The 72,089-nt window shown below is 38.1% G+C and overlaps 1 protein-coding gene across 1 annotated transcript; it reads right to left on the minus strand.

The window, feature by feature from the left end:
* Window positions 1–29,680: 29,680 nt before the first annotated feature.
* LOC149143254 (glyceraldehyde-3-phosphate dehydrogenase B, chloroplastic-like) lies at window positions 29,681–34,419 on the minus strand. Its single transcript, XM_089453251.1, has 9 exons — window positions 34,230–34,419; window positions 33,987–34,109; window positions 33,721–33,882; window positions 33,454–33,621; window positions 32,972–33,132; window positions 32,683–32,744; window positions 31,216–31,265; window positions 30,708–31,114; window positions 29,681–30,315 (listed from the first exon to the last, which is right to left on the minus strand). The coding sequence occupies exons 1-9, from the start codon at window positions 34,341–34,343 to the stop codon at window positions 30,180–30,182; spliced, it is 1,383 nt and encodes a 460-aa protein (XP_089309377.1). The 5' UTR covers window positions 34,344–34,419; the 3' UTR covers window positions 29,681–30,179.
* Window positions 34,420–72,089: the final 37,670 nt, after the last annotated feature.

Raw genomic sequence — 72,089 nt, forward strand, 5'->3', positions numbered from 1 at the left:
TTTGCACTTCTTTTCTGTCAAACCTGGTAGCTGATAAAAGATGAGAAACAACTTAATCACACACCTGTTGGTAAAGGCCTAATACTAAGAAGGCGAAGTGGATGATTAAGATTGTTTATAGGTTTAGCCAACAGTTTTATTGGTAACATGCTTAGCTTGAACTTTTGGTGATATTGTTTCATCACATAGGCTGACTACGGTTTGGTGAATTGTTACTGGAAATATACTTAAATCAGGATAAAGTATAGGTGGTAATACCTAGTTGAATGGAGAGTCCCAGTATATTGGCCCTTTTGAGGATTATTACTTGACCAATTTGTTGCCTTAGTCTGCTGAGTACATTTTTTTTTTGTTGCTTGGTTGTTGTTGTAATTGGTAAATTGTATAGGTGATTTTCATTCACATGCTTATTGGAATAGCTGGCTCTTGAATAGGGCAATCATGCAGTTGAGTATGTGAGAGGGGTTTGTAGAACACATTATCTAATGAACTCTTATGTAGAGGCAAAAAGTCTCACTCATAGCTTACTCAGGGCTTCAGATGGGAATTTCTTTTATACACTAATCAACTTACTAGAACTACTGTTGCACTTTCTTCATCAACAGAAGCCACTTGAAAATTCTTGAAAATAAACTCTCTGTAAGGGCCATTGTCAATAAAAATATTTGGAGTGGAGGGGGTTTCTACATGTTGACCAACCAAGTAAATTGGATCTTATAAATTATATTTCTTGTTTTCTAGCCTTCTATTTCTGTAGATATCAATTGTGTAGTTGCTGGCATACTTTTTATAAATAAATTTCCATGGCTATTACGGTTCAATTAAGAGCCAATCTCTTGCAGAGTTCAAAGTTGAATTCATCTGTAACTGCCTTTGATTTAGGGAGTGATCTAGAAAAAACTTCAATGCTTAACAAGTCAGTGATAATCACGACCATAAATGCAGCTTGGGTAGAAGAAAATAGTGTACGACATTCGTACATGCAGAGCCTTCGAATAGTTATTGAATCATGTTCTCCTCGTTGCAGTGGACCAGGGGTCATTTAATCGTTGCCAACATATTCATCACACTGCTATATTTTGCTGAAAGAAATATCTGATTTCAATGAATTTGCCTTTCCATACCAAGACTGGCGTGAATGGTAAAATTCAATGAATCTACCTCTACGTGCCACTAGAAGTTGTTGGATGAAAATATTTGTTTTAAAGGCAAGAAATGGAATGGTTTTTTTGTTATTTGGATTACCAAAAGAAATGGCATAGTTAAGATAGCTTATAAATGGAGGCACAAGTTCTGAGGCTCTCATTGTGTTATTTCAATATATTGGCCCTGTTCAAGTTTTGAATGATTCAGAAATTCACAGATCTGTTAGATAGTGGAGGTAGGAAATTTGCACTTTTTCTGTCAAACTTGGTAGCTGATAAAAGATGAGAAACAACTTAATCACACACCTGTTGGTAAAAGCCTAATACTAAGAAGGCAGGTAGAAGTGGATGATTAAGATTGTTTATAGGTTTAGCCAACAATTTTATTAGTAACATGCTTAGTTTGAACTTTTGGTGATATTGTTTCATCGCATAGGCTGACTACGGTTTGGTGAATTGTTACTGGAAATATACTTAAACCAGGATAAAATATAGGTGGTAATACCTAGTTGAATGGAGAGTCCCAGTATATTGGCCCTTTTGAGGATTAGTACCTCACCAGTTTGTTGCCTTAGTCTGCTAAGTACATTTTTTTTTTTGGTTGGTTGTTGATGTAATTGGTAAATTGTATAGGTGATTTTCATTCACATGCTTATTGGAATAGCTGGCTTCTTGAATAGGGCAGTCATGCAGTTGAGTATTTGAAAGGGGTTTGTAGAACACATTATCTAATGAACTCTTATGTAGAGGCAAAAAGTCTCACTCATAGCCTACTCAGGGCTTCAGATGGGAATTTCTTTTATAGACTGATCAACTTACTAGAACTATTGCTGCACTTTCTTCATCCACAAAAGCCACTTGAAAATGCTTGAAAATAAACTCTCTATAAGGGCCATTGCCAATACAAATATTTGCAGTGGAGGCCCTCAGCCCAACAACCATTTTAGCCAGCCTTGGAAGGCAAATAGTTGAGTTCAAACATGATGAAAATTTAATTCCCTGTATACAAAAACATGTATTAGGTGTTGATAATGGCTAGAAATATGAACTGAAGATGTATATACCTCCTTCTGTACAAAAAAGAATAGAAGAGGCAGAGGTATAAGGTTCACCTCAAATTTTCTTGCAAGTTCAATCCACTGTAGGATGTGAAAGGAAGTGTCATAATGTTAAGAGCGAAAAAGAGGGGAAGGAAGAAACTAATAATTTCATAAATTTTAGCTTTCTATATCTTCATTTGTTCTAATAAAATAAATATTAATTGTTTGACAGCATCCAGGGAGCTATCTAGTAATAATAGTAATAACAATGGAAAGGTGGGGAAGGAAAAAACTAATAATTTCATAAATTTGGACCTTTTATCCTAGCTTTATTTGTTCTTCAGATCCAACTAATATTTTGTAGATCCAACTTATGGTGAACCAGCAGCTTGAAAGCTAATTGCAAGTCATTCAGCCAACAACGATCTATAAGCATGTCATAGTATTATGTCTCTGCATATTCACAATAGTGATTCCACTATCATATTACTATTCCCCACTTGCAAAATTAAGGCGCTCAAAATTCTAAAACGTGACAACTATAATCCACATTTTCAAAAAATTTAGCTAAATTTTTTCAAAATCATGCTGGAATTTTTATTATTATCATCACTGCTCCAAAAAAATTTCATGCATTTTCAAATATGGAACGACGACCATGATGTTGTTCACTATGTTGTATCGTTTCTTTCACCTCTTCCATTACAATATAATATTATTTTCTAATAACACCATAAATAGGTAGAATAATGTACAAAAACATGTTCACAAAAAAAACAACAACATGGATAATGGATAACCTCTACAAGACATTACTATTATTTACCAAGTAGCCATATTCGAATACACATAACTTCAAGTATAACTCATTATCATCCACCCTAGGTTTCAATAATGTCCATTCACATGTTGCTATTTTTCCACACACTATTATTATTTACAAAATATCCATATTCAAAATACACATAACAAATACTTTCAACTCTAACTCATTATCATTCACCATTTCTTTCAACAATCCCCATTCACATGTAGCTATTCTTCCACAAACTGTTATTATTTACAAAATATCCATTTTCAGAATACACATAACTAACTATCGCAATTGTAACTCATTATCATCCACCCTTGCTTTCAACAATGTCCATTCACATGTCCCTATTCTTCCCCACTCTATGCTATTCTTCCCCACTCTATACATGTCCCTATTCTTCCATACTCTATGCTATTCTTCCCCACTCTATGCCTTACGGGGTTTCCTTTGCAACATAAGGTGCACATGCTAGTAATAATTCATTTTTGAAATTAAGTTTGGCACTCATCCGTAGTGAAAACATGAAAACTCGGGGTGCATTAGACAAGCTCGGTCGTTTCGGCCCTTACCACTCACCACTCACCTGAAGTTAGTCTGCGTTATTAATAATGATTTATGGAGAACTATTGATGCTAAGATTGCACTTAAAGCTCAAAAAGAAGGGAAAATTTCTCATGAAAGGCAGTCCAGAAAGCTTTCCAGGTTAAGGAGCAACCTTCGAATACTGTTCCGATCCAGTCCTCCAGCGAGCTGGGCAGTTTCGATTTTATCACCGGGAATTCGTTAGCTAGGGCAGACGTCCCAGGGAAGAACAGTGTAGGTATTTCCGGCAGTGAGCTCATAAATCTTCAGAGCGTTGAATTTTGTGTTTCTCATGAGGATTTTGTTGGTAGTAGCAACGTGAATGAGAAAGGCAACATTGTCTTGGACAACATAAATTGTGTTAGTCCCCCCTTGACCATCAATAAGCCCAGGTATTCGATAGCAACGACTGAGGTCTCCAAGGACGCTTATCAGAATGGGGAGGGTGTAGCCGCTGAAGGCAACATTGTTTTCTCTGCCAAACAAGGGATCATCGATGTTGGATCAAGCAGCTTTGATTCTGATTTTGCAAACTAACTAAGGTATAAACAACGGATTAGTAGGGAAAACATTTTGCAGCGTCGTGGGGGGTGAGAGAATTCCTGGAAACTCGCCTGAAGACTGCGGAACTGATATATAAAGAATGAGCAGCGTGGGTTTCTCTATTGAAGGGAACAACTGCTTCCCTGATGACTTAGTCAACGCAGGATACCTAATTAAGATAATTAAGAGTGTTTATAATAGTTGTTGCAGCATTAAGAGTGTTTGTAACGATGGTTGCAGCATTAAAGAGCTGGAAGATGAGCGCAACAGCAGTTTGAGAATCGAGGGCAGCAGCTCCAAGGAAGTCAATAACTTAAATATCGAAAAAGATGATAGCAGCTCCATTGATGTCAGCGTGGGAGGGAGGCATAAGATCTTAAGCTTGGAGAAGCATTTTAAGGTCAGACCCACTGAATACAAGCATGGGAATAGTGAAAAGTGTAAGAAGAATAGTTTTGTTTTTAATAACAATGAGTTTTCGAACAACATTGTTTTGAATAGTCCTGTTTCAGAATTTGATCCTAAGAAGAAGGTTGTTAATCTTTCTTCCCTAGAGCTCAGTCCTAAAGCAGTTAATATTCTCAGCAAAGTTTTGGGATTTGTCGTTACTCCTAGAGCATTCCATTTGAGAGCATTATTTGTAACATTGAGAATGGGACTCAGCATTCCATTTGAGAGCATTATTTGATTTGACAGCATTATTTGTAACATTGAGAATGGGACTCACGACGTCTCCTTAGACGACAAAGAAGCATTAAGACAGGAATAAGAATCATTAAGACAGGAATGTTCCCTTATAATGAGGAAAGCTAAACCACCAAAAAGTAATTTAAACAAGGATGGGCAGGTTGCTCTCAAGTCGCTTTGAAAAAATGACAAGATCATGGTGCTTAAGGCAGATATAGGAGGAGCAGCTGTGTTTTAGATAAATATGATTACATTCATAAAATGAATGAGCATCTCAATTGTGGTAGTTACAGGAGAATTAACACCATTCCCATAGCCAAGGTTATAAAAGAGGTCAAGAAGGCAATCTTGGAGTACAACTTTCATTCACTGAAAGCTACCTTCATGTTGATTCGTACCATCATCCATCCCAAAAATTTGGGGTCCTTAACATTCTTGTTGTTAGGGCCCTTAGAATTTCCGACGCCTATCACCTTAATGAGGAGATTAGCATTTAACCTCTATTTTTAGGGATATAGGATACAAGGAAAAGGATATTAAGAAAGTTATAAAAAGAGCTGAAGGAAAGGTCCTCTCCAAGGGCCCTCAAGGGAATTGCCAAAAAAATTACCTTACATTCATTCAAGGGGTCACGGATAAGATCGACGAGATTTTATACAATGATATGGGGTTTAACGGTAAGTTTTGCTGGATGAAACCCACGAGATGAGGGTTCAAATCTCATTGAGTATATATATGACCTGTTGTGTCTTGGCTAGAAGAGTAGGCGACCCCATAGCGGACGTCTTGGCTCTTGTTGAGGCATAAGTTTCCTGCTATTGTGCGGCTTGCAGGTGGTTCCACGTAGCCTAGGTTTATAGTGGCACCCAGTTAGATTTGATCCTAGGTCTGTTCAGGGTAACTCTCACCAGTTACCGATTATCCTAGATTTAAAAAAAAAATATCGACAAGATTTTAAGAAAGAAAAACATATTCACTCATTTTATGACATGAACAATTAGACAAAGAATGAGGTCTGTCAAGGATATCATAGGATATCATCGATCAACAACATCTTAAGAGAGTTTATAAGATTGATTGTTCTTGCGGCAAAAGTTATATTGGAGAGACAAGGTGCTCTTTAAAAATAAGACTTAAAGAGCATGGAGAAAATATCAAGAATGGGAGATAGCGCACTTTAGCCCTTCAGAACACTCTTCGAAAACCAAGCATCATGTTTGTTTGGAGAACACCAAAATTATCTCTAGAGAAGATCATTACGAAAAGAGGAAAATCAAAGAAGCGTTTGAGATAAGGAAATATCTTAACAGCTTCAACAGGGATGCTAGGAATGAGATCAATGGAAATTGGCTTCTCCTGATTAGGCATATTAGCGCTTCCAGGTCTTCTGAAATATAGTATCCCAGGTATAACCCTCTCTCCTTACCTTGAATCCCTTAAAATTTATGAAGCATTTTTAACTAATATGCATTAATAAATTAATTGAATTATTAATTATTAATGAATAAATAACTTATTATTAATGATTATTTATTCATAATAACAATAATTTATTTATTCATTAAAAATAAATAAATAATTATTATTAATTGAATAAATAATTATTAATAATAAATATCAGTAATTATGGGTTAAATTAACATTATTAATTATTTATTTATAATAAATAAATAAATAAAATATTATTTTTAATTAAAAATTAGGTCTTAAGCAATTTAATATATATATATATATATATATAATTTCTTATTATTAATAAATATTAATATTAATTTATTATTAATAATATATATATATATATATAATTTAATGAATTAGGTTTTTATTTTTCTTCATAAAAGTTTAAAAATCATTTATTAAAAAAATAAAAATCATTTATTATTAAAATTATTTATAAATAAAATAAATTAATTTCTTCTTGTTAATAGATATTAATATTAATTTATTAATATTAATAAGATTAATTTTATTAATATATTTCAATAATAAAATAAAAATAAAAATAAATTATTAATTTTATGTTTGAGGTTTTCAACTTTTTTTCATAAAATCAAAATTCATTTATTATTAGAATTTAAAAATCAATTATTATTAAAATTACTTATAAAAAAAATAACAGCATGAAATAAAATTATTAATTACTTATATAAAAATCAAAATATTTTTTATTCATTTTATATTCATGGATGCTTAATTTTATTTTGATTCAATAATAAAATAAAAATAAATTATTAATTTTATGTCTGGGGTTTTTAGCCTTTTTTTTCATAAAATAAAAAATCATTTATCATTAGAATTTAAAAATTAATTATTATTAAAAATACTTATAAAAAAAACAACATGAAATAAAATTATTAATTACTTATATAAAAATCAAAATATTTTAATTTATTATTCATTTTATATTCATGGATGTTTAATTTTTTAGTTTTGTTCGTGCATTAGGTATTTATCTATTTTTGGTTGGATAATTTTTCCTTTAGTTTATTATTCAAATTTATTTCCTGAAGATGGATTCCCTTTGGGATTCGAAGCGTCAATAAGATGTACATAATATTGTGGATGATCTGAATCACAATTTTCCAAAAAAAAACTACAGAAACTTAAAATCTAACATAACATTGATATGTGAGTAGAAACAAATAGAACCCTTGAATATGAAATAAAAAGTTTTAAATATTTATATTAAATCTTAAATTAGAAATTTAATTATGAAATACATAATAAAATTGGAAAAGGGGCTAATAAAGGTTTTGAGGCTAATTAATATGAAACTTCAATTAAGAAAAGAAACATTAATATGCAAATAATAAATATGAACTTAGATTAATTCAAAAAGTTTATAATGGGATATTTAGTCAAATCAAAATTCAAGGATTCATAAAAGTTTCCATGTTTTTATAGAGTTTTATCACATGGTTGGATATGGCCATTGGATACAGTTACATATTTCGTTAAGTCCCAGGTGATAAGATGTGAAGGGGCTTAAATTGAGGCTAGTTGTGCACCTGTTGACGGTGTTGGACCCGCCAACATGTCAAGGGGATCTCCCTGGTAAGAAGTCCCAATTAGACCTCAAATGCTTGGTGTAGGAGTCCCAACAGTGGGTCGTATGGTAATGCTTTGACCGCGATGTCGCACAGAGGAAAGTAAGATAACTCTGTCAGTAGCGAGGGTGTGACTGCTACAGTGAGTCAAGGAAGGTGCATGAGAGGTTCCTAACACAGGTGGGTTGAGATGAATGCGCCCCTTGGCAAATTGTAATTGTACTCAGCTATGAATGGAACACACAAGCGAACATGCATTAAAAGCTGGAAAGCAGGTCAGTCCGGCAATCCAAAGAGATGATTAAACCAATAGCACATCTGCAACATGATTCATATAATTGCATACAAAAGTGTTCATACAAAACTACGTAAGTTAAACAACATACATTGCTACAGCAACCGAAACAGTCCAACAACAATAACAACATATGCATGAAAATGTTCTGACTTTTATTATATAAAGAAGTGCAAGTTCCAATCATACAATACATCCATGTAAGCCTGCTAGCCCCAAAAGTGGAACATTACAGCCACATCCCCCTGCTCCTCCAAAGAGATGAACTAGCTCCGTGCAGTGGAGAAGCCAAGGCGCGTTACAATATTATCCAAGCTCTTTCTAAGATACTCTTATCAGAAGCTTGGCTGGCCAAAAGTCTATACAATGAGTTATGATGGACTATTTATATAAAAGGGTGGGGTTGCCCTTGACATTCCCCTTTGTGAGTATTCCACTACCCTAATGAATTTTCACCTACTCTATGACAGTTACATCCACTATTGACTCTTGACTTACACTTGACATGACTCAACATTACAATGCACATGTACCCATGTGAACACAATGGCTTGAGCAAGGAAAACTAGACATCACTCTGACTTAGACAACTATAGAAGTCCAATTGCTCAACATCCTCATGTTGATCAAAAGTAACATATTGATGTCAAGCTCTATAGTTCTTGATACTGTCCGTGTGTTCTCCAGTGACATTCATCTGAAACCTAACCTTTGCATGCATAGCATCCGGGTACACTTCTCAAGATCCTCTATCCAACTCATCTGAAAGAATGCACATCATTGTCTTCAATGTGGCCGAACCAGCAACATACTTATGCGTGATGTCTGCACTGATAGGAAAGTCTAGGCTAGTGGCGATGCACATCAACTCGTTGAAGTATGAGTTAAGCTCTAGTCAAACTTGCTTCTTTGTCTTCGCCTGGTTGAGAGTTTCGATTGATGGGATCACATTTTTGCACAACACAACATCCATACTCTTGAATACTCATGCATGGGAGGCCTGTATGCTAGTGATGAACTGCGGGAGCTCTTCATAATTCTGGATCTGACTCTGGATACATGCCTTCATCTTGACTGCATTGACCCTCATCATCTTAGGCAAGTGAAGTGGGACTCTGTTGTACTTCATCGTCCATGTTTGCATGTCATCAACAATAGTATGCACGTTCATCAAGATCTGTGCCCTTCTAGCACATCGTTGTTGCCATTCATTGAGATGGACGACTGCCTTGTGCACGGTACCAAACTTGGAGTACAATGCTCACATAACTATGTCAAGGGACAATACTTCATCTAGTATTGCCTTCTTCTGTTCAACTTGGGCAAACATTGTAACCAAGTCTCCTCCTCGCTTGGCCATTTTTAGTTCCTTTGCAATTCTCTCATTCTCAGATATTAGGAAGTGAACACTTGAGCTAGTGGCTTCGACATACACTCTGGTTGCATTGACCAAGGTAGCTAGATGTTTGCGCACATCAGTCACGATCATTCGTTCTTCAACTTGCGTAGGAGATGTTTGATCCTCCGGAGTTGACACTCTACGAGACTGCACAACTCTATGTTGGGATTCATCAAACAAGATGTTGTGCATCTCTTCTTCTGGCTGATCACCAAGGATCTCAGTGCCTCCTTGGTCATCCGAGACTTGCTCCTCTTCTGGATGCATTGAAGTGGGCGAGTCGACCTCTTTGTGGTGAGGCATGAGTTTGGTGTCCTGTTCCAACTCCTGCTACTCCATGTCTGCATCCAACTGTTGCATGTGTTATTTCATGATCAAAGTCTTGTCCCTACGATGTTTCACCCTATTCGTCTAATGCTAGTTGTTCAGATGAATCAACTACTTGTACGGGTGTTGCTTCGTCTGTTTTCACATGTTGCGCCCCCTGTTGTATCTGTTGCTGCTGCACTTCCCTCTCCTATTTGCACATCTCTTGTTCCTTTTAGAGTTTCTCCCTCAAAACACCTTCTCCGCTTCTTCCATTCTCTTCTTATACTTCTGCCTTTGCATGATTCTCTTGTCTCAATGTTTCCTCTTTACCTCTATAGCCATAGCAGCTTTCTCTACAAGTGGATTTGCTCGAAACTTGTAGCTTTTCTCCTCCTCCATGCAATCGACAATATTCCTCTTCCCTTTTTTCACGCACTGGTATGCTTGGCTCTATTGCCAATGCTGCTACTTCTAGTGCTCTCCGTGATGCTGCTTCATGTTGCTTCACTAACCACTCCACCGCGAAGCCAGCCGGTTCATTGGATCTGGAGCAATTGTAGCAATATCTTCATGGGTCCTCCTTGGCCCAATGACATGCCCCGTGGATCCAGTTGAACTGAACTCTCATGCAATGATCTTTCACAATGCAATGTGGGTCATACGGATTGTAGCTTCGGAGGTCGAATGGTTACTTCTTCATCAGTTCTGCTTCGACATCTGCTTGCTTCATACTCCAGATCTCATATAACCCAATCCGCAATGGAAGAGTGGGCCAAGATTCCTTCTTCTTCTGATGCAGTCTAGCTTTCAATCCTGTCGAGATGTGATATGCTACTTCCTACATGACAAGTATGTCCAAGGAAAACTTAAGAACATGTGGAGGCTTCTCCACACTGAACATTCCGATGAAAGTGTTGGGCGGTGAGGCATACCAATCTGCAATTCCTATCAATGCCTCCATTTCTTCCTTTGACATGTAGGGTGGATCCTGTTTGAATATCATATTGTACACAGGGTGACAAAATGATCAGGCAGCTATGTGATTACTCCTTTGAAGCTACATTTGGACAACAACTAGAAATATATGTTCACAGCAGTCACCGCCAGTGACCATGCCCAGTCTAAGTCCAGGAACTCCTGTTGGGTATAGACTGCATCTAAGATGTAGGTAGACATGTAAATATCTGAATGCATATCTCTAGGTGATTGTCGAGCCTTATTTATTTGCTCCTTCAGCTGATGAGCTAGTATGCTAGACCAATTACATGGTTTTCCTTCTCTAGCCAATTGATCCAGTGCAACCACCCAATTTTGTGGGAAGGTTTTCATGCTTGCTTGGCCATACAGTCGATAAGAAAATATGATCATGTATTGGTACACCTTCCTCAACATCTTTGTCTTGTAGATCTAGTTGGGTGTCAACCTGAATCGAGTTGGCTCCTTTACCCAATTCTTCAGAATTTCTGTGGAGTTAGCACTATTTTTGGGTAAGCTGAATGGAGTCTCCATGATAGTCATAGGCTCTGACATCTGATACATCTCATCGTAATCGCGTTCCCAGAAGGTCGAAAGCTTCATCCCACTGACACTTCTCAATTCATCGTCTCCATATCAGTGTGAGAGACGATCTAGTGTATCATGTCCGCGCATGGGAACACGGGATATCTACATGCAATCTGGTACAATCCGGACTTGTGAATGTTCACGTACACCTGACGGTCTTCAAGGTGTTCCCAAAAAGTGCCTACAAATGTTTCATTGACCTCTTGCCACTTCAGTTTGATGTCCTTGTCTAGATACAACTTTGTATCTTCATAGATCGGTAGACTAGAGGACACTTGCTCAGTTGTTGCTCTAGTTGCATTCCCATCAATGTCTTGAGATCCTGTTCTCTTGGAATCCATTGAGACAAATGGACACCTAAAATATCTGGAGACAAGAAACATGCATGGCAAGAAATCTATTAGTGAAAACAAAGCAACTTCGCGGAATGACATAGCACATACCTGGGAAACTGATGGGCAAGATTACACAATTTCTTCTGGGAGGCTATGTGACTGGTTGCTAGAACTACGCAAAAGGCAGTCTGTGTTGTCTGGAAGGCAGGACTAGCTACTGGATCTACGTAATGCGCAATCCAAATTGGCTACTAGCTATTGAGATTGCACAATGCGCAATTCCAGTTGGGAGTGACTGCAGGCTCAGGGATTGCATTGCGTAATTTTCTGGGCCAACAGTCACTGCCCTTAAGAAATGTGCAAAACAGTACTGGAGGGCAGTGCTGGGTAGAAATGCGTATTTCTGGAGAGGAAGGTAGAGCCTTCCTTCCCCAGATTGCACAATGCAGTCTTAGTGAAGGAAAAGTCTGGGCCAAGGTTGGCCCAACTCGCCGACGGGAAACTGAAAGCAAATAAGTTAGTGAATACATGGAGACACTAAGTGAAAGCAAAAGTGATTGACAGTGCATTCAAAACAATAATGAAATATTTAGCAAACAAATCAACATGCATGTGGGTGAAGTGATTCACCGATTCGGTGAACGTCCGTGCAAAACAGTTTTATGTATGCGACAACATTGCAATAGTAACGAAAACTAAAACAGAGCTAGGAAAAGCTAGTATACATGTAAACAACAACAAGCATTCAAAGAAATCAAGCAAACAACACTCACACAAGCAAATACACAAAAAGTGACAGAAATGTTGAAAAGAAAAATTGAGGCCACTTACCCGTGAATAGTTGATCCAGATGTGTCAAATAGCCCTGGATGTGCTGTGGGATGTCAGAGCTCCAAGATTGATGTGAAAGAATGAGCTCTGATGTGTCGAATAAATAAGTTTTGGCTCATGACGCACATGCCGCAAATCTAAGAAAAAGCAACACTTGGAGGGAAGTTTCTAAAACAACTTTGCATATAACCCCAACTACTAAAAATAGCTCCCTAAATCTTGGGATGCCTTTTGCATGTTGCCTTTTTATATTCCGAGAAGAGAAAGTCATGCATGCATGCAAGTCAGATTTCCTTGGTCCCGGGTGGAACTAGTCAACCAGACTACTCATGCATGCAACTACTCAACTGCTTGAGAAAAATGTACATTTCTGGTTGGGAGTTGGGTTGATTGCCCCAGAGGTTTGCACAATTTCTGGGCAGAGAAGTTTATTGTTGCCCAGATTTGCACAAATTCTGGGTTGAGTAACCCTGCTGGGGAAATTCGCGCAATTCCTATTTGGCTGGCAAGATTGCACAATTCTGGAGACCAGCAAGCTGCTAGACAGAATTGCGCAATTTCTGGAGGGAAGGTCAGTTTCCCTCCAAAAATGCGTGATTTTCTTCGAGAAGCTGCTCAGCCTGTAGCTGGACCAAATGCAGGTGGACAACCTATGATGGGAATGGATCAAGCTATGATCGACAAGCTGCCTTTGCACATGAAAAACACTGAAGCTTGAGTACTTGATGAAGCAAGATAAGGTTCTGTGAAAGGTTGGTAGGGAGGCTCCAAAACGGGCTAAGGAAAAATTGTGGAGGGTGGTTGTAGCCGCTACAACAACACCCATTAAAGTTCTTAAATAAGAATAGATTATTATTTGTAAACTATATAATGAAAGGGATTTCAAGGTTTTATAGAGCTTTATGGTTGATTTTCTTGTAGATATTCTAAAGACAAGGTGATAGAGGATGTATAGGTGTCAATATTGAGGTCATTCATGAGCCCAAGATGGTTTTGTAGTTTGGAGGGAGTGAAGAAATGTTTTTATTCTTGTGAGGGTCTACCGAGATGTTGGGAATTTTATTAACAATTATGGCGATATCTCTCTATCTACTTGTATATAGTTGGATGATAAATTGGTCAATAAGTATGCTAGGTACCCTAGTAATGATGTTTTCAAAATAGTGTTTAACCAAATATTTACACAAATTATGGTCTTCATGACAACATAGATTTTAGGGTCTAGGATGCTAGATGATTCCATGTAGGATAACCGTTATGCTACTCCTAGTGTCAACGCCAATTTTGATCAATATAAATTTTGAGGAAACCATTTGTTAACATATTTGCTTAGTACCAAGGAATTGAAGCTTCAAGACAAGTACTTGACAAAATACCTAATGAAAACATGGGGATGTTTCAAATATTAATGTAATCATATGAGGGTAACACAATCAATTTTCCATTTAAATCATTGGAACATGTTTCCTCCATTAAGCTTACATTGTATTAAAAATGGGGATATCAATGACCCAATAGTTCCTTCTATATTTTGGTAAGTCATAAAATGACCCTTGCTTTCTTCTAGACTATGGTATTAGTAGAGATTCAATGTTATATCTAGTTTTGCAACTTTATGGAGGAGGAAGAAAGGAAATGCCCTCCTTATCTAAGGGCCACTTGTTCAAGGACATTGTTAATTATAAATCCATTGCATTACTGTAGATCATTTGTGTAATGTGTATATTTTCGAGAAAAAGGAGGATCCAATAATGGAGGACAAAAGAAATATTTTTTACCTTTTCACATTATTATTACAAGGCATTAAGATACAAGAATAATGGTTCTAATTTGCTACATTATTTTTGTACTAGTGACTATATTCATGTTGTATGAAGGATTGTGAGGGATATATTATTTTCAAAGATCCTTTTAGTATTTTATACTAAAATCATGTTGAGGATCAAAAACTTTTAGAGGAGGGTCCCCACTTCTTGGGATGAGTTGGTATTTTTGTTACCTTGTCTTTCACAAAATTTAACCCACTCAATATGTATGTTAAAAAAATCCCTCCTTGAGCACATATCCCTGCAAATCTATTCATATGCTTTTCAAATTTAATAGATTTTAAAGATTTCATGAACACCTTGGGAAGATATTAAAAAATAGATATAGATCAAATTAAGCTTGGTAATTTTACATATGACCATATATGTGTGACAATTGAAAGCAGTAAGGGATTATCAAATAATGTGTTGATTCAAAGCAAAGGCTTCAAATGGACTACAGATTTAAATTATGAAACTACATCTTTTAGATGTTAGGTTCATCAATAAGTAGGATAATTATCAAACTCATGTCCATTTGCATGATCTTATTCTAAGAGGAAAAAAAAAAAAAACTTAAAATAAAATCCAATGCATGGGAATCCTATGAAAAATAGCCATAAGATGATGAAAAGTAATATAATATAGAAAATTAATGGGATGCAATTTTGGAGAAGGTTATTGTTGGATATCTAGAAGTGTAGGTTGATGAATTCATGCCTTCTATGATGGATAGATAAGAAATAAATACTCTAATGTTGATATTTCTACATGAATCACCATTAGTGGGAATGGAGAGACTACATGACTTTGATTCTGATGAGGAATTTAAAAATCATCTCAATTTTGTACATATGATTTCTCACACAAGCCTCAACTATTTCACTTTTGAATAACTATGCAACATGGTGTAGAATTTTCTAAGAGGGTGGCATGAGGATAAATAAAAAGGGTAAAGAAGAAGGATTTCTCTAATATTTCCCTTGACCCCCACCCTCATATAAAAGGAATAATTCTTAAAGGGACAAAATGAAATGTACAATAATATATGGTATTAAATTTATCAGTATAATATGTACATGAAGAGTGCAATATCCACTCATTATTTGAATAGAAATGATGGATTTTTATTTAGGGAAAAAAAGTGAGATTGTTATCACATATTGGAACACATTCCTTAAAATCTCTATGAATTTCGAATCTCCTAAATAACAAGGAAAATAAAATAAAAATAAAAATAACTCAATGCATTCATTATTGAATACATCTAGGTGAAGCCTCATCCAAGGGGAAAAGCTAATGAGATTGAACTATATCATACATAATTCTTAAAATTGATAGCTCTATTCTTATTCCTCACATATACAAAATTTTCAATCTCATTGTTAAACTACTTTTCCTAAGATTTGGACATAAAACATTATTGTCCCTACTTTGAAAGATGGCAAAATAATCTCTCGAACTATAGGACTATCATGATTAGTCCTCTTATGGCCAAGTTATATTATATAATATTAGAAAATGAGATTATCTCGTGGCTAGAAAACCACGATAAGAGAGTTAATGTAAAATTTATTTTCAAGATTATCACTTAGCTGTATATTATTTAATTATTCTTAGGATTATATGTAAAGCATTTCAAAATAGTAAAAGAAGTTTCCTATGTTTTTCTCTTAAATTTACAAAATATTTTGATATGTCCCTTCCAAATAACCTTTGGCACTATTTGGAAGATATTAAGGTACCCTTTTAGTTAATAATTGTAGTAATAAGGTTGTAAAAAAGAGTCATTTCTAGGATTAAAGCATAAAGAAAATAATCGTAATATAAGGGTTAGGTAAGGGTTTCCGGTGTACCTTACACTTTTTTGAAATTTAAAAAAAATATATAAAATATTTATATAATACACTTAGTTAGATCTCAAAAATAGAAATGTATACATTTACATGTTGAAATTTGGGGCAGCCATGGGCTATCCCTATCATATGTATGCAGGATTCCTCCTCTGTGTGCCTATGGTTTTGAGAGGTACTTCTTGCAACCTCTTCTCTATGTTGGACATATTTCCCATGAATTTGGTTTGAGTTCAAATAAAATTCTTCCACTTGAAAAAATATCCATCTAGCCTCCTCCAGTATTTCTGCTGTCAGCTCTCCTTGTTGACCCTCCATGAGACCTTCATCCAGTGTCTCATCAACATATTCTAATTGAAACTTCCTCTATTTCTTTGGACTCTCCATGCAGTCCATCAGACTTCCAGATAGTATCGCCTCAACATATTTCCCCTCTCCAACGATTTTTCCTTGCTCAGGAGCATGATCGCGAACTTCTCTCTCAAGCTCAATTGTTTAGAGCTCTTCTTCTTCCTTCAACTAAGCACTCAACAGGTGTTTTGTCGTCCTCCGTAGCTTTTTGTCTTTAGGTATTTTCCTCTTAAAGTCCCTTTTTTTACAAGTAATTTGAACCTCCTTCTCAGGTTCCATATCTTCCTCTAGCATTCTAATGTGGATTCTCTTAGCTACCAGAATTAACCAATATCTTTTACTTTTGCGATGTTAGTAGAATTGCATGTGAAAGAGTATGAAAAACCACATGTGCATACTTTCAAGGAGAGGAAACATAAAGGTAACCATCAAAACAAACAAGACACACAAGTTGATAATGAAGTTCACCCAGTGTGGGCTACGTCTTTGGGCCTGGTGTCAAGAGTGGGGAGATTTCTTCATTAATTGATACAAGATTATGATGAGTACATGATGTGTTTTTTTTCAAATAAAAGGAATAACTCCCTTAACTAGAGTGGCATGTCTCTCCATGAGACGTTCTCCTATAAGAATTCTAACTCATAAAATATCTCCTTTAGCATGACAAAATATCAAACTCTCACACGAAGTGGCATAGAAGGATTCTCCAACAAAGTGGCAAACAAGGATCTCAACAATAAATCATCATCTCAGAAAAAAATTAAAAGAAGACATGGCATCAGTGCATCTTATACCTCCACTTCCAGGGATGGCCTAAAAATGCACATCTCTAATGAAGAAATGGATTGCACAGTTAAATTCCTAGCGAAAAATCATGAAATCTGACTGTAAACTTCACCCCTTTCTAACTCAGTCAAATTTGGACTCCCCACAAATCTCAAAGATTCTTCAAAGGTTCTCTTCTATAGGTTGACTAAAATTCAGCTTCTCAAATGAAGAAATTGATCTCACCATCACATTCCTTGCAAAAAACTGATAAAAATGAGTATAAACGCAACATATTTCCTACAACTTCAAAATGTTGCCCCCGAGGAATCTTAAAGATTCTTTAAATATTCCTCATAGAGAATGTTCTTTGAAATATTCCATAGCATATGCTCTAACAATATTCCTAGAATTTTCTTGAGATTCATGACTTCATTGGTTTGCTTGCACCCTCATCTCTCATGTCTTCTCCACCATTCTCCATGGTTCGCTTTGAACCATTTGAATGGCATTTTATAAGAAAGTGTGAGGGTGAATAAGATGAAGTGTATGGTTGGCATAGTGATTAGCATAGTCATATTAGATTACTTATTATTGGGGAGGTTTTTGGTTCAAAACCCATGGACTCCTAATTTTTCTTTAATATGGTTTTAAAGCCCAATTTTGGTTTTAATATAGTTTTCAAACCATATAATATATAGTATATATGTATGTCCATGTTGTAACGACTCTCTAAACCATGAGAATAAGACAAAAATGGAGTTTGCACCATGCCAAGGCCACTTGGGCCTAATTTGAGGTGCCATGTTGCACCGTATCATTAGGTCATGTGACAAGCTCTCATTGGTCCACATCATATGCCACTTCTATCCCACTACATGTCATGTGTTGACTTGTGGTGTCGCCACATCACCTGTTATGGTCCAGGTGGTCTGTTGACTGGGCTGCCAAGTGGTAGCATGTGGGAGTGCCATGTGTCACCCTCTGGTTGAATTTTGACTTAACTTTTTTTGTTATTTGGTACAAACTTCAAACTACAATAACTTTCTCATATGTACTCAGATTGAGGTGCAATTTGTGTCATTGGAATCAGCATGATGAGTTATATGTTATGGTCTTATTTTTGTCAAAATATGAGAACTTTTATTTTTGAGCCTTGCTAAAGCCACCTTTAATTTCTAAGCTTTTCTAGAGCCACCTGGATCACCTTCTCTTTCCAGCAACATTCTAATGATGTTGAGTATCTCCTTCAACTTAGATATCTCCCTATCAAAATATTATTAGCTTTTGTAATTAACCTTGGAATTCTTCTCTCTCTTGTTATAACTTCTCAAAACCCTTACTATGGTGATCAATAGCCATATTATTTCATCCCTTCATGTGAGATTCCACTTACCATTGTGAGTTGCAGATAAGCCTTTGTAATAAGTCTTCTCCATCACTTTTTACTCAATACCTCACCCACTTATCCTTAGCCTAGGCCATTGGTATTCCTTTGTCTCCCTCCTATGGAACCCCTTGCACACCTTGCTCCTTTCTGGCTTCTACACTCCTTCTCACTCCTTGAGAACCTCTCTTGTTCTCTCCTCTCAAGGAATTCCAATCTCATTTGGAACACTTCCTTACTTTTGCATCCTTTATGCTGCAAGCGTTCTTTGCCATGTGCTTTGATAACACTACCATTTCTTTGTTATAGCCTCCATTGTTGTAGTTTGTGTCATCTCTTGTTGTTTCCTCTGAATTCATTACCTTATTCGTCCAAACCCAAAATAAAATTCAAAACTAGCTACCTACCAATTCCTTTGCTTTCGAGATATTTGTATCTCATGCTTCTTTCTAGTGTTGTACTCTTCTAGTATCTCCCTTAATCTTCCCTTGATCCTATATTCTATTTGAATCCTTGATCCTCTATGAGCATTCCTCCTTTCCTTCTTAACTAGTCCTTTAACTTCAATCTCTTCTGCCCTTTTATTCTCTTGGGATGAGTCCCCTCTCTCATTTATTATTTCTTCCTCCATAGGAAATCTTCCAAGTTCCTTCATCCTCAACCTTCTCTTTTTCTTCTTATGGGTTCTCAATTTCTCAATTCCTTAACTCACTCCCTTTTTCCTTCTCTGTTTGCAACTCTCCAATATCCTCTGTATTTGTTATACCCAAAGATATTCTAGGCTCTAATACCACTTGACGCAACAAAAGAAATGGGTTCCTTTCTCTGTTCTCAAACTACCCAAGCCTTGCAAAAGACAATGATATAAACAAACCCCAATTAAAAACCCTGCATAGTGATTTCCTTTGAATCGCCCAACAACTAATCAGGGTTCAATGCTGACCTACCAATTTTTTCACACCAAGTAGAGCTAAAATTCAACTGGTCCAATGGGCCTTGCCAAAGTCAAGGTTAGAGTTTTTGTTTTTCACTCACTAAAAATAATTCAACAATCAACTTCTCCAAGGCCTGACTGGGTCCCACCGAGGTCAGGATCAATTTCCATTCAATATTCACTCAGTCAGGAAATCAGCATGGTCTTATGCCTCCTTTGAAATGTGACACAACAAAACTTTATTCCAACGACTCCTTTTTATGGTTTTGTCTTATTCAGTTGTATGGTTTCACAGAATTAACAAGTTTTAATCAAAAAAAAATATTGCACCTATCCTGAGATTGGACCATTAATATATATCCTGACAGAAACATAAGGATGCGATCAATATTCAAATATTGTTAATAAATTAGAGTGGATATAAACAAAAAATGCACAGGATACATAAAAAAATCTTTCGTATATATTGATATATCATAACAATGAACTCAATTATAATGGGAATGGTTTCTCCACATAGATTTTTTTTAAGTTTCGTACTCTTTCTGAGTTACACTCCCAAACATTTGTACGATTTCTCTACCAATGAACTATTTCAAACATCTACTCAATCTCGATCAAACTAATAAAAATGTGAATAGAGGAAATAATGCATATAGATATAATGCATGTTTTTTATTACTCAAAACCACATATACAGAGGAACTTCAGTGAATCGCTCCTCCCTTCTTTCTACCAGAGATCTTTTCTCTCCTCTTCCAAAAAGAATGTCCTACACACTCCTCTATATCAATTAAAAACAACACAAAATATCTTGAGAATATTTAAAAATGAGACACCTGACCTAGTAATCTGAAACTACCTAATTGCTAAACCTAACATTTGTCATTATTTACAAAGGCCCACTTGTCCGTAGAGCAACAAGTCACCCAAAATATCCTAACTATCCAACAGTTCCTTATTTTATAGGTTCAGGACACTTGGCTTTTACATAAAATTTCCTAATTTCTATTTTATCCAAATTTACATTGAAGGGGAAATAAAATTCCCTTTGCAAATCCCATGACCCCATTTTTGGTCTAAACAAAAGAGTTGCATGGGGTGGATGCTCCTGCATCACTTTTCTTTCCATAATCTCTTGGCCTTCTTTAAAAAAAAATACCAAATTTATGGGTCTTTCTTCAACCAAATTTTATCCATTTGAATTTTTTTTTTCAAAATGTTTCTCACATTCCCATCTCTCTAACATGCCATTTATTGCTTAATTTTTCCATCCAAAACTCATATATGGATCATGAAAGAGAGCACTCAGCAATTGTTGATTTCACCATTAGATTAGCTTTGGATGTTTTACAAGTTTATTTGTTTATCCCTAATGCATTATGGAAAGGCATTATAAGGTATTTATATTGTTTTCTTCTACCCATAAGATTATGTATGTGAAGATGTAGGAAGTGTGGAAATTGGATCCCATAGTAATGTGTAAATTGTGTGTGCAAAACTGCAAGATAAAGAAAATATGGGATCCAACATTTTTGAAAAATTAGAATTGTAAGAGTGAAACATTTGAATCCAATTCCAGGGGGTGTAGAATAAACAATGCTTTATTGTACTATTAAGGCACTCCGTGATGTAAAGGTCACCAATACATGGGAAAAAATCCAGTCATGTTAAGAGTTGGTTATATATATATATATATATATATATATCCAAACATAATTTAGATGTAGGACAATCATGAGATCCAAATATATCCAAGATCTAGGACAAGCATGAAACATCTGAATCTATATATATCTAAGATCTACGACAATATTGAAGCATCCATATCCAAATATATCTAGGATTCAAGATGCCCATGAAATCTAGATTTTTAGTATCCGGGAAACCTAAAAAATTATGCAATGTGTTATTTCTAGATCTAGATATCCATTAAGAGCAATAATAATAATAATGATAACAAAAAAAAATTATAAAATAAATCTATAGTAAAAAATAATAAAATTAAATAAATAAAAATTAAAACAATAGAATTAAATTAAATAATGAAATCATTATAGATGTTTACATGAATGTTCATTGTTGAATGAGAAATAAAAAACAACCTTGGCCATAGATATCTATCCAATGAGGATGAAGAGGTGGAGAATTCAGAATCCAAATGTTAGGTGATATTTGAGTGTTTGGATATTTGGATATTCAAAATCTAGAACATTTCAAAAAATAAAATAAATGAATATTCTATATCAAATGGCCTATAAATAAAATCAAGAGATGACTCAATGAAAACATACGGTGATTCCACGTTGACTAGGAAAAATCCTTGTTATGACACATGGATTTGGGAGATATGTCATTTGTCACATCATAAAAATACAATCATAGTACAAAAACTTCTAAGGACCATAACTGTGTGTCTCAAATTCGGAATGGGAAAAAATTTATGTCTAAAAAAATATCTCGACATGAAGAAGAAGATGGTGGTCTCAAAATTAATAAATTGTGAAACTAAGAGAAGCAAGATTATATAACTTAGTTATTGCATTTAAATTAAACCATACACTTATATATGACACATCACAATAATGAATGTAAAAAATGTAAAAACAAAAAGAATATCAAAATCTACATCCAATCCAACACCATACAAGATAAACTAGAGAAAATTAAGAATGTCAACAATAATTATTACAAAAAATAGTGAAAAAAAAACTAATAAACAAAAAACAAAAAAATTAATTAATAATAATAATAATTTAAACTTACAGAAAAGCCACCGATAAAAATAAAAAAGTGAAATGTGAAATTAAGCATTGGGTTTCTTATGATGAAATAACACTTCTCAAAGATCCAATCTCAAAAACCAAAGGTTCTCAAATAATAGGTAGTAATCTCACAATATTAGGAATTAAAAATTGAAAAAATTGGTGGAGGGCCCTTTACTTTTACTTATCTAAGAAAAATAGAAGGAGCGGTTATTGTAGCCACAATAGGATCTAATCTATTTGTTGGTTTCCTCGCTTTAGGTTTACAAGGTAAATCTTTGTGCAATATGAGATTTCCATGAGTTTACTTTTCTATTTATTAAGAAAATGCATATGCATTATATCATCATGTAAGTTTTAAAACTTATATTTACTAGAAAGAGTAAGGCAATTCACACTAGCCCCATGTTAAGCCCTAAACAAGGTTAACCCAAAAGACCTCCTTATGGAGCCCTAGATATTAGGTTTTTAAATGTTTATTGTTATATTATTATGTAGGTCCAAACATTTTATTGTACCATTTCATTATAATTGTACCCTTTGTATCCTATATATGTACCAAAGAGACATAGTTTTAGGATCATCATATCTTTTCTTTTATTGTATTCGTTATAAAGGGAGTTTTGGCCCTTGAAGTGGATTGTATTCACTGACCTTTTATCATTTTTATGATGTGTGGTTCATAACATTTGGTATCAAAGCACACGAGCTTAGGGTTTTTCTACTTTAAATGGGTCATCAAGTCATTTCTGATATAATATTATTTGGACAAGCTTTAGACCATTAAATTTTGAGATAAATGAGGGAGGTCTCAAAGTACATTATGTAAAAATTTGAAATTTTGGCTAGATGCGCTTTTAGAGATATGCACTATGGAATTTAGGGGTTGTGAATGGTCCTAAAATTAGTTTCAAATGAGCATATTAAATTTTTGTCATAATTTTGTTTTGTGATACATCAACTTTTGAAACTTTGATACACTTGAGGATAGAACTTGAAGTATACCTTATCAAATTTTTAGATTCTATTTCATTGTACTTTTAGAGATATACTCTATGGAAGTCAGGATTTGTGAATGGTCCTGAAATCAATTTCAAACAAGTGATCTTGAAATTTTAGTTATATTTCTTTGGGGGTCACTTCAAATTGTAAAAGTTTCAAGAGACTGAGGAAAGATCTCACAATACAGCTTGTAAAAATTTTATATTTTGGTTCACTAAAATTTTGAAGATATACCATGTGGAAATTAGGATTTTTGAATAGTCCTAAGTAAAATTCAAATGACATTTCTTGGAATTTTTATTGTAACTTTCTCTTTAAAAAAATTAGAATGTGAAATGTTTCCAGATCTAAAGAGGCATTCTAAAGTACTTCTAAACAAAATTTTATAACCATATTTGGAAATTTGGACATATGGCCCATATAAAAGTTCATTGTTGGGAAGAGACTACAAATCATCAATTTTAGAGAAAGTTACCGTAATTGTCACTTGGCACATCAAATTTTGGTCAGGCCTAATAAGCAATTGTAAGGAAGATGTACTAGGGTACTATAGGCTAAAATTTAGAATTCACAAGATCTCAAATTTTATGATATATAACGACAAAGGTCAACCACCAAGATTGTCTACAAGTTGGGTTTTGAAAGGTACGTAACTTACAGTTGGTATAACTTTTAATTAGAAGGTATATTTTTGGTGATCCAAGAATTGTGATAAAGAGGAAAAAGAAGAGCATTATTATTTACACATATGGATCCTAAGGGTGTTTCATAATTCACCACTTGAATCTTTAGAATTTTCATCCATGACTCATGAAGAAATAGAAGATGTTCGATACCATGTACTCAAATTAGAAATCCAATTGTCAAAGGTTCACAAATTAATAAACTATATGGAATTGATTCTCTTGGAGAGGCTTCCTAAAAAAGATACTAAGATACCAAAAAACATGAAAATAAGGATAATAATAATTTGGCACCAAGGAACTACTTTATTTCAAAGATTAAGATGAGGAAGTTTGATGGTAACAATCCTATAACATGTTTATTCCATATGGAAAAATACCTTTATTTACACCAAGTGACAACCTTACAAAAGGTAAATAAGACATCCATGTATTTAGAACAAGATCAATTTGTATGGTATCAATGGCCTTTTGAATGAAAATTTGTGTTGTTGTATCTTGGTCAATGTCTACGGAAGAATTAATAGCACATTATGGGGATATTAAGATTAATACATTCTTTACTTAACTGGTAAATATTTGGTAGATTGGCCCACTTATATAACACATTTAATAATTCTAAAAGTTGAGTCTCGAGGTAAAGAACATTTCATAGGATACTTTATTAGACCTCTTTATAGGAACTTTAATGGAGAGCTTCTAACATAAGGTGAAACTATTTGCACCTAAATCACTAGGGCATGTTTTCAATCTAGCAAGGAAATTTGAAAGTAAAAAAATGGATATTGGAAGAATGTTCGCTAAAAACTATAGATAACATCATGCCCCCTCTCTTAACCTCAGTCAACCAACAACGTTGACACCTCAATAAATGGATGAAAGAAGATAAAAAAGACTATGTGCTTTCTATTGTGACATTGTGTAATAAAGGGCATAAATGTGGTGAGAAGATATTGCTCTACATAGATTTTAAAGAGGAAGAAGACTAAGAATTGGAACAGTCACAAGATCTAGAGCTAAAAGAGACTACTCCAACAATACCTTGTCATGCGTTGGTTGGCATTAGTATTCCATAAACCCTTGAGGTAGAAGGATATATAAAACTAAAAGGGTAATAGTGTTGATTGATTCTAGTAGTACCTATGAGGATTTAATTGCAAATTAGAAAAAAATCTCAATTTATTATTTCCATTGCCAAAATTTCGGGTAATGATTGTAGATGGAGATACCATAAATTGTTTAGGAAAGTGCCATAGTGTTATGTGGAATATGGAGGATTATGTATTAGATAGTAACATCATTGTAGTATAAATGGATGGTGTTGATTCTATATTAGGTATCCAATGGTGATAATCATTAGGAATAGTAAACCTTAATTTTTAATATATTTTGTTTGGTTTTTCCTTAGCGGATAAGGAAATTGAGTGTATAGGTATCAAAGGGAATCCCTCTAAATTGATAATCTATTATTGAATGACAAAAGTACTCAAAGAGGGACACCATGGTGTAATTGCATAATTGTGCTCATTAGATGTTCAAACATTTATATCTAATGCTTAAATGGATCTCCGAAAGGTTATCAACAATCATTCCAAGGTATCCAAAGAGATACCTAATTGTTTTCCACCTAGTTGAGATAATGACCATGCTATTTATTTACAACCTCGAAGTGTACCACCTAAAATTAGGCCCTATAGGTATCCATATTCACAAAAGAGTGAGATTGAGCATCTAATTTTATAATTGTTAGAGGTTAATTTCATTCAACATAGCCAAAGAGATTTTATTTTCACTAGTGATGATGTTTACAAGAAAGGATGATTGATGGCATATATGTCCAAATAAATTAACACCAAGGTGTTATGGCCCCTATAAGGTTTTGTGGAGGATTGGAAGTATGGATTACAAATTGGAGTTTCCTCCACCTTCATGTGTACATTTAATTTTCCATGTTTCTTTATTAAAACATGTAATATGGGTTAGGATTCTAGTCCAAACTCTTTTACTGAAGATTAACGAGAAAGTGAAAATCATACTAGAAGTAGAAACAATCCTTGAAACAAGGATTAAGCAACTAAGAAATCGAGTAGTTTTTGGAGTCCCTCATCAAATTGAAGAACTTACTAATGGAAGAGGTGACATGTAAAGATGAGTTATTCAAGTAAAAATGCTCATAGTTGGTCAAATATTGAGGGCATCACTTTTTTGAAGGATAAGGGCATATTAAGACATTACAATCCCCATGTTAACCCAAGCCATTACTAAGCCCTAGATATTGGCTTATTACATTTACATTTTTATATTGTTATTTAGGTTAGAACCTTTCATTATACCATTACATTATAATTGTACTCTTGGTCTCCTATATTTATACCAAGAAGACCTAGACTAAGGATCATCATACCTTGGATTTGTATTAATCAATTTTTTATACTTTTTAAGGCACATGGTTCATTACACACCCTCGAATATTCTCATTCACTTCCACTCATAATATCATAGCCTGTGTGAGAGCTTGTGTTCCCACTCAATTGTGTTGGCATGCTTTTAATCAAGTGATTAGATAACATATACATTGTACCTGGATTCATATAGTTCTTCATAATAATAATGACTTACTCACGATAACACATGCAATACAACATTATTAACAAAATTAATTACAAATTAATTTGGGGATTAAGATGGTGATGTTACACTATCCTATCCGTCCATCTTGTTCCACATCCACCAAATCTATTTATCCAACTTGTCCTAAACATTCTAAGTCTACATGATTATTCCCATTCCATCTACATCGCAGTAACTACGCCCAAACCATTTGAGTCTACATGAGTATATTCAAACCATCCAATTCCACCGCACTATGCCAAAGTGCATCTGGTGGATGTACACTCAACAAATGTATGCCCATTAGATGCACACCTAATGAGTGTGCCCATGATACTTGTTCCTAAAGACACTTATGTTATCTTTTGCAACCCCCAAGTTTATTTTTTCGAACTCCATTGATCTATATATATTCCAAGAACCCAAATCAATCTAGCCCTCTATGCCAATCTTGTACATAATGCGAAGTGCATGTTTGCAAATGGTTTTTCCTATAGAAACCCCATTTTATTTTCCATGCCAAGTTCCCTTCCAAGCTTCTCTTGGTGTGTCCAACTAGTCCAAGTTGTTAATGTATGGTATGTTCCTAGCCTATGAGAAAAACTCCCAACATGTCCATGGTGCACCTTGCGAACATGTCAAATCACTCTAGCGCTAACTCTTCTAACCATCATCCTTTCATTGTGTCCATCTTTATTGATTAATGACCACCAATGTAATCATGTTGTAAGTTTTAAAACTTGGAAGTAAAATAATGCATATATATTCTTAAGAAAAATAGAAAGAACAATCAATAACATACACATAGTACAATATTTTCCCTAGAAACACTTAATCGGGAAAATCAACAAACCTTAGAGCCACACTTCTCTCTTCTTATTATATTAACTTCATTGTTCACAATACAATATATAGGCAGTCCATGGCATCCAAAACCCTAATCATTTTACTATGATTAGATTACAACCTTAATTTTTTAACCATAATTAGATTATAATGAGCTAAAAACCATGGTTTCGCCCCCAAATCCTCAAATACAGAGGGACTGGATTAGCCTCTTGATGCATATGAACAACATATGGAAATAGATATGCAAAGGATATATCAATGAAGCGATATGTAGTGCATTCTAATACATGTGACAAAGTTCCCCAAAGACACTCAAGCACGAGGACCTTACAATATGTTTCTTGTAGAAAGATGTGAGGGAAGGTCTCTAAGTTCATACACATATATGTGTTTTGTTGCCATGGTAAACCAACTAATGATCCCCTTTTGAAGCTTGTTTCAATTATATTCCACTATCATTTTTTGATATGTTTGTGGCTACCAAGAAGAAAAGGCATCAAAGAGCATGAAAAGGAAACAAGTGCATATAGGTTCATTTACAGAGTTATGGGGATGCACTAATAAGTGCATGAGAAAATGGAACAAAGTGGGGTGAAGTATAAGCTTCCTTATGACCAAATTTTGAATAGTTCATATATTCCAATTTTCAAGGTCATTTTGGTTGTAAATCAATAAGTAAATATTACAAGGAGCAATCAAGAAGCTAAATTAAGTGAGGTCTATACCTTTTCATGTTGTTGAACAAGTTAGGAACAATGCCATTCGATTGAGTAATTGATGGAAATATGCACCTATTCAAGCCATTTATGTTGGACAAGGATGAGGAAGAGAATGTACTTCCATTAGCGGAATATTTCACATAGAGTACCCTCAAGGAGTTGGAAGAAGGTCCATTTTTGCAAGAATTTAAAATGCACATAGGGGAAACAAGAAATATGATAGATTGTATTCAAAGAACAATTACAAAGGAAATAAAAATGGTATGAGAGGGACAATGTCAATTATTTGTTTAGTCACACTCGTCAATAGCTTTTGGGGAGAAAATGCTCCTAATTGGTGAGGTGTGATCTAAAAAGGATCATGGAAATGGAATGGTAAGGCGTACAATGCTATTCTTAATTGAATTGGTCATTACATCATGTTTAAATGGTTGATATCAAGTATTAGAAGCATAGGTCAAAATCATAACAACAAATGAAGCCATGGGCATTTCCTTGAGAATCAACATAAAGGATTGTAGGAAATGTCATGAAGGAAACTCACACAAGTTGAAGCAATGAGCGATTGATGTCTTTGAAAGTGAGATCACATCTCTCATAATTTAATCCAATCACACAAATTGACTCTAATGAAATCCTAACCCATTATTGAAATGAACTCACAATGATTTAGATGAAGGTAATCATGTATGATTAAGAAAAAAAGTATCGCAAATTTTGGAAAAAGGGATAAAATCACATATTTGCATTCGAAGGTGATCACAATAATTTATGTGAATTATAAACACTTAAGAATTCACAAAATTGTTAGAAAATGTGTTCTTGATGTAACTTTATTTGATGACTTGTTTAATGATATAAAATATTTTGGGACTACCAATTTCTTAGAGATAGTTCGCATCACCTATAGGTTTAGCACTCAACTCATAAGGGGTACATCGAGAATATGCAAGTTTTGGTAATTCCAAACATCTAGTGCTTTCTTCATTGACAAGAAGTTGGCACCACTTCATAATCACTATCACTATACTGTTGATATAATGTTGATTTTGTTAATAAAATTAATTAACTATATTGTTGATATGATATTGGTTTTGTTAATAAAAATATATGTTTATTAATATTAAAAAATGATAAACATTTAATTTTGTAATAATTAGTGAAAATGTTTTTACTTATTCATTTTAAAATATTAAAAATTCATTTCTATCAATTCATATATATATATATATATTAATTTAAAACCAATATTTCTTCCTTTATAATTTTTTTTTGACATATCCTTTAATTACAAATCTTTATCATCGATTTCTTCCTTAAGTATATATGCATCTAATAAACTCAGAACAGTTACAATCAATGCAAAATTAACCAAAGTTTTTTCTTTTGTTTCCATTTAGCCAAATGTTCTCCATTTTAAAACATTGACTTTGGCTTAAATACTATAACAATCCCAAAATTAAGCTCACCACAAATCTCAGGAGAGTGGGATAGAAAAGAAATAAAACTGGTTCAGAAATAGAATTCCATCTACTGCTACCATTAAAAGAAATATCAATCCACAAATCTCAGGAGAGTGGGATAGAAAAGAAATAAAACTGGATCAGAAATAGAATTCCATCTAGTGCTACCATTAAAAGAAATATCAATGGTCTTTCCCAAGAAAAACGCATTAACTGGAATATTTTTTTTTTTGGGTTTGTTCTTGCTCTCGTTTTCAGTTTTGCAGGACAAGTCACTACAAAGATGAGCGTCGGCTGAAGTCCTTTGGTTGAAAGAGGAGCCCGCCAACCCTACCTTGTTATCCACAAAATGTTGACCCTGAAAAAAAAGAATGCAGCGATTTGGTCGTGTGTTGCAGAAAAATTAAGCTTCGTATACTCGGCATTCATCCGTTGCTGGATTGGTCTTGCAGAAGTCATCGAGAGGGTCACCGCTGCCACCCTTCCCAGCCCCTGGCCATTTGGCTGCCACCAAGTGTGCAAGATCTACAACTCTTTGGCTGTGTATTGCAACAAACAACATCAGATATACATTCATTCTTATTATCACTTCAACAGTCGACAAGCATTTCATTCATCTAAATTCTTCAAATCTCAAAATCATATTAATCCATGCATTAAATTTTTATATTAAACTTCTCTTATAAAAAAATTTGAATTCTGAATACAAAAATGAGATTGCCCAATGGGCTAGAGTAAAATAGAGGTAGATTGCCCTATTCGTATTTTTGTTTAAGGTATTTGTGAACCGTTCAAACCACTAAAATTTTATGGGGAAAAGTTTAGTCATAGATATAGATAAACAATTCACCGATTTGAAATAAAATGAAAAACAGAGTTACCAAACAATTGAAAAACAGTTACCAAACAATTACCAAGATTAAAAAAATACCTGTAACCCCATTCGTTGTCGTACCAAGCTACCACTTTAACCATGTCATCTCCCATTACCATGGTGAGAGAAGAATCCACTGTGGAGGAAACATCTGAACAGCGGAAGTCCACGGACACGAGGGGAACATCACACACTGCAAGAATTCCTTTGAGGGGTCCATTGGCAGCATTCCTGAAGGCAGCGTTCACATCTTCCGCAGAGACTCCTTTCTTCTCAACGTTGACCACCAAGTCCACAACCGAGACGTTGGGAGTGGGCACACGCAGAGCAATGCCATTCAGCTTCCCCTTGAGCTGGGGCAACACTAGAGATACCGCCTTGGCTGCACCTGTAGTAGTTGGAACTATGTTCAGCGCCGCCGCCCGTGCTCTTCTCAAATCACGGTGCGATGCATCCAGCAGTCTCTGCAATAAGTCATCCAATCTTAAAATCAATTAACTACCACAACATTTCCTGTAATATGAGTGAGCATGGGGGTGTATTGACAAATAACAAATACAGGCACCTGATCGCCGGTGTATGAGTGGGTTGTTGTCATAGTCCCTTTTACAATGCCTGCAACGTGGCCACGCTATTATTACTAGGTTCACTGAGAGATATTGACAGCTATAAAACAACTTATAATTTGAGTGGGATATATAATTTGAGTTTTGAGTGGGATATATAATTTGAGTGGGTTTAATACTTAAGAGTATTTGTTTTTTTGTGTTACATCTTTATTTTTTTGTTACATCTTTAAATATAAAGATGAAAGAATATATATGACTTCCTAGATTTTAATGATATTTTAATTTCGTAGAGGTGGATACCTTGTCCAAGAGTGTCTTCATAGACTTTAACCATAGCATCCGTAAGCTGAGATGAATATTTATACAAAGATGGGAAAATATATATAGCTTCATAGACTTATAGTCACATCCTAATCTTGTAGAGGTGGATACCTTGTGCAAGAATACCTTGTCCAAGAATGTCTTCATAAACTTTATAATCTTGTAGAAGTGGATACTTGTCCAGTAGTCTCTTCATAGATTTTAAGAGTAACACCCGTAAACTGAGATGAGTAAGTGATCAAGAAAACCTCGTACTATGAGATGAGTACTTTGTCTTAAAAAGCCTTACACCAATTGATATATACCTTAAACATAAGTTTAAAGAGAAAATCCATATAAACCAAAGCTAATCCCTTTGTTTTCAAAGTGGATCAACAAAGTTTGACATTCTAGCAACACATCTTCTCTCATATTGAGAGTAGATGCTCAATTCAACTTAATCACGGTATATCCAGGTTGCAGCTCAACTCAACTACTCTGGCTAATAAACAGCTCTGAGTAACGCTTAACAATCACTTCAATTAATTTTGACTAATTTAATCAAAAAGCAATATAATGTTATAATAATCCCTAAATCAACCATCTACAGACGGTGATAACAATTCTCAGACAGTAGATCCAGTCTTTCTCACTATACTTTCTTAACAGCTCCATTCATTTTCTAATCATTCCTCGCTCGACTGAAAGGATTACACATAGAATTTAAGCATATACCAATTTGCTACCACTGGTAATAGTTCCAGAGCTCCCCTTAGACTCTGCCACAGGAACATTCTACAGATTGATATCATGGTCAGCACTTTACTAATTGGGAATGGTCAGTAAGAACACAAAACAGCTTAGTAGGAACCCACATTAGATGTTTTGTCATGTTTTCTCCCACAGAATACATAACGTTATAGTTAACATATAAATGCCTTAGAGTGCCTTGATCTTAAGAGCCTACTGAACAAATCTATTTGGAAACATAGCTCTCTGTGAAATGGCCTTTAGGAGATCAAACAGGCTGTCCAAAACTACCATAAGATATACCGTTTTTATAAAAATTCCACAAGGATATAGGGTTCATTTTTGCGATATCTTGATTAATCTCAAATGGGCACACGAAAACAAATACCAGAAATCAGGAAGCAATTACATACCGAACTCTTCATCCAGGACCTTGACGAATGGAGCAAGGCAGTTTGTTGTGCAAGAGGCATTGCTGCACAATGAGTTTACACTACGTCAGATGTAGATATCAGACCCATAAAAGAACACAATTTAATAAAGGATTGTAATTATTACCATAGCTTCAGCTTCAACCATTTGAAATTGAGCCTTAGAAGAAGAAATTAGTATATAGTTGCAATGATTACCAGGATTGCTGAAAGTGAAAAATGTGATTCCGAATATGAAGCTTTCCAAACAAATGGCAGGATGAGTTTTTACCTAACAATGTTGGAGACCTCGTCAGAGTAGTCTCCTTCATTGACTCCAACAACATAGGTTGGAATATCAGCGCCCTTGGCAGGAGCTGTAATGATCACCTTCTTTGCCCCGGCCTGGATGTGCTTCCCTGCCCCGGGTCCGTCCACAAACACTCCAGTACCCTGCATCATTGCATTGCAGGCTCTTGTAATTGATGTGGAGTCCTACTGAATTACCAGCTACCAGCTTCAATACTGACACTTGTGTTTTAAAGAATTATTCACTAAGCCTGGTCATCTTTATTTAAATGGCATATTTTGGGATGTTTGTAAATCTAACAGACTGGAGCAAATTCAATTGTTTGAATTCTCTCTTTTCTATTAAATTTAAATTTCAAGGTTCTAGTTTACAATTTCCTTAGCTCCTGTCTATTAAATTTCCAGAAATTTCTATAGTACAGATACAAAAAGAGCCCTGCCTCCTCTAGACACAGAAAGCCCTACCTCGATGACAATGTCGATACCAAGCTCCGCCCATGGCAATTTGAGGGGGTCTCTGCTCGAAACAACGAGAATGGGTTTCCCATCCACGCTTATAGTTTCCTTATCTATTACCTTCACATCAGCTTTAAAAGTTCCCAGCATCGAATCATATTTCAGAAGATGAGAAGCCTGCACCCACACAAGAAAATTATAAAATCAAAACATCCCCCACAACCCCCTCTCCAAAAGAAAAAACATACTAAACCAGGTCCCCCTGTTTTAACTTACATTTTTTACACCGCCACTGTCATTAACTACAACTACTTCAAGAGGTGACTCCTTGCGGCCATGCCAGCAACGAAGAAAATTGCGTCCAATGCGCCCAAATCCATTAATAGCCACTTTCAACTTCGCCACTGTTTCTCCCCTAACACCTCCAGAATTGCCAGCCTGACTTCAATTACTACAGTATCAGTAATTTAAAATATTGATTTGTTCAAATCAGGTGAGCTTTATTGAGTAATCCAGAACAATTGGTACTAGTATTGACTCACCTTAGCTACAACCTGAGAGGCAAGTGCATCAAAGAGGCTGAGGTTGTTCTCCCGTGCTTGTCTTCCATATGTGATGCAGCCAGAAGTCGACTTCAGCCCCGCAAACTCTGATATTTCAACCCTCTACATGCCACCAATTAATTGTTAACAAAAAGTTTCTGTGACACATAAAGAGAAAAGAAGCATTTATTGCATGAAACCTATGAATGGGCGTGAATGAGAATAGACCTGAAAGAAACAAACCTTGAAGGTGGAGGGAAGTGATTGGGTCGAAGAGGAGGATCTGGCAGCTGCTGGAGTACACGCAGGAGCCGCTGCTATGATGGCAGCAGCTGGTGAGGATGAAGCAAGAGTCATCCTTATCCTTCTCCTTCACCTGTGCTGGCTGGGGGTTGATGTTATGTATTGTGATCAGACATAACAAAACCAACTCCTGTGATAAATGGATTATGTAGGAAAGGATCCACATAAATGTGTGGTGAACGTTTGCATGATCTAAATTTTTTGATAAAACTGTCTCCTCCACAAGCCCCTCCTTCTATCTGGACCAGGGTCACAAATAATCTAACACGTGCCCCATTGGATAACTCTACCACTGTGGCAATGTTAGGATGTCCAATCGAAATCACCGTTGGTTGCAAATTGCCCTGTTCAACATGTGATTGTTGAGAGTGGCATATCCTTACAGATGCCTTGGCTAATAACCCAAATGAGCTTTGTTAGAACTGAGGGGCTGAGTTTTCTTGGAATAGGTACCGTTGGACATTAAGTAATTAATTATTTGATTTCCATTTGTTCTTCATATACTTGTTATTTGTAATTTGTTTGAAAATAAATGTGAAGCCATCTTACAAACATAAGGTAGGTTCGTGTTTATTTTATAAATGTTTTTTGGGTTAGGGGAGTTTAAATTTATAGTTTTGTTCATCCCTTTTAATAGAGAAATTGGAAACACTGTGAATTTTGAAAGTAATTTGAAAAATTGTGAATTTTGAGAGTAATTTTGGTGTCTAAAAATTTTGATGAAGGATGTGTGAGTGAGAAATTGGAAACATTGTGAATTTTAAGAGAGAGTGATTTGGGTGTTTGAGATTTTTAAATGAAAGAAAGGATTTGTGATTCAGAAATTGAAAATATTGTGAATTTTGAGAGTAATTTGGGTGTTTAAAAATTTTGATAAAGGAAGGATTTGTGATTGAGAAGGGAATACTGTGAAACAAAATATATGTCAATAAAAAATTGTGTTTATTTTTTAAATAGTAGTATTGAAATTTTGATAGAGAAAATAGAGATCATCATATTTTTGTTTTTTTAATGGAAGGGTTGTTTGAGTTGTTGTAGTGTTAGAGAGTTTTTTTGGTTGAGGTGAGGGACATGAATTTAAACCAATGACATATTAGGGAGGTATTAGAGTATAAACCTAGAAGAAATGTGCTATGAATAAGCTCGCAATGTATGATAATGTTGGCATATTAAATGTAATAACCCGAACAACGAAATAATCAACCAATATGGCACATCTAGGTGTTCTAGTTAAAAATAATTGGAATCAAAACATTGAACACAACAAGATATAGAAATGCAGCCTTTATTTATATTAATAATTATAAATCCAAGATACCATACAACTCAGTGTGCTATTCCATCCTTCATGCTAAATGATCCTAAATGGATCCTTCGATACCTGGATCCCAAACAATCCTCTAACCAATCCTACTCCCAATGGATTCTACTAGATCCCAATGCCACCTAAGTCCTAAGACCTACGGGTTATGGTACCATCTCATCCCTCCATCATTGTCCGTGCCAAAGGGCCCAAGCTGCAATATGCCCTTGGTTGTGAGTATCCTCCTAGGAATCAACCCATCAATAGAATACCAACTCATAATCTCTCGTCAATCCATACCCTGGGAAGGATGAATACCAACAAATCTACTATGTTGATGTTGCTCGATGCTCAACTCATGGTGCTCTATTCGGTCACCCAACATGATGCATTTGGAAAACTCTGCCCTGCGCTTGCTAGTGTATAAAGGTGGGTTGGTAGTGTTGCAAGATGCATCTATGTACTCCAGTACAGGGTTGCTCTGGAACTCCCAACTGTACTCCTCTTGCTGCTTTGTGAGGGACTTGAGTCATTCCTCAACATTAGATAGCTTAGTCGTTGATTCAGCACATACCCCTATGAGCTCCTCAATTTTCCTATTCTCCTATAAGACAATGTCTCGGATTGTCCAAACTCTATGCTTCAACATCATAATATATTTCTTGAAATGCATGATCTTTTCCCGAAAATCCTTTCCTGGAAATTCTGGTGCTCTGTTGAATTCTTCTGTATCTTTCTGCATTGGTTGCTCAATTATCATAGCCCCAGCTTGAACCTTTGACCAACTCTCCAGAAATGGCTCATCTTGCATACTATATTTTTCATGTTGCTCATTATGATCATGCTCATCATATTGGCTTACCATCACTGGCTCCTCATTTAAGTCTCCTTGAATGTCTTCTTCCTGACCTTCTCCACTTGTGGGGACAATTTGTTGTCCATCCTCTTTGGTTGTTAGACATGGATGCACTGGTGGACTCTTATTTACACTTGATTGCTCATGCTCTTCATGGATGTCTTGCATGTATTTTTGAATAGCATTGTGTTGTTGCTCACCATCTGTACTTGATTGCTCGGATCCTTTAGATGAATCCTCATGGTCTAAAGGAATTACCTCTAGTTTTTTCCTTTTTGCCTCCATCTGATCACATGGACATGAATGGTTAAGTTCCCAAGATCCCTTGCATACAAAGTATAGGCTTTTCCTCCTTAGTTCATTCTTGCTTTCTCCACAAATCCTTGTTAGTTCCTCCTTGGTCAACTTCATTTTAAGTAGTTTGATGTTCTATTTGACCAACCCCTCAACTAGTTCATAGGCAATAGGTGATACAATTAGCTCCTTCCTCCAAATGGCCAACAATTTGGACCTCAATTGTTTGCAGATGGCCTTATCTTCTCCTAAGATTAGGGACATGATATTTTGCATGTCTGTTTTGACAAATTTTGGATGAGATGTTGTAGTGAAGATGCAAAAGCATTGGAGCATCTAAAGGATTAAGTCATCACATTCTAGATCTAGCATAAGTATAACAAATCTGGATTTTTCCATGCATTCTAAAATTTTGCATCTCTGAAAGAAAGTAATAAGAGTGATATTGTCTAATCCTTGGAGGGCTCCTACCATTACTCGAAAAATCCTCCTCATGATGTCATCATTGTAGGGTGGTAGCAGCATTGTTAAGGCTAAGATTTTACTAAGACAAGCGGCAACTGTGAGTTTAACTTTTTCACAAGAATGCTCCAAGAACCTAGGTTGTATCAAAGTAAGCATGGATGGCTTCAAGGCCCAACTTGACCCTTTCTAGTCTGATTGCTCTATGAGACATAAAGCTATGTATAATTTGTCTAACAGTAGGACGACATATTTTGATTTTGTTCTCTACATTTTGGATCCAAGTTCAAAGAGACACTTGCTTTTTACATCTTCCTTCTGGATATCCTTTGATTATTTAAGGATAGCATGGATATTCTGAGAGAAAGGCCTGTTGTTCTGCTCTTGCTTATGATCTGGAGGTTGTTTCCATTTTTGATCCACTGAAATATTGCAGCCCAGAGGACCAGCGGATGTACTACTATGTTGATTCCTGAGGCGTTTCCAAAAGTAAATTGATGACATTATGGCTTGGCATCAATAGATTTTGATGCTTGATCTTCCTTCTCTCTCCTTGGCTTTCTTCAATAAAATTGATTTACCTCCTTTGAGCAAAGATAACAAATTGTTCTCCTGCAAGCAATAAAATTTTGTAATAGCGATATTCTCCTCAACTCGGCCTCTTCCCAATTTGCACAAATCATTAATATAACTTGGCCTTAGTCCCTTAGTCCCTTATGAAAGTTGGTGTCACAATAAATCTTGACCTCCTTAATTCTGGCCAGTTCGACTTCTGTTATAACTTTGGAAACTCGCCCTCCGCTTCAACACACAAGTGTCGAACCATTCCACTTCAGGAAGTGTATGATGTGGCCATAATGAGAGAATAAACTTTGTTTCTTGATCCAGGTGGATATTGGTGGCCACCTGCCTATTCCACTTAGACCCCCACCATTGTTTCTTTAAGCTTTTAAGTTTCCTTATTTGTAGCAAAATTTACTATTTTTGGCAGTTTTTTTCGGGTCCTAAACTTTTAGAGCCATTTTGAGGCCCTAAACGACGTTTTTTTTAAAACTAAGACCAACATGGGTCATTTACCAATGTTATTCATTTAAAAGTTGTAGTACTCGGATGGATATTTCTAGCAAGGTATTGTGCACATCAAACGAAGATCGTATGCAAAAGTTAGGACCCCGGGAAGTTGATGCACCAATTTACCCAAACATGGCCCGTAGTTTGGCGCTTCATCTCCTAGGGTTACGTTTTTGGATGTTCAAGGTTTTCCATTGTTTCTCAATAATAAATAGGCCTTTGAGCCTCATTGTAACACAATTCAGAGGCATGTAGTCGCTACTTCTCTTCTCAAAGATAAGCTACCATTGCCAGAGCTAGTCTTAATTCTATTATGTTTGTAAGCATATTTCAGTATTTAATATTACTAAAATGAATTGTTATTTCTACTGCGTCTTTGTATTTATAGTTATATCTATAATTTGTTGCATTCCTATTTGAATATGGATCAGTGGTATCAGAGCAGTTTGCTTTTTCTCTTTTTTCATTGCATGTCCCCAACGAGGTTAGGATATAAGGAGTTAGGGCTCAATCTGGTTGAACCTTTGCAAGATCAACCTCGCAAACCCTGATGACCACCCATGGGGGAAGAAAAGAAAAACGAGGGGGTGGGAGATCCTATCAAAATATTTCTCGAAGAGGCCCTCAAGAAATAAAGGAATGAAATGATGGATAACTTTGCCCAGATCCTTCAACGGTTTCCCACTGGCAACGCATCCACATCCAACAGCACATCTGGAGGCTCCACTCCTTTTCAGGTACAAGTAAACTTTGACATTCCCATATTTGAGGGCCAAATAGATGCAGACATCATAGATAAATGGTTAAATTTGCTAGAAGGATATTTTTTTGTTCATGATTTTTCCAGCCAAGAAAATATTACTTTTCCTCTTCTTAAAGTCACCCCCCACGTCAAGGACTGGTGGGAAACCTATTGTGAGCAGAAGGATGAAAGTACAACCTCATTATTTTCAGCTGCACCCACTTGGAATTCATTCTTGGATTCCATCAAGGAGGAGTACTACCATGTCAGGAGCTATGAGGATAAATACATAAAGTGGACAACGCTGCGATAGGGAAGTGACCAAGATGTGCCAGAGTTTACCAATGTTTTTCGTACCCTTTGTATGAAGTTGGGTATCAAGGATTCTGAGAAACATTTGGTACTCAAGTACTGCATCTGCCTACAAAGGTACATCCATGACGAGATGTAGTTCCTAGACATCTCCTCGCTTAGCACGCCATATCGATACACTGTTAAGATCGAGCAGAAGTTTAAATAGAAGAAGTGAGACTTTGGATCTACGAATATGAAGCAAAGGAAATGTTCACCCAAGCTGCATAACAAAGGACAAAGCCAAGGCAGGGCGACCCAAGACAACCCTCCAAAGCCGCAAGCAAAGAAAAACACCATGAAGCTGAAGAAGGACACGAGAAAGTGGTGTGAGTTCCATAAGAGCTCCACTCACAACATGATCCGGATTTAAACAGGAACGCAACAAATTACAGAGATAACCATATACACAAAGATGCAGCGGAAATAATACTTCATTTAATTAATGGAAAATACTGAAATATGCATACAACCAGAAATAGAAATAAACCAGCTAGGGCGATCGTAGCTTATCTCTGAGAAGAGATGTGATGGCTACATGCCTCTGAACTGTTAAAAACTGTATTACAATGAGGCTCGAAGGCCTATTTATCGTTGAGAAACAATGGAAAACCCTTCACATCCCGAAACCTAGCCCTAGAAGATGAAACGCCAAATTGTGGGCCCCGTTTGGGTAAATTGGTACATCAATTTCCCGGGGTCGTAACTTTGGCATACGATCTCCGTTTGACGCGTACAATAGCTCGTTAGAAAGATCTATCCGAGTACTACCACTTTGGGAGGCAACATCGGTCCATGGACCCATGTTGCCCCAGAATCCCAAAAAAACGTCGTTTAGGGCCTCAAAACGGCTCTGGAAGTTCAGGACCCGAAAAACTGTTAAAAATAGTAAGTTGTGCTACAATTAAGGAAACCGAAAATGCTGAGAAAGACAATGGTGGGGGTCCAGGTGGACTTGGTAGGTGGCCACCAATATCCACCTGGATCATTCCCTGGACAATGGTGGGGGTCCAGGTGGACTTGGCAGGTGGCCACCAATATCCACCTGGATCATTCCTCCCCCCTTAGGAAGCAATGGTCCCCATTGCGTTGAGCTCCTCCATGAGATGAGGAAACTTCTGCTGAACTTGTTCCCTGGTGAGCCACTTGCCCTGCTGAAGGAGTTGGCCTGCTTTAACAACTCGATACAATTGGATATTCTGTTGGCGATTGTTCTTGATCTGTGTGTCCATGATCCGATCAGTTGCAGCTTGTTCCATGGAATCTGGATTTAATTCTGTGGGTTTGAGCTGTTCTGCAATGTCGGATGTGTCTAGTAATGGTGGAAAGTATGGCCGAAGGCGGTCCACATTGAACACTGGGTGCAGGCCAAGGAATGGGGGAATGCTGAGCTCAAATGCATTGTCTCCCATAGCCTTAGTAATGGTGTAAGGACCATATCGGAGTGGTCTCAATTTCTGATAGGCTCCAGTAAGGCGTTCCTTTTGCAAATGCAACCAGACTTTGTCGCCCACTTGGAACTTGTGTGGCACCCGGTGTTGATCATGTCGCTGCTTGTACTTGGCATTTAATTTCTCAAGAATTTCATGGACCTGCTGGCAAATATGTTGGATGCGCTCAATGAAGCTGGTGGCCTTATCTGTTTCGGACTGGACATGAGCTGAATTCATTTGAGTAGCTGCAAGGGGCATGGCCACATCAATGGCGCATAGTGGCTGGAATCCCAAACCCACCTGAAAAGGGCTATGGCCAGTGGAGTTGTGAAGAGCTCGGTTATAGCTGTGCTGAACATAGGGGAGGCTCTCGTCCCATGTGCGTGGATGCTTTGAGTTATACATGCGCAGAATGTGCATAATCATCCTGTTGACAACCTCTGTCTGGCCATCAGTTTGAGGATGGAAGGCTGTGGACTTCATGAGTTTGGTGTCCAGAATTGACCAGAGACTGGACCAAAATGTGCTGAGAAACCGACTGTCCCGATCTGAGATGATAGACTGTGGGATCCCAAAGTGCACCCACACTCATTCAAAGAAGAGTTTAGCAGTGGCTTCTGCTGTGATATTCTTCTTGCAGGCCATCATAATGGCCATCTTCGAGAACCTGTCGACGACCAAAAAAACACAGTCATTTCCATGCTTAGTGGAAGGAAGGCCTGACATGTAATCCATGGAGATGGATTCCCAAGGTCGACTAGGGGTAGGCAACGGGGTATAGAGGCTGTGCTTCTTAATGGTCGGTTTGGCAATGGCACAGGCAGTACATGATCGGATGTACTTCCCAACATCCTATCGAAGATTCGGCCAATAGAAATAATTTTGCAGTACTGCCACTGTTTTCTCGACCCCGAAATGCCCAGCAGCCCGACTGTAGTGTGCTTCCCAAATCATCTTGGCACGCTCGCTTGAAGAAACACAAAGGTGACCGAGGTGGCATAATAGGGCGTCCTAGAGGTGAAAATCTGCAACATGCCAACCCTCCAAGAGTGTCTGGTATGTGTGGACGAATTCTGGGTCGCTTTTGTAGAGAAGTGGCCAATCAGCAGTCTCGTGCCCACAAGAGTTGAGCACGGTGGTTAGTGCCATGATCGGTGGCCGACTGAGGCAATCTGCAACATTATTGGTGCTGCCCTTTTTATACTTGATATTCAAGTGAAACTGTTGCAGGTATGTAGACCACTTCTGATGGCGATCATTCTACAATTTCCCTTGGGTCTGTATGAACTGCAGAGGTCGGTGGTCTGTGTGGATGACCGTTTCCTTCCCCAAAATGTAATGCTTCCATTGTCGGCAGGCCTGTACAATGGAATACATCTCTTTATCATAAGTGGGGTACTTCCGGACTGTGTCTGAAAGTGTTTCACTGTGATATGCCACTGGGTGTCCATGTTGAGTAAGGACTGCCCCAATAGCATAGTCAGAGGCATCTGTCTCGACCTCAAATGATTGTTGTAAATCTGGTAACGCGGGCACTGGTGCCGTGCAGAGGCGATCCTTCAATTCCCTGAATGCCTTCTGTTGAGATTCAGACCAAAAGAATTTTGCTTTCGCCCCGCCCTTGGTGACTTGACTCAAGGGCCAAGAAATATGAGAAAACCCCAACACAAACTTGCGGTAGAAGTTGGCAAGACCTAGAAAGCTGCGGAGCTCTATTAGAGTGGTTGGAGAGGGCCAATCCCGAATGACTTGGATCTTGGCCGGATCGACATGCACCCCCTGTTCATCAATGATGTATCCCAGATACTGAACCTGGGTCATGCCAAAAGTGCATTTCTCCAAATTGGCACATAGCTTGTGTTGCCGCAGTGTTTGGAGAACCTGTTGGATGTGGTCGAGGTGCTCTTCCCAACTCTGGTTGAAGATCAGAATGCCATCCAAGTATACTACTACAAAGGATTTGGTGAATAGCCGCAAGATGTCATCCATTAGCGTCATAAAGGTTTCAGGAGCATTCGTCAATCCGAAAGGCATGACCAACCATTCGAAGAGGCCCTCCTTGGATTTGAAGGCAGTCTTCCACACATCGGAGGGTTCGATTGGTACCTGGTGATATCCTGACTTTAGATCGATCTTGCTGAAATATTTCGCCCCCTTTAGTTGGTCTAGGAGGTCATCAATCTGCGGGATCGGGTACCTATTACGGACAGTGATCTTGTTCAGCGCCCGATAGTCAATACAGAGTCTCCACGTCCCATCCTTCTTCTGTACCAACACGATCGGGCTCCCACAGGGCGATGAACTCGGACGGATGTGACCTTTCTGCAGGAGCTCCTGAATCTACCTCTTGATTTCATTGTTCTCCGGAACGGAGCGCCGATAAATTGGTCCATTGGGTAGCGGCGCACCTGGGGTTAGATCGATGGGGTGCTTGACTTGACAGTGCAGAGGAACCCCTGCCGGGGAGGCAAAGATGTCCTCGTACTCCTTCACAACCTTGTCCATCTATAGTTGTCGTGCAGAGGGACCCCGTTTGGAGGCCGCGGCCACTGTCTTCTTCTTTCCTTGAGGGCGTATCATCAGGAAAACAAATTTCCTGGTTTTGGAAATGATCTTACTGCATTGTTTTGCAGTAATCAAAGAGATGGTGGCAGGTGGTGCTACCTCTGGTATCCTGAACAACTTATTTCCCAATGTAGTAATAACAGCACGGGGTCTTGATTCATACACAGCATGTCGCTTCCACAAGTATGGTTGTCCTAGTAATACATCACAAACTTCAAGGGGAGCAATGTCACACAATACCTCATCCGTGAAGGGCTTGATGTTGTATGGAAGGCGACACTGTTGGCTCACGCGAAGATCTCGTCCTTGGTGAAGCCACCCAATGGTGTATGGTTGTGGATGTGCTGTGGTCGGTAAGCCCAACCGCTTCACGACCTTTGCCAAAATGAGGTTCTTTTGACTCCCGCTATCAACAATGAACTATATCGGGGAGCCCTTTACCCACATCTGGGAGTGGAAGAGACGCTCCTCCTCCTCTGGATCTTCGGGTTCATTTTTCTAGATCTTTGCGGTAGCAACAGTGGCGCTAGGATCCGCATCAATGATCTGCTTCCCTTTTTCATACCCCTTATCGGGTTCTGACTTAGAGTCGGAACATGCATCTGATTCTGAAACCTTTAGCTCAGCCACCAGTGACTGCTTGGCCCGACACTCACTTGTGTTGTGAGTGGAGCTCTTATGGAACTCGCACCATTTTCTAGTGTCCTTTCTCCGCTTCGCGGCGTTGTTCTTTGCTTGCGGCTTCGGCTGGTTGTCTTGGGCTGTCCCACCTTGGCTTTGTCCTTTGTTCTGTGGTTTAGGGGCACCTTTCCCCTGCTTTGGATTCCCAGATCCAAAGTCTCGCTTCTTTTGTTTAAACTTCTGCTCGACCTTGACGGCATATCGGTATGCTGCGCCGAGCGAGGGGATGTTTAGGAATTGTATTTCTTCCTGGATGTACTTGTGCAGGCAGCCACGGTATTTGAGTATCAAATGTTGCTCCGAATCCTTGATACCCAACTTTATGCAAAGGGTATGGAAAAGATTGGTGAACTCCGGCACGTCTTGGTCCCTTCCCTGCCACAACGTGGTCCACTTTATGTATTCATCCTCATAGCTTCCGACAGGGTAGTACTGCTCCTTGATGGCATCCCGGAACGAATCCCAGGTGGGTGCGGCTGAAAATAGTGAGCCAGTACTTTCATCCTTCTGCTCGCAGTAGGTTTCCCACTAGTCCTTGACGTGGGGGGCTGCTTTGAGAAGAGCAAAAACAATCTTTTCCCGACTCGAAAATTCATGAACAAAAAAATAACCCTCTAGCAGATTTAACCATTTATCTACGGCATCTGCGTCTATCTAACCCTCGAATATGGGGATTTCAAAATTAACTTGTACCTTAAAGGGTGTGGCGTTTCCAGAGTAACTGCTAGAAGCCGATGCGTTGCTTCTGGGTAGCCGCTGAAGGATCTGGGCAAAGTTGTCCATCATCGCGTTCCATTGTCGCTCGAGGGCTTCTTCGAGCAAGATTTTGATGGGATCTCCTGCCCCCTCGTCTTTCTTCTTGTCCGCCATGGGAGGCCGTCGGGATTTGCGAGGCTGGTCTTGCAAAGGTTCAACCAGTTCAAGCCCTAACTCCTTATATCCCAACCTTGTTGGGGACATGCAAAGAAAAACAGAGAAAAAGCAGACTGCTCTGATACCACTGATCCGGATTTAAACAGGAACGCAAAAAATTACAGAGATAACCATATACACAAAGATGCAACGGAAATAATACTTCATTTCATTAATGGAAAATACTGAAATATGCATACAACCAGAAATGGAAATAAACCAGCTAGGGCGATGGTAGCTTATCTCTGAGAAGAGATGTGATGGCTACATGCCTCTGAACTGTTAAAAACTGTATTACAATGAGGCTCGAAGGCCTATTTATCGTTGAGAAACAATGGAAAACCCTTCACATCCCGAAACCTAGCCCTAGAAGATGAAACGCCAAATTGTGGGCCCCGTTTGGGTAAATTGGTACATCAATTTCCCGGGGTCGTAACTTTGGCATACGATCTCCGTTTGACGCATACGATAGCTCGTTAGAAAGATCTATCCGAGTACTACCACTTTGGGAGGCAACATTGGTCCATGAACCCATGTTGCCCCAGAATCCCAAAAAAACGTCGTTTAGGGCCTCAAAACGACTCTGGAAGTTCAGGACCCGAAAAAACTGCTAAAAATAGTAAGTTGTGCTACAATTAAGGAAACTGAAAATGCTGAGAAAAAAAATGGTGGGGGTCCAGGTGGACTTGGCAGGTGGCCACCAATATCCACCTGGATCACAACACAAGTGAGTGTCAGGCCAAGGAGTCACTGGTGGCCAAGCTGAAAGCTTCAGAATCAGATGCATGTTCCTACTCTGAGTCAGAACCCGACAAAAAGAATGACAAAAGGAAGCCAATTATCAATGTGGAGCCCAACGCCACCACATGACGAAGATCCATAAGGAGGAAGTTGAAGATCTATAGGAGGAGGAGCGCCTCTTCCACTCCCAGATGTGGGTAAAGGGTTCCTCGCTACAATTCATTATCAATAGCGGGAGACAAAATAACCTCATTTCGGCAGAGGTCATGAAGAAGTTGGGCTTACCAACCATAGCACACCCACAACCATACACCATTGGGTGGCTTCACCAAGGACATTATCTTCGCGTGAGCCAGCAGTATCACCTTCCATACGACATCAAGCCCTTCACGGATGAGGTATTATGTGACATTGCTCCCCTTGATTTTTGTGATGTATTATTAGACCAACCATACTTATGGAAGAAACATGGTGTGTATGAGTCAAGGCCTCACATTGTTATTGTTACTTTGGGAAATAATTTGTACATGATACCAGAGGTAGCACCGCCTATCGCTATCTCTTTGGTTACTGCAAAACAATGCATTAATCTCATTTCAAAATCTGGGAAATTTGTTTTCCTGATGATATGCCCTCAGGGAAAGAAGAAGATGGTGGTCATGACCTTGAGACAGGGCCCCTCCGCACAACAACATCAGATTGGACAAGTTCACGGAGGAGTATGAGGACATCTTCACCTCACCTGTAGGGGTTCCTCTGCACTATCAAGTCAAGCACTCCATCGATTTGACCCCAGGTGCGTCGTTGCCCAATGGACCAATATATCGGCACTTTGTTCTGGAGAACAACAAAATCAAGAGGCAGATTTAGGAGTTGCTGTAGAAAGGTCACATCTGGCTACGTTCATCACCCTGTGGGAGCCCGATCATGTTGGTATAGAAGAAGGATGGGACTTGGAGACTTTGTATTGACTATCAGACGCTGAACAAGATCATTGTCTGAAAGAGGTACCTGATCCCATAGATTGATGACCTTCTGGACCAACTCAAGGGGGGAAAATATTGCAGAAAGATTGACTTGACGTTCAGATATCACCAGGTACTAATCCAACCCTCTGATATGTGTAAGACTGCCTTCAAAGCCAAGGAGGGCCTTTTTGAATGGTTGGTTATGCCTTTCGGGTTGACGAATGCTCCTGCAACCTTCATGAGGCTGATGGATGACATCTTGTAGTCACTCACCAACTCATTTGTAGTGGTATACTTGGATGAAATCTTGATCTTCAGCCAGAGTCAGGAAGAGCACCTCTAACGCATCCGACAAGTTATCCAAACACTCGAAAACATAATTTGTGTACCAATTTGGAGAAATGCACTTTTGGCATGACCCAGGTTCAGTATCTGGGATACATTATTGATGAACTGGTTGCATGTGGATCCAGCAAAGATCCAAGTCATTCGAGATTGGCCAGCCCCAACCACTCTAACAAAGCTTTGTAGCTTTCTGGGTCTTGCTAATTTCTATCACATGTTTGTGTTGGGATTCTCTCATATCACTTAGCCCTTGATTCAAGTCACCAAGGGAGGAGTGAAAGAAAAATTATTTTGGTTTGAGTCTCAACATAAGGCATTCGCAGAGTTGAAACATCGCCTCTGCTCTGCACCAGTGCTCACATTACCAGACTTACAACAGTCATTTCATATTGAGACAGATGCCTCTGACTATGCTATTAGGGTAGTCCTTACTCAACAAGGGAATACAATGGCCTATCATAGTGAGACACTTTCAGACACAGCCCGTAAGTATCCCACTTATGACAAAGAGATGTATTACATTGTGTAGGCCTCCTGACAATGGAAGCATTACATTTTGTGGAAGGAAATGGTCATCCACTCAGACCACTGACCCCTCCAGTTCATATAGACACAATGGGAGTTGTAGAATGATCACTATCAGAAGTGGTCCACATACCTGAAATAGTTCCATTTGAATATCAAGTATAAGAAGTGAAGCACCAATAATGTTTCAGACTGCCTCAACCGACCACCGATCATGGCGTTAACCACCATGCTCAACTCTTATGGGCAAGAGACTTTTGATTGGACACTCTCTACAAAAGTGACCCAGAATTCAGCCACACATACCAAAAGCTCTTGGAGGGTTAGAAAATTTCAGATTTTCACCTCCAGGATACCCTGTTATGCCACCTGGGACACCTTTGTTTTCGTTCAATTGAGTGTGCCAAGATGATTTGGGAAGTGCACTACAGTCGGGCCATTGGGCATTTCAGGGCCGAGAAAATGGTGGCAGTACTACAGAATTATTTCTATTGGTCGAATCTTCGGCAGGATGTCGAGAAGTACATTAGATCCTGCACTGCCCATGCCATCACCAAACCGATCATCAAGAATCAAGGCCTCTATACTCCACTGCCTACCCCTAGTCGACCTTGGGAATCCATATCCATGGATTACATGCTGGGCCTTCCTTCTACTAAGCATGGCAAAGACTGTGTTTTTGTGGTTGTCAATAGATTCTCGAAGATGGTCATTATGGTAGCCTGCAAGAAGAATGTCACGACAAAAGCCAATGCTAAACTCTTCTTTGAACAAGTGTAGGTACACTTTGGGATCCCACGGTCTATCATCTCAGATCGGGACAGTAGGTTCCTCAATACATTTTGGTCCAATCTTGGTTGATGTTGGACACCAAACTCACTAAGTCCATAGCTTTCCATCCCCAAACTGATGACCAGATAGAGGTCATCAACAGGATGATCATACACATTCTGCGCATGTACCACTAGGAGCATCCATGAACATGGGATGAGAGCCTCTCCTATGTCCAATGCAATTATAACCGGGATCTCCACATCTCTACTGACCACAACCCTTTTCAAGTGGGCTTGGGATTCCAGCCAATGTGTCCCATTGATGTGGCCATACCATTTACACCTACTCAGGCAAATTCGGCTTATGTCCAGTCCGAAGTTGATAAGGCAAACAGCTTTAGTGAGCACATCCAACATATCTTCCAGCAAGTCCACAAAATTATGGAGAAATCAAATTCCAAGTACAAGAAAAAACATGATCAACATCGGGTGCCACACAAGTTTTAGGTGGGCAACAAAGTCTGGTTGCATTTGTAGAAGGAACGCCTTACCAAAGCCTATTGGAAACTCAAACCACTTTGATATGGTCCTTACACCATTACCAAGGTTGTGGGAGACAATGCAATTGAGCTCAGCATTCCCCCATTCCTTGGCCTGCACCCAATGTTCAATGCAGACTACCTTCGACCATACTTCCCACCATTGCTAGACACATCAGACATTGCAGAACAACTCACACCTACAGAGTTACATCCAGATTGCATGGAACAAGCCACAACTGATCGGATCCTGGACACGTAGATCAAGAAGACCCGATAGAAAAGGATCCAACTATATCGAGTTGTCAAAGCAGGTCAACTCCTTCACTAGGGTAAGTGGCTCACGAGGGACCAACTTCAGGAGAAGTTTCCTCATCTCATGGAGTTACTCAACGTAATTGTGACCATTGCTTCCTAAGGGGGGAGGAATGATCTAGGTGGATATTGATGGCCACCCAATTATTCCATTTGGACCCCCACCATTGTTTCTTTCAATTTTTCAGTTTCCTTTTTTGTAGCACAATTTACTATTTTTGGCAGTTTTTTTTAGGTTTTAAACTTCTGGAGCCATTTTTAGGCCCTAAACGACACTTTTTGGGAAAACTAGGCACAACATGGGTCATTTATTGATGTGGTCATTCAAGATTTGTATTCCTTAGATAGATGTTTCTAACGATGTATTGTGCGCATCAAACAGAGATCATATGCCAAAGTTACGATCCCAGGAAGTTGATGTACCAATTTACCCAAACGGGGCCCATAGTCTGGCGCTTCAACTCCTAGGGTTAGGTTTTTGGATGTTCAGGGTTTTCCTTTGTTTCTCAATAATAAATAGGCTTTTGAGACTCATTTTAACACAATTCAGAGGCATGTAGCCGCCACATCTCTTCTCAAAGATAAGCTACTATCACCCGAGCTAGTCTTATTTCCATTTTATTTGTAAACATATTTCAGTATTTGATATTAATGAAATGAAATGTTATTTCTACTGCATCTTTGTATTTATAGTTATATCTATAATTTGTTGCGTTCCTATTTAAATCCGGATCACCACCTCTTAACTTAGTCAATTCGAACTACGTGTCATTGATGCATTCACCTTAGGGCTCACGACCCCCTTTGCTATAAGTTCGCCTCAACATCCATTTCCTATCTCTCCTTCATTTGCAATGGTGGCACATATCCTCTGTCTGATGGACCGTCAGGCTCACGATCCATTTGCCGCACTTTCTCCTCAGCATTTATGGTCTCTCTCCTACTAGTGCAATGGTGGCACGCCTCCTCTATACGATGGACGTTCCTCCTAAGATCCTTGGTACACTAGCTCTATCGAACAATTAGTGATAGATCATTGTAGGCTGACGTTCTCCTCAGTGGTTCGACCTCCTCAGTTTATGCAGTAATTTAGCCAATGAGCAGGGGTTCCAGCGTGATTGGAGATTTAATGTTTTTGATAATAGTTGACCTCCTGTATATCTTAATCCATTGTTCTTGTAGATGGCAAACTCCAAATCATTGTATGGGCTTCACTACTTTGGCTCAATGGATAGAAGGGGTGGATTCTCAGCCCTGAAGGTATTCTGTCCTATGCTAGGGATGTTCTCAGCCGTAAATGCCACAATTTGTTTTTGAATTCATTGCTCCAAATAGCCCTTAACACTCGCTCCTTTTGAAGTAGTGTTTGACCCAAATATGGATGGAAATGACTTTCACCACCATCACTACTTATTAATGCATCATTGATATTGAAGATTCATGCACAGATAACACAGGAAACCATACTAATTTTTCAACGGAAAAACAAGTTTCTCAGCGCATATAGGAGTCATCATCCTTTACTCAAGGGAACAATATGCCTCTGCCTATTAGCGGTGCTATAAGAATCACCCTTGTAATGAGCTCTCAGTAGGCTGATGGTAGGATGCACGAGATGTCTCTATTCTGACAAGAATGCAGATGTGGATGCAAAATATAAATTCTTTTATAAATAGATATGAGTAATGGCTCAAATGTAAATAGATTGATCACTAATAGGATCAATCTACACCTTGGATGCCACTTGACTCTCCAGATTCGATCTTTAACAACATTTTTCTATCAAGCGAAATGGAGGGAGACTTTCGGCACCAATCTCTAGTTTCCAGAATGATGCTCAAAGCCGCTCGGATGCCACACCCTTCCACTAATTGGTTGTTGGTCCACAAATTAGTTTTCAGTCGACAATGATGATTTTTTTTATTTTATTTAGCCAATTCGATTTTTCATACTGAGGGGCGGCACGCAGGCTTCAAGAAATAACCAATTTTTTGTTCGGCCCTTTCCGATCACCCTTCGATCGTGAAGATCACACTCTAACGAGTAAGGCTTTACAACCTTCAAGCCATTGTTCTTATTTCCTGCACGGCATATGAAAAACCCCACAACCTTAATATAAAGCATAACTAGGGTTGATTCAGGTGGTCTCAGTAACGTTAGTGACCTGCTAAAAATGGATCAACCTTCCAAGTTTTGATTAGATCTTGGCCTCCCAATGATTAGATTCTACACATCACACCCAAATCTGATGCTTCTTTTTTTGTGATGGCCTCTTTGCCCTTCTTCCTTTACAATAATGTTCGCCTTCTATTTTCAGGGCCCATTCCTTTTGCAATAAAAATGATAACCCTCGAACCAATGCAGAAAACTATCTTTTCAATCAACAGAAAAATTAGACCAACTAGGGTGATACCTAATACCACCAAAGATGAAAATGTTGGCTAGGGTGAAAATCTCACCGAAGTTCCTTGCATAAAACCCTCAAGCTAGCAGGATGCACAGCTCTGATACCACTATAATATCCTGAACAACGAAATAATCAACCAATATGGCACATCTAGGTGTTCTAGTTAAAAATAATGGGAATCAAAACACTAAACACAACCGGATATAGAAATGCAGCCTTTATTTATGTTAATAATTGTAAATTGTACATGCCCATACAATAAATCTCAAGCCCCTGCAACGACATGCGCGACTTCTTATCAAAAAGAGAAGACAAATGTGATGAACCACAATCGTGGACCCTGGTTGAATCCATTAGACAAAATAACACCCACGGGGTTTTCGTCCCTGGGATCAAACTTGAACTGGTTATGCCAATTTCTCAAGAAAAATACAACAAGATAGATAAAACCCGAATGATCCATTTCTTAGCTCCTATTCCATTTTATAGGCTTGATGGATTCTCTAGAAGCCTTATTTTATTATTTCCCTTGAAAAATGAAGGAAAATACTAGGAGCTGTTACCATGGGAAATACCACAGTAAATATCATGGGTAGGTTTCATCCATTTTAACCATATCCAAAAAAGGAATATTACATTAAACTAGACATTGAAATTAGGTTGGAGAGAGATTTGTTATGAAAAAGTGTGAGAGAGATGTGTTATGAAAAAAATTTGTTATTGAGATGATTTTTTATAAGAGACCGGAAAATTGATAAAGCTCTACACTATCAATTTTATTTTAATAAGTCTCCTTTTTATAATGTAATTAGGAGTATGTTTGTTATTTAATAAGATTTCTTTTTTATTTTCTTTTCTCCTCCCAATGTTTCCACTTGCCCAAACATCAAAGGATGGCATCCACCACTTGGCATCTATCTCCTCTGCTACATATTGTCTAGCTTTCTTGAGGTTATATCACCTGTGGGATGCAACGCCCTCACACACCTAAAATCAGTGCTCCTTCTTCTCCTCCTCAATGAATATTAATCCATATCACCATGGCATCACTCTGGTTCGTCAAAACAACCACCTCACTCACAACTTGGCCTCTTTCAACCACCGGCTCTATCCTTCACCCATTGTCACTCTTGTGCCCTTTGCTTTCCCATCTAACTCCAGTTGCTTCAGGTGTTGCTATGGAAGAGGGGGCGACATGTTGGGCATGGCAGAGGTAGAGGTCACTACCCATCTCCCTTATTGCTAAGGAAGACTGGTTAATGTTCGACCGTGCAATCTCTGACCATATTCGTCACAAAGTCTTCGAACTGGAGCTGACGAAGTCTTTCATGATCACAACACCATCTAGTCACTCTATAACATTCTTTCTTGACACCTCGTGGACCAGGAATGAAAGAAATCTTAGGATACCTATTGGATAGCTGAGCTCTTTTCCTTTTATACCCATGTTGACACCTCTTGTGGCATCTCTCCCGGGATCTCCGCATCAATTCCCCACCTGACGTTCGTTCCCCATCCTCCTCTAGTCCCTCCACTTATGTTTCAATGCCCATTGGTGTCATCTCTCCTCCTGCTCATTCAACTTCTGGAAATTGCCCATCCCCAGCCCACAAGCCTTAGGCGGTCTTTGTGTCTCCAGATCATATGCAGGCAAACATTCCAGTGATGTCTCCTCCTTGACCAAGTTCGCATGGGAGTTACATTTTCTAGGAGACTTTAGATGAAGTGAACATGACTGGCCCTCTCGATGATGGTTGCAAGTTGCAATAGCAAGTCAAAGCGAACCATAGCTATACAAGAACTAGCTAAGCACTTCCATGCCTCTTCCGGCTATGGCTATTTTGAGATTTTGTTTTTTCCAAGATTGTTTACTGGTGGCTCGGCACTATCACAGAATGCCAGTTCAGATTTTTGTAAATTTAAGTTTAAACATTGTCTTAAGATGCTACAGACAAGACTTGTTTTGCAAATCTTAGAAATGTTCTCTTGTTTCCCCCAAACTTTCTACATGTACCTTATGTTAATCTCATTGTTAATATAATGTGAATCTTTACTAATAAAGAAAGAAAAAAATCATGTTTTCTATGTGGTTGTGCATTGTTCAACCAGACTTCTTGGGCATCCATGTAATTAATTATTTGATTTCCATTTTTTTATAAATAGAATAACTAATATTTTCATTTTGTTCGAAAAATTCCTAAGCTATCTTCCAAGTGTGGATGTATTTGTTTGATGTAGGTTTGTAAATATGCATTTGATGCGAGTAATAAGGCTATAATATTTTTTAAATAAAACATAATGTATATATATATATATATATATATATATATATATATATATATATATATATATATATATATATATATATATAAAGAAACGGTTGTATTTATATTAACAAAATTGAAATCTGACCAGATCCATTGCAATTTTAACAATGACAGCTCTTCATTTTTCCAAAACTACTCTGACCAGAGATAAAGAGCTTTCACATGCTTCCTTTCCAGATAATCAACATGATTTTTCTTGTACATTCTCCAAAAAATGTCATTCACTTCAACATACTTTCATAACACTCACACACACACACACAGATATATATAGTCCCCTGGCTGACCCTCGACCTCATGTTCGTGCTGCTCTACATCTTATTGCATCTCCATTTGCACGGTGAGATTTGGAGAGAGAACTCCCATTTTGACGTGATCATTGGCACAACCCTCCTCAAGTGCAAAGACTTCTTTGAGGACAGACACCACACCAATCTCCACTTTCTCATTGAGGTTCTCTGATTCAGGAGCATCCGACACTCTTCATTAAAGAAGGGATCCAAAGCGGAGCAAGGAGGACGACGTGGACCATCGGAGCAAACCAGGGAAATTCTATTATAATAGAGCTAGTTTGATGGAAGCGATAAGTCTGTAGAAGACTTGATTAAATGTAATCTGCTATATGTATGCATATAGCGAGCTTTAGGGCCTTTTTTAGAGGAAATCCTAGAGAGATCTGATTGGATCCTTTCAATGATCCGATCCAATATTTCTTATATATATGATGAACTTATGTGTTCAATAAGAGAGACAGAGAGAAATAGATAACGATTTGTAAACAGAGTGTTCAAAATGTAGTAGAGAGGAGAACTCGTTCTAAGGCTGAAATGCCTTAGATTTGTAATCATATCGTGTTAATATAAAAGTGTGCTTTATGTTGATATTGTGTGCACTTGTGTGTTATCGTATAGGTAGTCTAAATGTTTAGTTTTGCAGGTTTTGATCAACCATCGATCACTAAAGGATCGATGGCGATCCAAATATATAGAGTTACCTATTATATATAATTGTTGTGTGTGTCGTAACAGAGCATGGCAGAGAACTATGATTTTAACATAAAATCCATCAAGGGCAAACGAGATCAAGTTAAAGAAGAAACAGACAAGAATGCATAGGATCCGTTGGATCTCAGAGATCAACGGTCCAGGTCAAAATACAGAGGAACCAAAAGGAACCATCAGAACCGTTCGATGGAAGAAATTGATGGTCATCGCATGGAGGAAGAGTGTGGAAGTTAATTCGCGAGAGAAGTGGTTTCGCAACAGAAGTTGGTATTTCGGGCGAGGTCACAAGTGGTAAGTGGTAATTTGGGTTGGGCACATGATGCCACTTAGCGGAGGACACGTAGCAGCGAGGGTGGATACGGAAATCGCTTTATCAGGTGGTTAATCCCCATGCTAATTTTGCACCCGAAATCTCTGACAACCACCAGATCCATTGAGTACATATTGACGATGGAGGATCGTCGTGCAAGTTGTTTGATCGGTGATTGGATATGGGGGAGGTCAAGATCAGGGCTATGGATATTGTGATATGCCGACAACTGATGAGAAATATGGCGATATCATCGATATGCGATGAGGCACGATCAGAGATCGGAGAAAATGAAGATCAGGGGAGCACTGTGGAATGGCTAGAATGGGTGGACCCATCGATAATTATAGTTGCAGGTGTAATGTTTTTAAGTCCGGCTTATGTGTTCGAGAGTGTGTTTCCCGTGTATTCCAATAGAGTGAATGGTCCCGATTTTATGTGTTGTCCGGGTGTTTGAGGCTTAAACACTATAAGAACTCTTTCGATAGGGTTTGTGGGCCATAACCCACACGCCTCAGGAACAAAATTTGTAAATGAAAGGGATTTTTCCTTACCCCAAAATATCCTTTCATCAAGTGGTATCAAAGTAGGGAAATATTAAGGGAAAGTTTTCCTACGAGAAGGAAGAAGGAGTGCAAGCAGAAGGAGAAGAGGTACAGTTGTTGAAGTATGGTGAGTTTATGGTCTATACTATCGTGTAGAGAATGACAGCCAAAGGTGAGAAGACTTACAGCAACCTAGAGCGAGGAGTGCTCAATTGGTTCTAGAGGATAGAACCAGAAGGATGCCAAAAGACTAAGCTCAAAGGAGAAATCTTGGTGAGGCATCGTGTAGCAGAGAACACTGTTACTGTAGAGGTTGGTTGCAGCTCACAGAAGATCATGAAGGCGGTTCTATTGAGAAGTGGGTAGAATTGCTAAGGATAAGAAGAAGCATATGACCAGGAGGTCATAAATTTTTGTGCCTCAGGAATCTGATGCAGGAGCATCCGACACTCTTCCTTAAAGAAGGAATCTAAAGCAGAGAAAGAAGGATGACGTGGACCATCAGAGCAAACCGAGGAAATTTTGTTATAATAGAGCTAGTTTGATGGAAGCGATAAGTCTCTAGAAGACTTAATTAAATGTAATCTGCCATATATATGCATATAGTGAGCTTTAGGGCTTTTGTTAGAGGAAATCATGGAGAGATCTGATCGGATCCTTTCAGTGATCTGATCCAATATTTCTTATATATATGATGAACCTACATGTTCAATAGGAGAGACAGAGAGAAATAGATAACGATTTGTAAACAGAGTGTTCAAAATGTAGTCGAGAGGAGAACTCGTTCTAAGGTTGAAATGCCTTAGATCTGTAATCATATCATGTTAATATAAAAGTGTGCTTTGTGTTGATATTGTGTGCGCTTGTGTGTTATCGTATAGGTAGTCTAAATGTTCAGTGTTGCAGGTTTTGATCGACCATCGATCACTGAAGGATCGATGGCAATCCAAAGATATAGAGTTAACTGTTATATATAATTGTTGTGTGTGTTGTAACAGAGCATGGCAGAGAACCGTGATTTTAACGTAAAATCCATCAAGGGCAAACGAGATCAAGTTAAAGAGGAAACAAACAAGAATGCACAGGATCCATTGGATCTCAGAGGTCAACGGTCTAGATCAAAATACAGAGGAACCAAAAGGAACCATCAAAACCGTCCGATGGAAGAAATTGACGGTCATCGCAATGCGGAAGAGTGTGGAAGTTAATTCGTGAGAGAAGTGGTTTCACAATAGAAGGTGGTATTTCTAGCGAGGTCACAAGTGGTAAGTCGTAATTCAGGTTGGGCACCTGATTCCACTGAGCAGAGGACACGTAACAGTGAGGGTGGATAGGGAAACCACTTCATTGGGTGGTTAATCCCCATGCTAATTGTGCACTCCGAAATCTCTGACAACCGTCGGATCCATTGAGTACAGATCGACGGTGGAGGATCGACGTGCAAGTTGTTTGATCGGTGATCAGATATCAGGGAGGTCAAGATCAAGGCTATGGATATTGCAATATGCTAACAGCCAATGAGCGATATGGTGATATCACCGACATGCGATGAAGCACGATTGGAGATCGTAGAAAATGAAGATCAAGGGAGCATTGTGGAATGGCTAAAATGGGTGAACCTGCCAATAATTATAGTTGCGGGTGTAATTTTTTTTCAAGTCCGGCTTATGTGTTTGAGAGTGTGTTTCTTGTGTATTTCAATAGAGTGAATGGTCCTGATTTTATGTGTTTCCCGGGTGTTTGAGGCTTAAACACTATAAAAACATTTCCGATAGGGTTTGCGGGCCATAACCCACAGGCCTCAGGAATGAAATTTGTAAATGAAAGGAATTTTGCCTTACCCCAAAATCTCCTTTCATCATTCTCCTCCTTTCCATCCAAAGTTCCTAGCCTCATCATAATTACCTTTGTAGATGCCTAGACACTCTCTAACTCCTTTCACATACTCTTTAACTGGTTTCACAATAATGGTGAAATAAGACTTGGCGTCCGAGATAATTTGGCCTCCTATATTTGAGACCATATCCTCGACCTCTTGCCTGAAAGCTTCAAAGGAATTCCTGGATGCATCTCCAACACCTTTGCCCAATGATGAAGCCATCACTTCAACCCAACGGAAGGTGCCTCTAACCATAATGCATAGACTTTCCAAATCCATCTTCTTATAGCTATGATCAATTCCAATTTGATGGCGCGAGAGGATTTCCCATTATTAATGCGTTGTGATAATTCCTTCCCTGTAACCATGTCAGAATTCATAACTTCTAGCCTCGAGTTGTAATGCCACACAATCGAACTGATTTGATCCTCCCTGAGCTCGAAGACCACCCTTTCAATACATCCTTTATGCCTTAAGTTTCTTCCTAACCGAGCCTAGATTTAGTTCATTTTGCCATTCATATTTAATATTGTCTAGTTGCATATTAATGGCACTAGTTTATTCCTTATACTTCCTGTTGGCGGATAATGATGGATGGGTTGAGACCCTAGGTTGAGGCACAGGGGCCAACAAAGGCTCTGTCGTATTCTAGTGTAACACAAGCATTTTCACCCTATTCCGAAAGAATAAGGCATCTCACCTGAGGCATGTCATGACCTTACTTAGATAAGGGTAAGGAATCTAGTATCAGAAGAAACCACATAGAGACCATCAACACCCAGTAAACCCAAAACTAGAACATCAAAGGTGAAATCATGACAGCTCAAGCATTCAAGAAGAAGATATATTGTGCATGTTCAATCATAATAAAAAATTTAAAAGGCCACATCAAGTCACACATAAATATTTTCATAGAACCCTGTAACTCCTCCTTTCATTAGATTAAACAACATTACAGTGATGCATTGGGCTTGAAGGCCTCATTACAGAATAGAAATTAACATACCCAAATATACATGAGCAAGTTAGGATGTAACAGTGCGGATTGAGTAGGCTCTGAAACAACATTTCGGTGCATTTCTTTTTTTTACTTTGTGGCTTCCCCCAACCTTCTTAAACCCTACGCTCGCCTGGACTGTTGCTTCTCCTTCAGATGCTCTGCATTTCTTCTCTTTTGGCTAACTCTATTGCTCGGTTGTATCTTCTTCTTCAATTGTTAGTGTTTCTTTTAGCTCGGTTGCGACTACTTGAGTCTTGTCGATTCTCCTGAACTGTTAGTCCTTGACGAGTCCCTTCTCTTTCTCCAACTGTCTCCTGCACGAATTCCCAATGGTTACCTCGTCAAAATGTGGTTAATCTCCAAAACATGACACAACTTAGATTCCAAAACGAAGGTCACAACCCATTGACTCATCCCCAAGTCAATCATTTGTTGGTGTTGCTGGTGTTGTTGGTACTACTAGTGCTTCTTCCTGTGCTACTCCTCCTTGACTAGTTGATTTAAACAAAGGACCCAACTCTAGTATGGACTCAATAGCTACATTTTTTAACCTTATTAACCTATGAAGAGTTTCTTGTCAGGAACATGTGAGAGTGCTCGCTTGATCGAGGAACTACATTGTGAGTTCGGCAGTAGGGTGGGCACGATGGGTCATCAAGAGTGTATTCCATTGAGTTTATGCATCCTCGCAAATCTACTATAGTGTCTTTATCTGAGCATGTGTTGGTGGCTTAAGGTCATGGAGCAAGTGCTTGGCCTTGCTTAACTCATCCTCATTTTTTTGGATTTGGGTTTCAAGGGCATCCACCTATGCCAAAATCTCCTTCTACTGGGCCTTGTCCTTGGAGGCCATGGCTTGGTTGAAAAATTGATTGGCCTATTGATGTTTGGGGTAAACCGGTTGATTAATTCACGCAAGGCAGCTTGACAAGTCACGAACCTGTTGTAAAAGTCCTTTGGCTTCCTTTGTAAATTGAATGGTAGAGGCTTTCAGGCAAGCTACTTCTGCGATTTTCTACTCAATCTCACTGGTATATTGGAAAGCAAGATTTGGTAGCGCTCATTGAGTTGCAATGATACTTTGTTTGAGGTCTCTATTGGTCATCACAGGGTCAGTGTAGGATTCTTTGATGTGGTCGCAACATTCCAAGAGGGTGCAGGCTAAGAAGTCTTTTGGGGCATCTGTCACTATCTTTATGACTAAGGGCCATTTGTCCTGGAACTTTACAGTAATTTGGTCAACCTGATTTTGGAGAATTTGTTTCTCCTGAAGGACGTGATATTGTTTTGTATCAAGTGAAGGAATTTTTTGTTGTTGTTGTGCATGTTCAGTTGTTTGAACATTGTGCAATGCCTCTATTGGGCGTGTAGCCAGTTGAATAAAATTAAGTAGTTGGGTCGAGGACCAACCTTGGAGATCATCAGGAATCATAGTCAAGGATTGAGAGGCCCAACTTTGCAATGGTTTCCCACTGGAAACTAATTTCTTAGATTTCCCTAGAGGTGATACTTCTCTCGTCGAGGGCTCAGAGGTGGTAAGACTAATGTGGACTATGGTGGAGTGCGTTGGTGATGAGGGGGCAGTATCAACAGTGATCCGAATGGAAAATGGCATCAACCCATGGTACTCATCCACCCATATCATTCATCGACCCATGGAATTTACCCATGGTATTGTAAATGGCATCTGCCCGTGGTATTGTAAAATCCACCCATGGTACTCATCCACCCATATTATTCATCGACCCATGGAATTTACCCATGGTATTGTAAATGGCATCCACCTGTGGTATTGTAAAATCCACCCATGGTATTCATTCACCCATGGAATTGACCCATGGTATTGTAACTAAAAAATACTATAAGTAACAAGTCATATTTTGTGAAAGGACAGATTGTCTGCCACAATGTAGCCTTTACAGTTCAGAGGCATGTAGCCACACATCTCTTCTCAGAGATAAACTACCATCTCCCTAGCTAGTTTATTTCCATTACTATTTTAAATAAAAGTTTCTTTGTGGTTTTGTTTATTGGGCATTCTCCCTATTTTTCTTCTGGCAATGCAAGTTTTCAGATCTTGGGGGTCTCTCCTCCCAAGATCCATTTCAATATTTTAGATCTTGGGGGCCTCCTCCCAAGATCAGGATCAGTGGTATGAGAGCAGGTTATGATTCCATGGGAATGAGGGTTTGATGCATATTTCAGTTTCAAATTTTGCAGCAGTATTCAACAAACTTCACGCATGTGCTACAACCTCCACAGAGCACTTTCTTGGGTCAAGCAGGAGGAATTTTTCTTTTCTCATTTTTTTGCAGGAATTTTGTTGGGTGGCGACTTTGCAGATCAGATCTAAAACATTTGGTACAGAACTTACAAAAAAAAATACCAGATCTAGATTCCTCTCGAAAAATCACCCAATTTCAAAAAAATGGGTCGAATCGGAGTTCAAATGTGGGAGATATCGTTGATTTAAAATCAACTATTTTATCAGAATTTTTGTGACGGTGAAACTGTTGCAGTGCGAATCTGAGATCTCAGAGTGTCCAAGAAGGATTTCCAACTCATGGGAAGATGCAAAATGGTCCTTCTGCTTCTAAAAATAGGTTATAATAAATATTCTAAGTTATATTGCTCGAGTTATGTCCATTTTAATTCTGGAGCAGCATTCGGAGTGGATTTCCATTGGAGACGTGCCCTCCCACCCCACTTTAGTAGGCACCTGCTTCACATTCATCAGTTTCAACATAGCAGCATTCGGCTTGGGTTATTTGGAGACGTGCCCTCCCACCCTAGGCTATGTAGGCACCTACTACTTCATCAGCAACCAACATCATGGTTATGGGTCAACCACATACAATCTTTGTCATCGAAGTCCATTTGCTAGGTCGCACACTGTCAGAATCACAGTTGGTCACAAGCATTACAAGGTATCTCTATCCTCGGATCTTCGTTTATCAGGGGTTTGGGTTAACCACATAAAACCCTTATCTCCAGTGGCTCTTCATATTCAACAAAGGCTTTGCAGGAGGGAACTTTACGCAATGGGGACCATTGCTTCTTAAGGAGGGAGGAATGATCCGAATGGAAAATGGCATCAACCCATGGTACTCATCCACCCATATTATTCATCGACCCATGGTATTGTAAATGGCATCTGCCCGTGGTATTGTAAAATCCACCCATGGTACTCATCCACCCATATTATTCATCGACCCATGGAATTTACCCATGGTATTGTAAATGGCATCCACCCGTGGTACTGTAAAATCCACCCATGGTATTCATTCACCCATGGAATTGACCCGTGGTATTGTAACTAAAAAATACTATAAGTAACAAGTCATATTTTGTAAAAGGACAGATTGTCTGCCACAATGTAGCCTTTACAGTTCAGAGGCATGTAACCACACATCTCTTCTCAGAGATAAACTACCATCGCCCTAGCTGGTTTATTTCCATTACTATTTTAAATAAAAGTTTCTTTGTGGTTTTGTTTATTGGGCATTCTCCTTATTTTTCTTTTGGCAATTCAAGTTTTCAGATCTTGCGGTCTTTTCCCCCAAGATCCATTGCAAGTTTTCAGATCTTGGGGGTCTATCCTCCCAAGATCCATTTCAATCTCTTAGATCTTGGGGGGCTCCCCCCAAGGTCCGGATCAGTGGGTCGATGAATAATATGGGTGGATGAGTACCATGGATTGATGTCATTTTCCATTTGGATCAAACAGGTAGGTTCACTCCATGGGTGATTTCTCGATTCGAATTCTTAGGGGAAATAAATTGATTGGTGACTATTAGTGGGCATGATTCAAGTAGTAAATATGACAAAGGCATATGGAGAGACTCTGCACCTAAAGGATGGGTTATAAATGCCCCATTTGTATTTTCGGTAACTGAGTGGATAATGGAGTCTACCTCCATTTCCATTTCAGTATTAAGTAGAGTTTCGGATGGAAGTATGTCTAAGATGGTGGCAGAGGTCAAGGTTGTTCAAGGTGAGGGATTGCACAACTATGGGGATGCGGAAGAAGTGGAAGGTAGATTCTCTTCCATGATGAGCATGGTGGTGTGTGATTGGGGTTCTTCTTTGTTAATGTAAACACCCTGAGCAGAGGTGGTTTTAATATTTTTCGAGCGTCTCAAGCTCCTTGATGACTGTAGTTAGTGTTTCCTTGACCTAACGCTTCCTTGAGGCTGAAGAGGCTTCTCTAGGTAGTTGTTGGGGCACCACTACTCCAAACAAGTATATATGCTTCCCGAGTCAAACTTCTCCAGCAATCCCCACCCAGGAAGAGACTTCGGTATGGAAGACTTTGTTAGCCTCATACTCACAATCAATAAGTCCAAAACAATAAAATTAAGAAACTTGGAAAATATAATTCCTACTTGTCTTTGATGTGCTCATCAATTTTATAATGTGTATGTTCCTAATACTTGGGAGTTTGTTAAGGTCTAGTAAGTTGAGAGATTCTCTCCAATTAGTTAGCCTCCTAGATTAGTGTGTGGTTGAGATATTCCTTCAACCAAAAAAAAACATGTCCAAAATAAACTAACTATCTTGAGACATAGCTTAATGTATATATTGTATCATCATTCTGTGTGAATATACAATCAAGATTAAAGCCTTTTCCGGCCGCATTTATGTCTCTTGAATTTAGTTCTTATTTTCTTTAATTATCGTCCATTGATGTCATAGTTAATGGAGATCTTGGATTTACAAATGGAAACATGTGTCGAGCTGCGTTGAATCTGTGTTGAAAACGTCTGGGACTTACACTGAGTTACGTGGAGGAGAAGTTGCAGAATTGCGTCGAACAGAGCTTCAAACATGTGTTGAAGTTCTGGTTGGAAACCTGTTGTGTGTGGTCACTGCGTGGGAAGTTGCGCTGAGATTTGTGTGAGAATGCAGCGCCTCGAAAGAGTGTGAAACTGCAGTCTTCATGCTCGAAAATCTATAATAATATTTCAAGAAGTGTGGTTGTTAGATTAAACGAGCTTCATCGCATAACACAATTTGAAGTTGTAGGAGTACTGTGCAAAAGCATTGAGCTTCATCGCATAACACAATTTGAAGTTGTAGAAGTACTGTGCAAAAGCATTGAGTCTGGCGCCTCTTTAAGTGTGAATCCTTATGTGTTACTGTGTGTGGAGGAGTTTTGATTGAATTGTGGGAGAATCATTGCCAAGATATTATTGTTCAATGATTATTGAGGAAGATTCCTACATGTAGATAATTTCTTGTGAATAGAGTGAAGGAGTTGTCTTGTGAGGATTATCAAGTCGTAGGTTGGAACAACGTTGGAAGACCTGTGCGAGACCTGTGTGGAAAATGACATTGGAAACCTACGTTGAAAACTGTGTTGGAAGACCTGTGTGGAAAATGACATTAGAGACCTGCGTTGAAAAATCGTGTTGTGAACACTGCAAGTCCATAGTCGGATAGCATTGTTCTTCAAGGATAAGATGCAATGGAGAAAAAAGAGACTGTTCTGAGCTTCTCTGTTGTCGGCCTGTGTAAAAAATCAAGCGTTGTCGTCGAGTTGTGTGTATAAGGAACTGCTTGTGGCTATTGTGAAATGAATTGAAGGTGTGGCTAGATGGACCTATAGCCATATAGTGTATTTGGGAGGCGATGGCCATTTTTGGCAGTTCAATAAATGGTGTTGCATTTTTAATGATGTTATCTAAGCACAAATTTTCTTGTCCATGTAACGCTCCAAGGTATGATAAAACTGTATGATGGTAAAATTGATGGTGTAGGGTAGTTGTTAGAATTTTCTAAGGAATTTTTCGAGGAATGAAGATGGGTTGCAGTTTAGATTTCATTTTGGGTCAAAATTGTAGAGAAATAATCCAGTGAGATAACCATTGGATCGGAAAGTGAATGGAAGCAGGTGAATTAGTTTGTGCAGGTCATAGATTTGGATTCTTTAATGCATAAGGGCTCCAATATTAAGATTGTTATTATAATATTGTAAGCCTGTAAAAAATAGAGATCTGAATTTTTCTTTTAATATTTGGATTCCACGCAGAGTGTGTGCGTAATGGCCAAGGAAGCGTGAATAACGGCTAGCAAGGAGCAAAAGCGGTATGCATGTGGATTTATGGAGCTTTGAATGTGTATGGAGTGTTGGTCTGCTGCAACCTTGCTTGCTAGAGAAGAAACCAGAAAGCTCTGACACAGAGTCTTGATTAAACACTGAAGATCGTGAATTGCATTGAAACCGTGACTAATATTCCACAACTGGTTCATACAAGATTGTTGTTGTTGGTGGATATGCATGGAGGTGGTTACAACTGTACGTAAGTTGAGTCTTTGACATTTTTTGGTCATCAATAGCTACATGAATTTGACACAGATTGATGAGATTTTTTTATCGTGGCTTTAGTTATAATCCCGTCAAAGTGCAGGAGGAATAAATTGTAGAGTTCAACGCTCATCTCATGAAGCGCATTAAAAAATATTCGATGCTTTAAATATTATGGGCAACATGGATTACCTTGATAATGGACACGTCCTCCATGATTTTTCAGTATGATCATATAGCAGCTCAGAATGATGGTTCAGGTTCATGTAGCATTCCCTTAATTTCAGTCTCAACGATTTATTGGTTTGCTCCATAAATAGTACTTGTTTCATATTTTTTATCATAATAATCACTTTAGTGGATCTTAAAATTTGGCACATAAAACTTATATTTAAGAGCATGGTTTTATAGGGGTCATGTAAAAACTTGAGTTTTGGGAGTGATTTAAAAAAAGTTATTGGAGATATAAGGTGGATTATAAAAGTAATTTTTTTAAAAGATTTGTAATAATGGATTAATAAGGGTATTATGCATGGAGAAGATATTATGCATGGTAAGAGAGAATTAACGTAGTTTGCATATTTTTTGGTGTAAGGGTTTATAAGAGGGTTTTAAAAGGGCTAGGAGAGTTAGGTCAAATCAGAATTGAATTGAATTGGAATTTGTAAATTGTAAGTTTATTTATTAAATTGGAATTGTACTGGGTGTATTTTTAGTTGAATCTAATACCCAAGTCTTGATTGAATCATTAAGTCAGAATTGATAGGGGTTGAGTTCTTTCAAAATCAGATAATAAGTCATTTGAACTTGTCATTACATTGTAAAATCATTAACTTGGGAGCATTTTCAGTAGTAGTTGACACCCTAAACTTGTCAAGTAAGCATCAAATTGAAAGAAGCAAAGCACAAATATAAGATCAAGCGAGCGTGAAATTCAAGAAATGAAGTTTAAGCAAACAAATGCAAGCGAGCGAGTTCAAATGGAGAAAAGTATTCAATTGTTAGAGTTTCTGAACATTCTGATACTATCCACTGCTGAGGACACAGTAAAAATTAGCAAAGTCACTCTTGTTGATATTAAAAGGCATATACACTATTCACATGAGACCATTGAGTTTCTCCAACTCGAATCACAACTACAACATAATGAGCTACAACAGAAGAGTCATGTTTATGAGTCATTCAAAAATGCAAATTCAATTGATGAAGATAATTTCAACGATAAAACTTCAAGTGTAGAAGTTGTACATGATCAAGTTCACCCTCCTTGTTCCAAGCCAATCATCAAACCATGGGAGGAAATCTAATGCAGCAAAAAATCAAAATGATTTAGGATATGACAAAGATAAAATTTTTGCATATTCTTGAGTATTCAAAACCAATTAAGTTCATCGGTGGAGGATCTCTTGATCAAGCAACATCAAAAGTCAATGAGAAAGTTGAAGAAAAGCCAAGATGTCAACATTGTCAAAGAACTGGTCATATGGAAAATCATTGTTTTGATATCCATCCTTGTCATCATTATGGAAAGAAGAATCACTCACTAGAGAGATGTTGCAAATGAAACCAACCAACCAGATTGAAGATTAATTATGCATGGATTGATCCTTGGGAGTGGTTATCTATAGTCAAATGATCGTATATGTTTTACAATAGAATTCAATCTCACATGAAGACAAATATTGCAGCCAATATTGAAAAGTTGGTACTCTCATGCACCTAAAAGGGGGAGTACAACAGTGAAACTCTCCTACATCTTAAGGGGGAGAGTTCAAAACAAATGCAGATGCTTATGGTCTCTCATTTCAGTTGACAAAGGGGGGAATTGATGATGAAATTGAAATTAAATTGATGATAAGGGTTGACAGACTGAAAGTTTCGACAACAACACAATTTTCCAAGGGGAATCAAAATTTGTCAGTGGACAAGCGATCAAGATGTTGATTGAGAGAAAATGTGGGAATTTTTGTTCACTTGGATGGTCATTGGACCCAACAAACAATAGATAGATCCTTTTGCATTGTAGCTTGGAATTAGATTGAGTTGTCAAGCATTTTTAGGGATGTGTTAGACTTTCCATTTATTCACTTCTCTTACTTCGCTCTCTTCATATTGGAGTTTTCGGCATCCAATTTTGGCGGTTTCTCAAGAAATTTTTCATTGAGGATCAGCTCAACAGTTTCAACATGAAGAGTTGGAGATGGTACTAGGTTCTAATTTGAACTTATGATTGAAGGGGGGAATGTTAGCTTCATACCCACAATCAATAAGTCCAAAATAATAAACTTGTGAAACTTGGAAAATATAATTCCTACTTGTCTTTGATGTGCTCATCAATTCTAGAATGTGTATGTTCCTAATACTTGGGAGTTTGTTCAGGTCTAGTTAGTTGAAATATTCTCTCCAACTAGTTAGCCTCCTAGATTAGTGTGTGGTTGAGATATTCACTCAACCAAGAGATTGCATGTTCAATATAGATTAACTATCTTGAGACATAGCTTGATGTATATACATTGTATCATCATTCTTTGTGAATATACAATCAGGCTTAAAGCCTTTTCCACCATGTTTTTGTCTCTTGAATTTAATTTTTATTTTATTTAATTATCTTCAGGCTTCTTCGAATAACATAAACTTTTGGGCCTGCATCTAAAATGTGTCAAAGTTGGTGCACTGAGGCTGCACCTAGGTGCTTCCATGACTGACGCCAAGCCATATATCCTGTGAATATTCATTGAGGAGAGATGGTGGGATTCTTGGTCTGGCCTTGGTGATATCCAACATTTTCTTGTACCATCCGAAAAAAGAGACATCATTGATTTCCTTACTGCTGGGGTCCTCAAAGGTCTGCCATGGTAAATACTTGAGTGCAAGGGGTTGGTCTTTAGTAACCATCACCATCTATCTCCCCTCTGGTGGGCACCATTTCCAAATAGCTAAGGTGACAATGAGATATCCATATATAAAATGAGTGGCCCTTTTATAAATATCTTCACAATCATCAAAGAGTTTGTTTAACAAAAAACTACTCCAATTCAAGTGTATGCCTTGCACACAAGCTTCCGCAACTCAGATATTATCTAATGTGCATTCACCTCTTAAGAAGTGTCGATGAGATTTCAAGCAATCATATAATAGGAAAATTTGGCATTAGGCTTATAAATTGGTTCTATCAAGGCACCTTTACCTCCACGTTGGGTACCATACTTCTTGTAATAATTGTCATTGCGTGTCTTCTTCCCCCACTTAGACATATTCTGAAATGCATTTGATATTGTGGCTTCGGCAACAAATAGCCCTGTAAGTTTGTGACTGTTAATGGCATGAATAAGATATTCCTTGTCGAGCCACAGAGACCCTCCATGCATCTTGCTAATGAGGAATTTTGTGCATTGCATCGCTACTCCTACAGTGTCGAACACTGGAAGACCTTGTAAATTCAGAAGTGTTGACCTTTGTATTCCTCTGAAGTCTTCTCTAACTTTTGTCAACTAGCTTCTGTCGAGTTTGGAGACAACTTCTGTGTATACTTCCTACTTGAGAGCTAGAAAATGGAAGGATTATGATAGATACCTTAGCTTTTGATATTGAGAATCTTATCTATGCCATGAAAATTAAATACAAATGCTCGACATGACCTTTTTATTTGACCACTTAACTAATTAATACAGTAACTTTCCCTACACGATCCCAATTGTGGCAACAATAATGACGGCTAACCAGACCTGACTCAGATGATGCAAAAAATGGAAAAGGAGGGTGGGAATGATGGGTAATTATGGGGCTATGATTGCATGCACCTAAAAGTTGATGGATGGATCATGCGAGGGATATTACGGGAGAGATTTAGCCCAAATTCGAACTAACATAGGGAATTATTACTAATTATTATGGATACGACGACTGACACGTGCAACTCCCCGACCACAAATAGTTGCAGAGAGGTGAAGCTACTTCCACAACTAAAAGAACTGGAGGAAAGTTATTCATGAAAGAATTCGACTAGAATGACTAACTAACTAAATTAACTGACACAATTGACAACCTAAAAGAACTAATTGAATCTACCTAGACCTACCTACGATCATCTTCTAGAGACCAAATTATTTTGATGTAGAACCAGTTGAGCCGTGAAAAGGTTTCAGGCATGCACCAATCACCCATCCAAGTAGTAGGACACCATCCATTTTTGTGATCTTGACATCTCTTGATTCTTTCACTTCTGCAACTATGAAGGGTCCCAACCAATGCATTTTCAACTTTCCAGGAAACTTTAAGAACTTACTATTGTATAGAAAAACATGTCCTCCAACTGTAAAATATTTCTGCCCTATATGTTTGTCATGCCATGCCTTTTGTCTCTACTTTTTTATAGTTTGGTGGAAATCTACCAGAACCTAGTCTCATCCAACTCCCATAGTTCTTCCAACTGCTTCATAATTGATTCATCCTCTATCATGCGAGTGGCCCGTGGAATGAAAAGCTTGAAGATGGTAAAATAGGTAGGTACTACAACTTCTCTTCCATACACTAACTAGAAGGGCGTATACTTGTGTAAGCGCTTGACTGTTGTAAGATAAGCCCCTAGTGTAGTTGGAACCTGCTCGTCTCAGTAATCTTTATTGGCTAAGCATATCTTGGATAGTTCCCTCTCTAAGATTTTGTTAAAAGCTTCCATAGTACCATTTTCTTGAGGGTGATATGGGTTGCTCTTATGGTGTTGCATCATAAAGTTTTGTAGTAATGAGGAGACTGTATCATTAATGAAATGGGTTCCCTCATCACTAGTGAGTTTTTGAGGGCACCCAAATTGGGTGATAATATTCTCGAATATGAATTTGGCGGTAGTGTCTGCAGTGCAATCTTTGATTGGCGTAGCTTTAGCCCATCTGGTAAGGTACTCTGTGGTGATCAATATATATCTGGTGTGGGAGTGACATGTTTGTGGGTTAATAGGTCCCGTAAAGTCTATTGCCCATTTCTTAAAGGCCTACAATGCCCATACTAGTTGCAAAGGAATTTCATCCCAATGCGATGGATTTACCACCCTTTGGCAAACATCACACCTCTTGGCGTACTCCTTAGCGTCTCATAAAATTGTGGGCCACCAGAGTCTCGCCTGCAATGCTTTCCTCACAGTGCCCTTCCCACCAACATTCCTACCCACAAATCTTGAATCAAATTCCCATAATACATCATGTCTTTCATGATTAATAACGCACCTTCACAATATTTTATCAAGGACCAAATTGTACAATTGTCCTGCGATCAACTGGTAATCAGAAACACGAACCACCATGTGCCTTCACTATGTTGTTGTGTACCCCTCTAGGAATTTTCTTATGGATAGAAATACTACAATTTCCTCCAAGTAGTCTAGTATGGCTTTGACTAGAAACAGGGCATCATCTGGAAACTGATCATCTATGAACCCTCTTCCTTCTCCCGGCTTTAACCGGGAAAGGTGATCAGGTCCCACATTCATTCTTCCTGCTTGATAATTACCTCAAATGTGAACTCTTTGAACAACATAAGTCATCTACAAATCCTTCCTTTGAGTACATGCTTATTCACAAAGTACTTCAAGGTATAATGATCAATGAAGAATTCGATTGGACCCCCCAAGAGATAGTGCCACTTTTTTTGTAGTGAATATGCCATCGCAAGTTCTTCACGCTCAATTGCGGTATAATTCCTTTCGGCCATGGATAATTTTCTGCTAGCAAAATAGATGGGGTAATCAAGATTTCCATCTCTAGGCTGAGCCAGGACGAACCCCAAGGAAATACCCAATGCGTTAATGTGAACATGGAACTTCTTGTTCCAATCTAGATAAACCAGGATTGGTGCACTTGCTAATTTTTACTTCAAAACATTAGAAGCAAATTCACATTCATCTTACCATGAAAACCTTTTGGCTTTCTTCAATAGCTTCTCTAGTGGTGCATTGATCGAAGCATAGTTACGGATGAACCTCTTGTAATATCTTGTGTGACCAAGGGTAGATCTTAGTTGGGATCAACACATGCTCCCTATTTGTACACTATATGGCCCTGAATAATTTCGAAAGGGACAAAAAATATGCACTTCTTCAGGTTTAGGGAAATCTTCAGCTATCTACAATGGTCAAACATCACTCAGAGAAAACTATAATTCTTCTTTAGCAAACTGTAGATGGTTTAGCCATCCATGTAAACCTCTAGAAACATGTGAATATAATCCCTGAAATAAGCAATTACAATTCTTGAGAATATTGTTGGGGCATTCTTGAGTCCAAAAGGCATAACATGGTATGCATAGGATCCCCATTCAGTGGTTAATGTGGTTTTCCTCTTATCTTCCTTCACTTTCTGGACTTGGTGGTAACCAGAGAATCTATTTGTAAAAGTGTAAGATTTGTTTCCTGCCACATTATCTAGAACTTCATCGTTGAATAAGGTATGGAAGGGATCATGAACACAGGCATTGTTTAGACTCTAGTAATCCACACATAATCGAATTTCTTCAATGTACTTCTTGTTCTATATAACAATTGGACTGACCCACTCAGCCTTGTTGACTGGGAAGATAAGCCATGCTGCGAACTTTTTGTCTATCTCCTTCTCCACCTTCTCTTTGAATCTCAGGTTTATCCTATATGGCTGATGTTTCATGTGCTTTGCATCAGGTTTAGGCACAATCTTCATCTCCCCTAACTCTCCCTTAATCCCCTTAAGCTATGAAACAGACGAAGGGAACAAGTTTCATACCATCTTAGGAGATTGAAGATTTCCTTGGTACTCTGATCGTCCCAATAATCTCTGATTAATTCTAGCTTTGGCTTCTCATCAGTATTATTGTTATGTTTTCGTAACTTCAAAGGTATTAGTTGCAGACCATTGGTTATAGGTCCATCTTCAACACTCTGTTCCCCCTCAATTTCCTTGAATGTTAGATATCTCAATTCCTCCAAATCATCCTCATCTGGTTGTCATTTGATCTTTCCACAAGCTATGGCTTCATGCAATATGGATTATTATAGATGCTCAAAGGTGTTCTAGTCTATACATCCCTTTGCCAATTGTCCTTCCATGAACAGAACCCTTTTAACAGCTTGCAAAGCAGCTGTGATCCTTTCGTCACTATCAGTAAAGGAAAAATCTCTG

Source organism: Pinus tabuliformis, chromosome X (assembly GCF_031772625.1).
Source record: "Pinus tabuliformis cultivar Carrire ecotype Pingquan chromosome X, CPIR1, whole genome shotgun sequence".
Lineage (NCBI taxonomy): Eukaryota > Viridiplantae > Streptophyta > Pinopsida > Pinales > Pinaceae > Pinus > Pinus tabuliformis.

Coding starts and splice junctions, on each gene's coding strand:
- LOC149143254 (XM_089453251.1), bottom strand. CDS start 34,343: ATGACTCTTGCTTCATCCTCACCAGCTGCTGCCATCATAGCAGCGGCT. Junction 34,110..34,229: donor CACTTCCCTCCACCTTCAAG/GTTTGTTTCTTT, acceptor GGTGGCATGTAG/AGGGTTGAAATATCAGAGTT. Junction 31,266..32,682: donor GGTCCTGGATGAAGAGTTCG/GTATGTAATTGC, acceptor GCCACGTTGCAG/GCATTGTAAAAGGGACTATG.